This window comes from Dermacentor albipictus, chromosome 4 (assembly GCF_038994185.2).
Source record: "Dermacentor albipictus isolate Rhodes 1998 colony chromosome 4, USDA_Dalb.pri_finalv2, whole genome shotgun sequence".
Classification (NCBI taxonomy): Eukaryota; Metazoa; Arthropoda; class Arachnida; order Ixodida; family Ixodidae; genus Dermacentor; species Dermacentor albipictus.
Genome location: NC_091824.1, coordinates 63,854,968 through 63,915,915, shown reverse-complemented (window position 1 = coordinate 63,915,915; position 60,948 = coordinate 63,854,968). Strand labels below are relative to the sequence as shown.

Sequence of the window (60,948 nt, the reverse complement as noted above, 5' to 3'; positions counted from 1 at the left end):
CGCCTCAATCTGTTGAGTAGTTTTTGTTTTTGTGCAACGCTTCAGCTTACTTCTCTCACGTGACAATCTGCTGGAATACTACCATCCAGGCGTTCAGAAGGACGCAGACTTTGAAAGTGGGAATTTCGAGCCAAGTTTACTCTTCACAAGTGATGTTGGAGTTATACAAAATGAGAAAAACAAAGTACAGCAGGCGGTACCTGTGTTTGGGGAAAACAGACAAGGGGAAATACAGTGATTGAAGAAATAGTGCCGGTACTTATATAAATCTAGTAAAGCGTAATTTATTTGCGGACGTGTAAACAAATATATAGACATCAACGTAATAAGTATATTGGATCTAATAAAAGCACGATACATACAGAACTATTCAATCAGAATGCTATGTTAATACTAATCAGTAAATAAATTTCAGACAGGTGATCAAACAGGTTAACTTCAGGCAGCAACAAGAACAATTCAGTGGACTTAAAAACATAACTCAATTCATGATAGATTTAACGCACGATGATAGATTTAACCCGCACGAAACGTTATCAAAACACCACTTGGGCCAACAAAGTGCTTATGTGTTCACCGCACTTGTGAAGGGGGCACTCGCATCTAGCGGCTTTGAGACCATGAAACGAATCACAAGCAGTTCTTGCTCGATTATTCATCGTAGCTTTTGAAATTAGAACTTAGCATAAGACTGGAACCTCCCAATCATTAAAGCCACACAGCTGCCAATGGCAGCGGAGCATGGTAATGGACTTTTTCAAATACATCGTTTTGCTAAACGAGTACGCTGCATGTCCTCGAACACATCCAAGTAGGAAAGGTTACTTTGCTCATGGTGAATCGCCAAGTTTTTAGATATGTAGCTGATTACGACAAAAAAAGGAAGCTTCTCAGAATTTCTAGCAAAGAAAGATACGCGAAATTTGTAGTCATACCGCGATAATTCAACGCAGGCTAAAATGTTACAAAAATTTCAGACTAGGACTTTCTAGTCACTTCTGCGCTTCAGTTTTGCGGTTTTTCTGGGTTTTGCACAAGAAATCTAAGACACGCGAAAAGGAGTCATGAGAAGCACCTCAGCTACAAAGTAAAAACCATTGACTACAGGGCGAAATCCTTCTGGTTGCAATGTGTAGAAAGTCTAATCTGTGTTTTTTTTTTATAATGCAAGTTAAAGTGCAACGGAGCTCACAACGCCCTGGGGCAAAATACAGCAGAAATGACGCCTTTTCGTCCAACAGATATTTTTGTGGGTGTCATCACAATGTACTACTCATAGTTTACCGGATTTGACTCACTTTTTCTCTACAGAGAGCAAAGAAAAGTCAATCACAAAAGTGGATAGAAAAGACAATCACAAAAGATGGATACAGGAGTAGCCGCGAGCTCTTGACCCGTATATTTAATCAACATGCGCGACAGAAGTGCTGGAATTTGGTGATTCAGTGATAGTGCTACGGGCTGCTGACGTGTCGGCTACATTCTGTTCTTGTGACGTTTTGAGGACTGAAGGGATAATGTTCAAAAGTACACAACCAGAGGCGAGGTGAAAGCGAGACAAGAGAATGGCAATGAGCCAACGCTTGATGCTCTGATGAGGCAAGAAATGATCTGAAGCACTTGACCTCTTCTTCTGAGTACCCTGTTACGAGAAGCAGTCCCGTAAGAACGGCACAATAAATTATAAGACGAAGTGGCGTGATAATTGGAGAACAATTACCCATAATACGTACGAGGGCAGAAGACTGGCAGCAGTTGCAAACTCGGAGGAAAAGTAACTATGAGAGGAGTCAGACACGAGCACACTCTAGGGTAATATGCACGTAAAAACACAGAGCGCTGAGAGATAAATGGTGGCGAGGTACATGCAAACTTTCCGGATATACTAAGAGCATGATACGAACCGCCAATTGTTATCCTAATATGAAATAAATGTGGGTGTGAGCAAAAAATGGAGTGAAGAGAGCCAAAAGAATGTCGCAGGTGATGCAAGAGGGGCATAAGTATTTAGGGTGACCCTTTCTAATATCTTCTCGAATATTTAAAAAATATTACCTTTTGCAGATAGCTGAATTGGCCAGAGAGGCGAAAATTACTTTCATGATAAATCAAAGCTCATATTCAGTGGCCAGGAAATAAATGTACTGCGCAAAATGCAATAGGAGGACGCAGTAAAAGATACAGTCAAGGGCTTCTCCGTGTCCCTTACTACATACCTGTGTTGAATTGTCGACAAGGTAAATGTAGCGGTGATCTATGATATGTTTTGTGACACCGTCTCTCCAAAGAAAGCCTTCAAGGTTACGTATCATGACATGGAAAACGCCGGACAGAGCTGCGCCACCGCTTCAGTATTTGAAAAGAGAGCGATCAGAAGCACCATGTGACCTACCGGCTGGTAAGCGGCATTAAGGGTCCGCTTAGAAAACAACAGACTGCTGTAAATCTAGAACTCAAACTGTAGTAGTCCTAGTACCAGTTCAAGAACACTTTCTTATGGTTCTCCATAGTTGACCTTTATTGACTTTATTCTAACTCGTGATTTTTTACCATTTATGTTTACTCGTATCTGGGTTATATAATAATTCATATGACGTACACTTCGGCTAAGAATAATATTCATCAATAAACTTGGAATGTTTTGACAACTACTTTATTCATGCATGGTTTACTGAATACGGTATTCTCGCGTCCGCGTCAAGGTAAAAATAACCATAACTCGTAATAAAAAGTGTCATATTATGATTATACTCGGGTCACTATCTTTAAACGCTGCTCTCTGCACTGTAAAGAGTCAGTCCTCCTCTGAGAACAAGTAATCGCGTCGGCATCAAGGCAAAACAAGATTTCTAGAATGAGCATCACAGCAAGGAATAAAATATTCGACAAACGAAACCCGTCAAAAATTGCGAATCCAAGTGTTCCTCAAACCTACCAGCAATGAAGCAATGCCATTAAAACTCGAGTTGGCCCGAAAGGATAACGGGCCACTTTCATCCTGTCGGCCAAACGGGTGCAATGTCGTCATGTTCATCATCATCAACCTATTTTGATGTCCACTGCAGGAAAAGAAATAGGCTGATGATGATTACATGGCACCCGCTCAGCCGATAGGACGAAAGTGGAACGTACTCGGAGGAAAAGGTTTGGCGTGGCTCTAATGCACTTTGTGCTGTTTTTTTTTTTAACGGCACGCTGCTCCGCTTCTCTTTAGGCTTTAAAGAAGAAAAGTACCCGCACTTTTACCCCTTCCCATGTAAGCTTTCCTATGTGATCGCGTTATACATCTGGTTCTTTCTTTACTACGAAGAAAACATTTTATTTGTTTTCTTCTTCTGTAGTTCAATTGAACCTGCCAAATCGGCGCTCTCATGCCGTGTTATTTTTTTATCTTTTTGGAGAATAAGACAAAGGCCGAGAAGGAACTGGATGTGCTAAGTCACACCCGTTCAGCCTAACTCGAGTATTTAGAGCGTTTACAAAGCGACAAAGTGTGACACGGCATACGACGTGTTTTGTGATGACTGTTGTTTATAAGCTTATGTGGCATTGTAGAACAAACGAGTCTCCGATAGCTTTTTCATATCTAGAAAGTTTGACGTTACGTTTCTACGTGTGATTTGCGCGATATAGGTTGGGAATGAATACCAGCTGTAATTCTGCAGCCATCGATACTCGTGTGTTCAGCTCTATATGGCTCTCTTATTTGCCAGTTAGATGGCGCGCTATATGATAGCGTGAGTGATGCAGTGGGCTCGTGCCGGTATTGCTGTTCTAGTTAGTCATTATGTATGCCAAAGCCTAAACAATGATATTGTATCACGTGACATGGCGTGTGAATCAAGTCATCAAATCTTTGGACTTCGTTAGCTCTGGTGACTGCAAAAGATGTAATGTTTGCATACAGGGTGTTCCCACTAACGTTAGCCAAATTACTGAAAAAAAAAAACACTGGAACAATATAAAACTATGAGATTTGTTTGTACTGGTTATCAGGTCTTCTTCCACTATCTAGATAATTGGCTAACATTAAAATGTCGTTGAACAACTGCCTAACATTTTGTTTAAGCGCATGTCTTTTGATAAACAAAGCTTTTATTGCACCGAAAAACATATCGAGTCGTTTTCAACACGTTATGTCCTGCCTAATTATTCTCGTTCTCGAGACGGACTGTAAAATATTTTACACCCTCAAAAGTGAGAAGGGTGATAATTTGTTCTGCAGTTTGGTGTTTACGACTGTGGTATATGAATACAGTAGCGTTAGTTAAAGCTATTCGTTTTCATCGTCCACTGATGGCCTTTCTTGATATTATATGGCGTGTTGACTTTCTTTTAGTATTCATAGCATTTCATAACCACTTACACACCTCGACTATCGAACTTGGGACGGCCACCTGCATGCCCTTAAGTCAAAGCGCGCCACACAATTTTTCTGCCTTAGTCGCTACTGTCCCCGCTTCCCCGGCAACCTTGCTTTCATCTCTCCTTGCGACCAGCTGTGTTTTAGCCATCAATGATTTCACACTTTTCACACTCTCACGGCGCTTTTTTTAGTTATTGTTAATATCAATTCACGCACAGTTAGACTTCATTCCAACTTCAATGTCCTCCTTAAAGGGGAAGACAAACTCCGGCCATAAAGATTCCGCGCTTCAACTTAAAGTGGAAGAAGAAAGAGGGCAGCAGGCAAAAAACATACAAACAAAGAGGGTGAAGAATACCATGAGCGAGAGTTTCGCCAGTTCTGCGATCGGTCTGCGTAACCAAACAAGTCACAAATAAAAGCCTCGTACTGTCGTACACCCTGTGAGGCACTTTATGATTTGATCGCTCGCTTCCTTCCTCTTATCTTCGTTTAGTTCATAGTAAACAAGGATACGAGGAATGAGAAAGAAAAGAAGAAAAACGGCCGATCAAAGACAGAACGGTTGAAATAATCTATATATTATTCTTTCTGCTTCATTACGTTCACTGTTATCTTTCTGACAAGACACCACAAACTAAAATATAAGCGACGTTCATGAAGCCCACCAGGGAAGACCAAACCTACTCGGTCCATGCTAACGTCAGCTCTGGCAGTAACAACTGTCTTATTTGATTGCATTGCGTGGGTCCTTCATACTGTAGGAATATGTTATCTGTTACGTGTTAGAATAAGAAAATTAAGGTATTTTTCTGTAAAAGCGTTAGTATTACTTGTTCACTAGCATACATTTAGAGCTTCGCTAGGCACAGTTCCTGTTTTAATCTTTTGTTTTTCGGAAACTGTACATTGGTGAATGGAAAGTTAATATCAAGTGGGGCATTGGACGACCGCATATGCTTGGAGCAGCTTGAGCTGTTAACACAAAGACCTTTCCTTAGTTTACTTGACTTAGTCGAACTTCTGCTGTTTGAAACTAGAATACTATGATCTGTTGCATCTATCGCTATTTGTTATCAAGCTCTTTCGAAGGCAGCTGCTTATTTGCGAGCTTGCTTTAAGTATGCAGTGGCCCATTACTTCAGACACATAGCAATTTGAATGTGTACGACTCTCAAGTTTGGGCTAAGTTCATTCTTCCGTCTCTATGAATAATTTCATAATTCCCAGGCCACAACCATTTATTGTATACCACGTAGATTCTTGTCTATACGAAGCCACGAAACAGATTTCCCCTAGTGCAATTAGTTGCTTAGCAGTCAGTAAATCAATAACGTCGCTTGATAATAAAATATTGCGGTTGAACTAGTGCAGCTACGAATTGAACGTGATTCCTTTTAGTTTTTTTCTCTTTAATCCGCTATTCTGAGTACAACCGAATTCTCGCTTTTCTGTGTCAAACTGCATCAGGCAGTAGACAATTCTGAATCGACTACGGAAGAACAAGGAAAAGGAGCAATTAATTTACTTTAAACACGTGTCCTTAATATTGTATTCTTGATCGAAACAATAGACATTTAATTTTGAATTATAATGTTGATAATGCAGCATGTGTGAATGAAGAAGTTATTCTAATAAAGTAGGTGCCTTGCCGTTTCAAATTTAAGCAGGCAAATCAGAAGAGGCGGCTGTCTATCTCCGGATGAGTGGGCTATGCAAGGCAAAAGTCCGCAGAACGTTTATTAGTTTGCAAAAGGATGGCAAGTTGGGCGAGTTGGTACGGTAACATGATCTTGGATTGTAGCGCGAAACGACACGCGCACAGACTGGAAGCAGGGAAGACGAGAACATGACAAGGTACGGAGACATCAGTTAACGATATGTTTAACTGATGTGTATATATATATATATATGTATGTATATATATATATATATATATATATATATATATATATATATATATATATATATATATATATATGTGTGTGTGTGTGTGTGTGTGTGTGTGTGTGTTCTTCGCTTCAATAAAACGTTTGTTGAGAGTTAGCGCTCGTCCTGTCTGTTTCTAGTCTGTATCCGTGGCCCTTCGCGCTACAATCCAAGCTCCTGTTTACTAGTTTATTGAAAGCGAAAATGATCGTCCACCCGTAAGTATCACAAAGCTGGGGAAACAAGTTTTACACTACTTTTGGGTGGATAAAAATGTCTCTTTCATGATAATTTCTCCCACTTATGCACTTTCGCGGAACTGACTTGCCATGTGAGTTTATCGGTCACAATAAAGTGCTTGTTAAAGCACACATTTTGACACTTGGCCGTTTCTGAAAGTAAATCAAAGTTGAATAAAATTACGTGTTCTTTGGTTTACTGGCGCGAAGCGAGCACGCTTTGTTTAGCAGAACCCGCCCTGGGCGTTATCTGGCGACACTTTTTGCCGGACCTTTTCTGTAGGCGAGGATTGCGTCACTCGCCAGGTGCTGCATGAAAGCGGGACAACAGACAGACCACAGCAACGTGTCCGCAGGCACACCGAAGCCGGTTACCTCGAGCGCAAAGCCTATCAGCGGCTAATGAAGTTTTCACCGCGGCCAGCGACTGGTCGTGTTCTGGCTCGTTCACGCGGACCTAACGCACCTTGAACATTCAACTTGCGTTCGATCTCGCCGTGCTAGACAGGGCTTGGCGCGCATGGTTGCGCAATAATGCTGCTTTATTTACGGTGCTTTGAATTGTCATTGGCGAACAAAATGTATTGTTGTTACAAGTCGAGTTCACTAAATAGTATCCTCCGAAGAAAAAAAATTATAATAGTGGTTTACTTTCGTAAAGCAATGAAAAGGGCTAGTTGAAGCATGTTCATGTTTACGTTGCACTGAATTTTACTTTGGCCAAAAAAATACAAAAGAGGGAACCAGGACGCACATGGATGAAATGCAAACTACGAAGAGTGCTTCGCCCGTCTGCGTCCTTGTTACCTTCGTTGTATTTTTTTTCCAGTGTATAGCTCAGCCCAACGTGATCAGGGATCGTTTAGCAACAACATTGATGTTGTTAGTGGTTTGAAGCGGGGAGGGTGGGGGTGAGTACAAGAAGGGAAAAGAAATATGGGGGCTCGCGAGGGCGCCTGCTGGACACCGCGTTAAGTGAGACAGTTGTTCAGTGTTAATCATCTTCAAGTAGACGCCACGTCAGGAAAGATAGAAAGCGACTGCAGCCTTGCGGTAAGACGGTATATTTTGTTAATCGGTCCGAGAAGTCGGTTTTGAGTGTATGAAACGTGTACTGTACTCTCGAATAGGGCGAGTGCACTGGCCTCTGTACCCCGTGGCACTGTATTAACTCATTTCTTCATATCCGCACGCATTTACCGGTGAACGAGATGGTCGTATAGGCTTAGAACTTCTGGAAAAAGTACACACGGGGAACTTTATTTCCACATCGGTATGCATCTCCCAGGCTAAAGAGTCGCTTATCTGTGCCGCGCAGGCTTCGTTCCTTGCGAAACTGATATCGAGAGTCCCTCGTGAGCTTGCGAGCGGATGAAACTGGGAGTCCGAGATCATCGTATTGAGCAATGCGGTGAATACCTAACAATTGAACCCCTTGGCGCGATGAGCCAGCCATGCATAGCGAGAAATGCCGAAATGGCATGCATGCACGAGCCCAAGCCCGCGACACTCTACCATGGTTGCCCACCTCCACGTGCCGCCTTGATGTAGAAAAGATATCTACTGGTCGGGTAATTAGTATGCGACGAGCATGGTTACAGTATTAGTTAAGGTTTGCTAGACAAAGAAGAAAAGGGATTCGCAGTTTATGGCTTATAACTCGCTCTTCCAAAGCAGCTTTAATCGGACCTATGGTGACGCTGGCATTAACGGCATATATATATATATATATATATATATATATATATATATATATATATATATATATATATATATATATATATATATATATATACATATATATATATATATATATATATATATATATATATATATGTGTGTGTGTGTGTGTGTGTGTGTGTGTGTGTGTAAGGGTACTTTTGCACTTGCACATAATCGGCGCAGACTTCGAACAACTGTCAAGCCACAGTGAAAGGAAACTATCGCTAACATTTTCTCGTCGGTTGCGTTGAACTATAAAAGAATTCTGTTTCTGTAAACATTATTCTTTATCTGTAATAGTAATCTGTGAATATACATAGAGCCTGCACAATTTGTAGATCGTATTGACTTTTTTAAATTAAATACTGGGAACCAGTAACAGTCCAACGCATGGCACGCAAAGAAAAGAAAAGGGGCATCTGCTTTTCTAGACTTTCTAGAATAATATTTACCTAAATACAAATATTTACAGCTTAACGTAACCGACCAGAAAATCTTAACGATCGTTTCCTTTCACTATGACTTGTCAGTTGTTCAAATTATGCGCTGATGATATTGAACTACAAAAGCAGCCTTACTGATGTTTCGATGTATATGTCGGCATGATTTTACCAATTACCATAAAAGGGCATCGGAGAAATCACACACCGGCCGCCGTTATTCCTCACAAATTTCTCGGTTAAAGGACATATGACTAGACATACTATTATAAAGACATATATATATATATATATATTATAAAGGACAGATTATTAAAGGACATGGTATTTGCACCATTCTAACCCTTCTCTTGCTTCCCCTCCTCCCTTCCCCAGCGTAGGGTAGCCAACCAGACCATTGACTGGTTAACGTCCCTGCCTTCCTATATTACTCTCTCTCTCTCTCTCTGCACCATTCTAACGCGTATCTTTTTTGAAGCTCCCGTTTTTACCTTGTTCTCCTTTTGGTCATCCTCTTGAATTTCCATCTCGCTCCTTCCCTGTGTATTCCCTACTTTCCCTTGGAGACACACATACTTTCGCTTGAGTGTGTTGTAGTGTCTCAAGGTTTACATGCGGGCGGTCGGTGGCGACCAAGGAGGTTTAGTTTAACCCGCTCATCACAGCTTCGGTTTAGACCAAGTCTTAACAACTCTTACAGTGGATGAGTGTGTGGATAATTTCAAATCGAATGGTCGGCGGAGTAATTTGAACTTCATGGTGTAAAGGAGTGGGGGAGAAACCGTGGATGTGCAACTGTCGTCATAATATATTCGTCACGCTCTGGTCATTCCGTGGTCTTCACGTCGTTTCTGTGACGCTGCTGTCATCGTCGCACAAATGCATCAGGATTACTTTGTTCTTATGCTGCCTGAGTCATGCTGCCGGTACTACACTGTGATCATTATTCAATTGTGGTCATCTTTGACACGCTGCCGTCGTCGACTTCCTTTCAAGGTCGTAATACCATCTTTGTCCACTTCAGCATGTCGTGCCGCGTACAAAACCTTGTCGACGATATTTTGTGCCGTCATCAACCAATGGCGTTATTGAAGTCGGATATATAAGTAGTTTGGTATGATTGATAGTATGTCCTTTTTATTTCTACGGTGCTCATAAGCTATGCGCTTACACTTTCACAATCTTCAATGATGGCTTCCGAAGCCATATTTACGCTTCCATTAGCGTATTTTCCCTAAATTTTGCCTAAATTTTTCTGGCCAAGCTAGGTTGGGCGTGTCGGATTAAATTTTTGGTGTTTCAAGTAATTCTGCTGAAAGCTCAAAAGAAAATGTTTAGAGTAAGGGAAGGAGATATCTACCGTGGACGCAATAAATGCATACAGTGCAGCCGACACCTCATCTGAAGGGCTGTAATGTGGAGGCTGATACCGCTTGGCGTTGCAAGGTTGTCTCCCTCTCAAATACTCTCCTAGCGCAGAGTTTCTACCTATGGTTATCTATCGGTGAAAAGCAGAAGCATTGCATTGTGTGTGATAAAATTATGCTGTAGTAGTTTTGACCTACAAAACCTCAGTACGGTTAGCTATTTCACGTAGCAACCAAGCCGCATGTTAAGAGTAATATAATTTCTTTACAATAGCAGTTAACAGCTTACCTTCTACCCTTTTTTTCGCTATCCCTTTCTTCGTTTCATGCTGTTCAGAAAGATGCAACACCAACGAGCCGGTTCGATACCTTACGGAGAGCTCGGGAATTGAGTTTTGCTCTGCTTTTTGATATTTTGCTGTGCCGAAGTGCTCGTGTGTTGTATTTCACCTCATTTTCAGCTACAGTGTTGCTTTCGTAAAGGTTTTTGTCGCTCTTTTTCTATGCCACAAGGCAGCTCTACTAAAGAAAACTTGTTTATGATGTGTTGAAGTAAAAGGAAACATTACCAACCATCATCGGCACAGCCATGGGAATAGAATGCCTGCTCTTGCGGTACTGATGTCGTCGCGAGTCTCACAATCTAACAGCCAAAATCAACAAGAACGTATCAGTAGAGAGTTCCGCAAATCTAACCACTGATACATTGTGCAACATTAGTTCCCAACAGTTTGCGCACGGCTTCACACATAACGGTAAGTCGAAGAGTGGTGGCGCCTACCCGTGTATTTCTGAGACCACAGCAGGCGACGTTGTAGTAGTCAAAGACAACGCTGTGCGAATCGCAATGAAGGCATTCTTGAGGAAATAATGCTGTGAAAACCCGCTGATCCTGCTGATATCCTTGTTCTTAATAACGAAGAAAATAATTATGAGATTAAGAAACGGTCCAACCAAGAATGGCAGCTGCTGTGCACGTGACCGCAAGCTTCTTGTACCAGATGGCGCCATATCTGATTTTGCTTTCTGCCGGTCAGCTATGCCTACCGTTTTAGTTCTGCAGCTTGCGGCTTTGAAAATTTTCTCCAGTAAAGTCAATTCTGTAATCTTGTAAGCACAAGTAATTAGAAGTGTAACAGCACGAGTTCTGGTTGTGGAAAAAACCGAAAACAAGACAAGGTTGACATAGGCACATTTCTCATCTGCAGATCGCGATCTGCCCTCCTGAATTGACAGAATCACAAGAATTGATATAATAAAGGAATATTACTTTACTAAATGCCTTCTTTTTAACACCCTTAGCCTACCATTTCAAGTACAACCCAAATACATTCAATGTCGTTCTGATCTTCTTTTTCTTCTAGAAAAAATGATGATTAATCCGTATTTTATTGGTGATGTCAGAGCTGGCATTAGACACGGCACAAAGCAGAGGTTGCTGCAACGGTATATTTGGTAGACAATACACTAAAGCGCCAGTACTTTAGCATACTAGGGGCTTTATGCGACAGCTTTCCTCCTCTACTTCATCCGTTTATCTGCTTGTACTTGCATACGAAACAATTTTAGTGCCTGATCGATGTGCAAGGGCAGACTTTCTGCAGCTATTCACAGCGTGTTTCATTTCTGAACCACCCGGACTGCCTTAGTTTGCTAAATTTGTTATTTCTTCAGCATCGTAAACGTATATCTATAACAAGGGATGAGGATCCCTTTCAACTGAGAGGCGCATGACAGACAGTGGGCAGACGGTCGCAGTCAGACAAGATAAAAGCAGGTCAGAACATTTCTTTGAAACCGTTTCTATAGGATGATGATGATAGGTGATGATGATGACTGAACTTTATTGAGACCACATGAAATTTTTTGGAGGCCATGCTTGCCGGTGATCTCCTCAGTCCGGGAAATCATTTGACCTGACCGCCTTCATTACTCATTCAACAGCTAACACCAGTCATCAGGGTTGTGGCTAGTGAGCTGGATCTTCCACTGCTCCGATGCTGGGTGGTGGACCGTGGGGATGTCAATGTTTCGATCGCATTCATACTTTGTGGAATAGGGTGTCTGGAGTGTGGCAGAATTTTCAGTCGCCTTTGTAATGTGCGGAATAAATGAGATTACATTGCGCGCTGCATGGGAAAGTGTTTAGTTCGTAGATGTCTGTAAGTTATCGCGTCTTTTTTTGAGAGCTTTGCTGTGTCTGTGTAATGACTCTTTTCCCCACCCTGTGGTGTGTGCAGGTAGGCCCGTGCATCTGCATGGTACAAGTTTGCCTAGAAGGACGGTTACTCCGTTTCCTATTGAGGAGTCCCAGAGAGTACTTTCTCGGACTGCTCGTTGCCTGCTATCGACGCGTGTCGCGGTTTCGAGACTATGCAGAGTTCGGGTAAGAGGTGGATACGTTCGATGATGCATAAGGAGGCTTTAGCTATTCTTATTGTGTAAATGCGGCACGCTGTATGTGAGTCTGTTAGTGTTAGGAGGATGATCTGTTCCGTTAAGTTGGCGGTGGTGATTGCATTGGACAAACTTTAATAAAGGTCCCGCAGGACACACGTCAGCACGCATTGGACGTCTCCCACGCAGGGACCGACAGGGAGTACCTGGCGACCGCTGCGTGAGCCAGATGGACGGCCCATTGCTGCTAGGACTATCGCTACATCCTCCGCAGTGTCTGCTGTACCATTGCTTCTGCAAATTTTAAAGCGAAGGTTTCCTCCCAGTCAAAAATTCCATCAAGCTACTGGCTTACATGTCTGATGGCTATACGTAATTTCGGACCTTGAAGGTCTACCGGTCTGATGGTCTACCGGTCTGATGGTCTACCAGTCTGATGGTCTACCAGTCTGATGGGCTACCAGTCAATTGGTCTCTACCAGTCTACTGGTCTACCAATCTATCGGTCCCTATTAGTTTGTCCATTAATGGCACAAATGCATGATTGCATCAATTTTAAGACATATTGGCACAGCTAGTCCTACGCAGGCTGAAGGAATAACATTCTTGTTTGTCTCAACCACCCATTCAGCACACCAGCATTGGTCCAACCATGGCCCAATGCTGGCAGAAATTGGTATCAATGTTTGACCAATGTTGGCATATTGGCAAAGTGCAACCCAATCCAATGCTGGCCCAGCGTTAAAGCCAAGATTGGACCAATGTTATGCCAATGCAGCAGCCATCGTAGGACCAGCGTTAAAGCCAAGATTGGGCCAATGTTATGCCAATGCAGCAGCCATCGTGCTGCCAGCGTAGGACCAGCGTTAAAGCCAAGATTGGACCAATGTTATGCCAATGCAGCAGCCATCGTAGGACCAGCGTTAAAGCCAAGATTGGGCCAATGTTATGCCAATGCAGCAGCCATCGTGCTGCCAGCGTAGGACCAGCGTTAAAGCCAAGATTGGACCAATGTTATGCCAATGCAGCAGCCATCGTAGGACCAGCGTTAAAGCCAAGATTGGGCCAATGTTATGCCAATGCAGCAGCCATCGTGCTGCCAGCGTAGTACCAGTGTTGAGCCATATCGTTGCCATTCTTAATGCCAGCTTTGAGCCAATGCCCTTTGCATGACGAATATTCCAGATATGCTGGCTTTAGAGCACGCACATATTCTTACCGCAAACATTTTGCTAGCGGCATTTTTTGTAGCAATTGTCCCCTTTCCGTCTTCCTCAATAGTAGCTAGGAAAGCTCGACAAAAAGATGTCAAGAAGCAGAAGTCATATATGATTGCAAATAATAATAAAAGAATACTGAAATTGACGTTTATGACAGTTTATTTGCGAATAAATTTTCACAAACAGGCATTTTTCATGGACCTAGATGGGTGACGCTCGGTTATCTTCAAACAGTTCATTTACAGGCACTGCCCTCAGGATAGGAATTGGGCAAGGTGCCGAGGACGGTGGGCTGGCCAGGGGTTTCAGGGCAGGGAGCTGACGTCGGTAGGCAGGTTTGTCAGTGCTTGGATGACAGCGGGCTTATCAGGCCCCCGAGGACCACGATAACGCGGTGGTTTCGTTGATATTGCTACCATATCCCATAGCGACTTCACCATTACTTGGAGGCAATGTTTGCACTGTAAAATGAAAAGAAACATTGTCAGAGATGTTGGTATGACAAATGTATGTGGGAGAGTTTTCATTTGAAAAATCGCCATACTGCCACAATATTATAAGTCTGAGCAGAGAGTTCGAAGGGGTGAATCAAGAAACTTTCTTGCAAGAGATTTGTCAGGTAACACTTCTTGATATTTCGACATATATGGCATACCTTGTACAAGGTCTAACGTAATGTTTAGAACAGACATAAAATGCGCAGGATCCGTCCGCTTTGTTTACAGCTCACACCTAGTCAGCGTAACACCTTAAAATTAAAAATTGCAGCAAAACCTGCTGCAGCACAAAAAGCCTAGTTTCAGACTGTGTAGACACAATGCGGCCTTCGTGCGAAATTTTTAATGTGGAAACCGAGAAGTTCCGTCAAGAAACACTAGTAAAAGAAGCATTTATTATACGAAAAGAAAGAAATACTGTCAGCTGGAAATGATGCTTGACCTATACCAGTGAGAAGAAGCGCGGTTCCTCGGTATCACTAGCAGGATCAGGCCGCACGCGTGGTTTGATAAAATCATAGTCCTGGAATTTGGGTGAAATTCACAGAGATTTACACGTGGTTCTACTCCAGGCACTATTCAAAGACTGCAAATAAAAAGAGCTATTTAATTACAGGCACTCTACATTAGCCAGGCCTGTTTCAGTAATATATATACCGCGTGATATTGCTTGGGTGATATAGCTTGGGTGATATTGCTTCTGATAAAACTTATAACATGCGCAAAACAAATGCACTCACCATTGTATGATCCATGCTTCTTTGTATCCGAGTTCATCCCACATCGAAGACGGTGGCCACGAGCGCCGACTTTTTTTCTAATTGTTGTTTCGCCTATATTAATTCTAACACTCACAAAAATTCGTGGCCACATTGCTGCGTATTTCAATATGTAGGCGTCTCAGTAGGAATGACGAGCGCAAGCGAGCATTTTTCACGAGAGGAGTGCGCTGGCAAGAACGGACGGCAAGCACTCAGGCGGTGTTGCACCCAGTCGGCGTGCTAGCGACGCATAGAAGGAAAGAGCGAAAGGAAAGGGTGAACGAAGAATGCGGCGTAAACGCCACTTTCCCCCGCTGAACCTGGCCCGACCGGGTTTTGGGGTGGCAGCGATGGAGGGCGACAAGGAGGACAATAGACAGTTTTAGCAGAACGTTTTTGACGGTCCGCTCCGCTCTCCCGTTCCCGCTCACAGTTAGCGGAGCGGCGGGCGAAGAATCAGTTTTAGCGGAGCGCCCGGCTGCGTCTGAAAGGCATGTATGGGCATGTGCTCGCCTGACGCGCCACCTTGCCGCAGAAGGTAAAACCGCTATAAACATAATACTCAAGTTGTAAGAATTGCCGCAATAAAATAATATATTTGGAATTACCCAAATGTCTGAAGGCATTTCAGGCAATACATTGCATTTTCTTTTTTTCTCTATATATATAATCCTTACATTAACAAAGCCGTTACGCTGTGTAGTAGCCAAGGCAAGGTCTTTTGCTCTTTCAGTACACATGGTCCGCATAAACGTGCACACAAGTGACAAGCGTGTTCATCTCTGTTCACCTCTGACACGTCCGCTGTTCTCCCAGAGTTTAGGTGTATCGCACTGCTAGAAAACTGCAAGACATGACGACACGGCAGAGCATCTTGCAAGACCCGGTGCTACTAAATCAACTTAATTGGAGGGACCTAGAGGACATTTTGCTGTGTGAAGTTTTTGGCAGCACACGGAGAGACCCGCTTTCGGCCAACGGACTTTTGAACATGGATACCATGGACGCTGGTGTTTTCAGATCGTATTTCCGGTTTGAAAAAAACGACATATCAAGGCTTCATAATGCCTTGAGGATGCCAGCTGTCATCAAAACAGCTCAACGAGTGACTGTGCCAGGAGAGGAGAGTTTGTGTATTACGCTACGCCGGCTCTCGTACCCCAACAGACTGTGCGATCTGGAGCACCTTTTTGGGAGGCATTATTCAGTTATATCATCACTGACGAATATCGTTCTTTCGCACATCGAAAGCAACTTCAAACACCTTTTGAAGGACGTGAACAGTCACTCCTGGCTTGACATCCCTACCTTGGAGGAATTCTCACAGGTTGGTATCAGACATTTTGGTTCGTGCCCGTCATTATTTATTTATATTTTTTTCACACCTAAACTTTGCAGGCCGTGCATTCCAAAGGTGCACCCCTGGATAACTGTTGGGGCTTCATCGACGGCACCGCGAGGGCTATCTGCCGCCCGTCGACAAATCAGAAGATGTTTTTTTCCGGGCACAAGCGCACCCATGCTGTAAAGTACCAGTCGATCATGTGTCCAAACGGCATAATCTGCCAATTAAATGGACCGTACTTCGGCAGCCGACATGATGCAGGTGAGTTGATCCAACAGAGACGAGAGTTCCTATTCGCAAGTTGTTACTAGACGTGATCGACGCAGCCGTCATGTTCAGTTACATGCTCATTGGCATAAATGCATTCACAATATGTAGATCAAGGACGGTACATTTTCAGTAAGCAGCAATTAACGAAGGTTAGCAAAATAATACATGTGGTAAAGTACATAAGCAAGAACATCAACTTGTCGTGCAGCCTTGAAAAACCTTGTATTGCTCTTTCTGAAAAAGTTTCTGTAAAATATTTTTCTCGTGCCAGGAATGAGAATGCCCTGGATTACGGTGAGCTAAAATTCAACAGTTTTCAAGGCTCATATGTTTGTAACACATGTATTTCAAGAAGGTAATAATTATGCTAAGTAGGCAGACAAAAACAAGTACGTTTTCAAGAAATATCAAACTACTGTACGGCAACATTTTAAAATATAACTCTAAACTGTTTAGAAGGGAAGGGCACTTAAACAAATAATTTTTCATAATTTGTAGCAACTTGTGGCAGGGCAACGTTATTTGATAAAGCAAATGTAGCTATAGAATGAGTGTGTATGAATGTATGCGTGATAAAATGAGAAAATTGTAGCAATGCTGAATACTGAACGAACTTTAATTAGGGCTCTCATGAGAAAACCAGTTTATTTCCTAACGACTGAAGCAATTTGAAAATAAAAATTTTTATTAAGACCTGTGACAACTCCTGAGAACATTCTATGGTTAACTTTTTTATTTCAATCTTGCTTATCAGTAATTGTAAATTCAATGCAAATACATTTTACAGGGTGTGCAACTGTCACATTTGTGAGGAGTAATTAGTTTTGTTAAACAAAATTCTGAAAAGGTGCAAGCAGTGCAGGTTGTCTGCCGCGTTGCACACGCTGCAAGGTTCAAGGGTGCACTGCACCATGTCAGCACCTTGCCTTGCACCCCATGCAATCGAGGACCCAATTGCAGGCGGCACAGCTGTACTGCAGAGTATAGGGACCTATGTGCAGAGAAACTTGGCTGAATAGGGATAGACCTGTAGGTTGGTTTACCTTGTGTACTTTGAGACGGCACAGATAATAACATGCAAAATATAAAGCTAGGTGATGCAACTGATAAAACAGTCTACTATTGCCTATTTTGTCTTGGTTGCAGCGGTTTTGGGAGATGGCATCATATTCTGAGTGCAAAAACCACTTTGTGATCTTGCAGGTATACTCCGAATAAGTAGGACCTATGAAAAACTAGAAAAACTTGTCCAGGGCCACAGCTATTGCATCTATGGTGATCCTGCATATCCCCTGAGGCCACTGTTGCTGAAGCCCTACAGCGCAACATCTTCTAGTGGGCACCAGTTGCTATTCAACAAGCAAATGAGCAAAGTGCGCCAAGCTGTTGAATGGGGTTTTGGCAAGATTGCTGGCTTATTTGCATTTGTTGACTTTCGAAAAAATCAAAAACTGTACCGCCAGAATTTGCCGCAAATGTACAAAGTAAGTGCCCTTCTGGCCAACTGCCACACCTGCCTCTATGGCTCACAGGTGTCAACTTACTTTGGTCTTGAGCCACCAGCCTTGGAAATGTACCTGAATTTGCGGTGAAATCACCTAGCCGAAAGGTGAGATGATGGGGTACGTGCTCGAATTCTGACTGATGTGCCCAGTCAAAATGCTCTGCTAGCAGCGTCGACTGCCGAGGATCTGAGGATTACCTATATTCAGGCACCAGTTATATTCAGACTGGGATACATAGCGCAACAAAATATGACACAGAGACAAGCAGAACTGTATGGTGATGTAACTGATGTACACAGGACGAGCGCTGAGCGCTCGTCCTGTGTTCTGCTTGTCTCTGTGTCATATTTTGTTGCGCTATGTATCCCAGTCTGAATATAACTGGTGCCTGAATATAATCCCCAGATCCTCGGCATTCGACGCTGCTAGCAGAGCATTTTGACTGGGCACGTCAGTCAGAATTCGAGCACGTACCCCATCATCTCACCGCTCGTCCTGTGTTCCGCTTGTCTCTGTGTCATATTTTCTTGCGCTATGTATCCCAGTCTGAATGTATCCCACCAACACACCCACACTTCTTCCCCACCAGTTATATGTCCAGCTGTGGTGCAGAAGGGCTGCCGATTGGGCAAGTTGGAGTTCCATGGTAACAATAAAATTCAAACAGTGCTAGACGACAGGACCAGAAAGAGGAGGAGACAAACACAGCGCTGAACTTACAACTGATTTATTTGAAGTAAGAAGTCAACATTTATACATACAAAACTGGGCACGCATGTGCCCGGTCATACATCGATGATCAGATACAAACTCCGGACAGCCAACATGCGCACGCGTTGTACCTGCCTTGCAATCTACCCTTTATGCAGCAATGCCATTTCTTTCGCTGACAAGGTTAAAGATGTTTTGCTAACGCAACTATTAGATTTTCTGATGATATGGAATGCTTCAGTGACTTCTCTGGTAGCCTTGTCACTATGAAAAAATAACAATTGTGTATCGTCAAACAAAGGTACGCATTTACAAATACTGCAATGCTTTGCCAGGTTAGTGTCTTTTTTGTCCAATGAATTGGCATGCTCCATTAGTCTAATATTGATGCAACGGCCTGTCTGGCATATGTAAGTTTGACCACAAGATAAAGGAATTGGGTAGACAGCGCCCTTCTTGCAACTGATGTACTTATTGACATGATTTACCTTGCATGCAGCATACCGTTTAAAGCCTTCCTGCTTCCTCTGGAATGCTGCCCCTAATTTACCCAGCTTCATCGGAGCAGAAAAAACTACCCTCACACCATACTTGGCCCCTACCCTCTTAAAACGATGTGACAACGCGTGCTCATAAGGCAGACAACTTTTTTCCCCACATTTTCTTTGGGCTGTTACGAACATTTTAGCGTTTTTATAATCTTATTAGCACCAGCCACAATTACAGAATCTGGAAAACCGGCCTCTCTGCATCTCTGGCCTTGGACCATCAGGCTACTGGACATTTGATGAGTACACGATTTTTAGACAGCCATACCAATACATCCTGTTACAATTCCGAATTTAACAAGCTTAGAGTGACAAGACGCGTAGTTTACAAGAGGTTTTTCACTCCTGGGAGCGTATCGCCAGCATACATGGTTAGACAAAAAGGTCAAATTCAGATCTAAGAACTGCAGGTCGTTGCTGTGTGGGATCTCATGTGTGAAGCTCAGTCCAGACCCATGCTTAGTTAGAAAAAACATCGATTAAGTCAGGTACACATTCAGCACCCTTAGACCCAACTAAAATTAGGAAGTCGTTCACGCATCGAACAATTCGAATATACCTTCCATTTAAGTCCTTCTCTACTTTCCTGTCAACATAACTTAGAAAAATGATACTAAGTATTGGGGCAATTTTGGCACCAATACACACCCTCGACTTTTGCTTCAATACTTTGTCTTCCCACATTACATGTGTATTCTCTAAATGAAAGGATAAACGTTCCATGAAAGACCCACTCGAACTGCCAAAATTATTTTGGAATGTGCACTCATCGTGCCCAGTTTTGTACGCATAAATGTTGACTTCTTCAAATAAATCAGCTGCAAGTTCAGCGCCGTGTTTGCCTCCTCTTTCTGGTCCTGTCGTCTAGCGCTGTTTGAATTTTATTCTTACCAGCTGTGGTGCCCAGCCAGCATGAAGTTAATTTGCCTGATAGGCGTGTAACTGAGCCGACTGGTTCTATGTAGGCACCTTCACGACAAATGACTGATGTGTGTAGTCCCTATGCTTTCTCCAAAACACCTAATGCTCATGTCTTTGAGCCTTCGTGCTCACATGCATCATCATTATCATCAGCCTGGTTACGCCCACTGCAGAGCAAAGGCCTCTCCCATACTTCAACAACCCCGGTCATGTACTAATTGTGGCCATGCCGTGCCTGCAAACTTCTTTATCTCATCCGCCCACCTAACTTTCTGCCGCCCCCTGCTACCCTTCCCTTGGGATCCAGTTCGTAACCCTTAATGACCATCGGTTATCTTCCCTCCTCATTACATGTCCTGCCCATGCCCATTTCTCTTTCTTGATTTCAACTAAGATGTCATTAACTCGCGTTTGTTCCCTCACCCAATCTGCTCTTTTCTTATCCCTTAACGTTACACCTATCATTCTTCTTTCCATAGCTCGTTGCGTCGTCCTCAATTTGAGTAGAACCCTTTTTGTAAGCCTCCAGGTTTCTGCCCCGTAGGTGAGTACTGGTAAGACACAGCTATTATATACTTTTCTCTTGAGGGATAATGGCAACCTGCTGTTCATGATCTGAGAATGCGTGCCAAATGCTCCCCAGCCCATTCTTATTCTTCTGATTATTTCCTTCTCATGATCCGGATCCGCCGTCACTACCTGCCCTAAGTAGATGTATTCCCTTACGACTTCCAGTGCCTCGCTGCCTATTGTAAATTGCTGTCCTCTACCGAGACTGTTAAGCATTACTTTAGTTTTCTGCAGATTAATTTTTGCTCACATGCAGTTCTTCACAAATCTGCGTTCCCAGCCGTGTCTAAGGAGCGCGTCGATGAATCTTCGGATTCTTTTGAATCTTGTTCGCTGCCCCGAGTCGCCTGACAGGCGCTTCAGTGAGCTAGAAAGCTCAAATTTCAAGTCTTTACCTCCGCCCCCTGTTTTGCCTGGTGGGTGCTTAGCTGAACAGCAAAGCTCAAAAGTAACTTCGGAGCCATTGCTGGCACCTATAACGGGACTTACATGGCAGTCAAGAAGGCGGCACCAGAAACCACACCACTTTTATGATAATGTTTCATGTGTTCATAGTTCCTGTTATTCCTTTGCATTTCTATGTTACATACCTGGACAGGTGTGCAGATATTTTTTTGGGGCTGCTGTGCAGTTCATTGCGTTCTTAGTATTTTCATGTTTGTTCTATTACAGTGCGACTATGGACATAAGTTTGCACTTGTCTTTATCTGCTTCGCAGTGCAGTTGCAACATAATTTTCTCGTTTTGCGTGTTTGTATTTGCATTGAACAAAAAATGAGTGCTCTATTTTGTCACATTTCTTTTTGTTCTGCAAGGGGGGAGAGTTGGGAGTTACTTTGGCATTGTATAATGTACACCATTAACGAATGTATAGTGATGTTCCTTCCCCTGTCTTACTTTCAAAAAAGAGGGAGATGGTGTTTTTTCGGGGCTTCGGTTTCAGAACTGAAACCCCAATATAAGACTATGCTTTGCTATAAAAAAGCTTACTGCTTTTGTTGTTCATTGCTCAACCATGTAAAAAATGAATGTATGTCACTAGAACGTGTTTCCTCGAAAAATTTGTGCTTGTTGGTGTATGATAGAATTGCAAAAAAAATGGTTAAAGGAACAAAAAAGGGATTTTAAACATCAGCTTTATGCACGAAAATGTTTCAAGGGTTCGTTTTCCACAGATTTTTAGTTTGTCCCCTCCAAACTTTTGTTCTTGTCTTCTTGTGTGCACCTTTTCTTTTTCTACCTTGTGCAGCACTAGTGCAGTCAGAGAAGGACTTTGGCAAATGCTTTGCGAGATAATTTTTTCATTGTGCGAAGGCCACATTCCAATTCAACTTGTGTCATCTGTAAACAAAAAGGGGTTCTCTAATGCGGACTCAGCTAGCTAACCGCGCACTTGGCTAAAACACTAGCTCAGGCCGACAGTGGCCCGCGAATATGCCACTGTGGGCCAGAAAACGCGACGCAAAGCAAGGCTCACGCGTAGACTCGTCCCAAGCGGCTCCCACGCAACAAGGGCGCCTCGCGAACTTGGGGGAGCAAGCAGACACACAACCTTTCTCTTTGAAATGCAACTTTACTCTCTCCGACACAGGCTACTGTACACCGCCAGGGTCGTAAAACGCGGGACTCGAGGCGGAGGGAGATGCCTGCGGTCAGCGAAGGGGGGTCGAACCAGGGGTGGCGGCGAGGCTGCAGGCATGCAGCCCGCCGTTTGTGGGACTGTCTCCTCTATGTCTTCCAGGCACCTCGATTTCTTAGAAAAACAGGGTCTTGTAGTGAAGGCGCGGTGTTCGTTGCTTACACTCGACCATCCTGCACGATCTCGTCCCGAGAGAGTCTCGTCATTCTCACTCGCTGTTCGACGCCAATTTAAACTGTTTCATCTGGCTTACATGGGCGCTCGTGACATGGTCTGGCCGCGTCGACACCTTCGATATTCGTAGGTTCGAGATGCGATATGTGTCTGCAGGCAGCACCTTTGTAACAATGTGCGGGCCTCTGTGTTTAGGTTGCGTGTTCGTAGGCTGTCCTGTGTCAACTGTTTGTGGCCACGGAGGCGGCGGTAGTCGATCACCCTCTTGTATGCGCAATCCTTTCTTCTGTGCAAGAAGAACAGGGCTGCTGTACTGGAAACTACTGTCACGGATTAATCCACATGATTTCAGCTCATCAGTAATGTGCTTCAGTACCCGCCTTTCATAGTAAGAGCTGCGGTATGGTGGCTGGAAAACCGGCTTGCTTCCAGGGAGCTCCACGATTTTCATTTCAGCAATGCCGGTGCACCCCAGTTCTTCGATTTGCACTGCACAACAATTATTATGCTTGTTAAGCAACACGCAGGGCTGTGTTTTCTCTTCTCCATAGACGATCGAGCCAATATTACTGTCACTTTGGCTTATTAATTGCAGCGCATGGGCCTCCTCATTGGCAGTCAGTAAAACTTGCTCTGGCATGTTGCAAGGAGCGGGTGTACACTTGAGTTTATTACCTTGCTTCATGGGCAACTTGACATCGCTGTAGTTCGCAACCGGGTCACTGAAAACATCAGGTTCATCAAGGGAAGGCGTTCCCGACACAGACAGAACCGTCCGAGGGGCAGCCTCAACGCTTTCGCGACCCTTGACGACCTCTCTGTCTTTCCAATTCTGCAACAAGACCTGCCAGCTCTTGTGCTTCCCTTTGGTTTAGCAAATGGGCACACCCACCACTACGGACCAGAAGCAAATCGGGCAAGTCAATCACATCCGTACCAATGATGACGTCAGGTCCAACAAAGGTGTCGTCACTGACTATGTAAAAGTGGACGGCGGGAAGATCAACATCATCGACGTGCACCCTTAAGTCCAGTTCGCCGAGGGATGACAGCTGTCCACCCACACCGCGTATGGCCGCTCCGGGAGGTACCGTAAGCTCCCTGTTTGGCTGCACGGATGGCGTCAGCTTGATCAAGCTCACATCGGCACCCGTATCGAGAAGAGCGGCATCCATTTGCCGTCAATGCAAACGCTTTTGTACAACCTCTTTGAAGGCGTGGTGCGTACAATATTGGTCACGTTCTCTGAGCGGCCCTGATTCGGACAAAATTTCGCGCTGTGCCCATCGTAATTGCACTTCGTGCAGTGAAGTGGCCGCCGTGGCTCAGAACACTGACGCGACAGGTGGCCTGTTTTTTAGCAGTTGTAACAACATACTCCGTCCGCGTGTCGCACTCCTCGCACGGTACTGCTGCGTACAGCATCGTCTACTTCTATTGACGAAGGAAATGGCTGGTGGCCACTGCTCGGTCGGCTTCGGCTGCTGAATCTTTGTGCCGATGGGAATTGCTTTTCGCGGCTTTCTGTAAAATTTTCATATGCTTTGATAGCTTGAAGCAACTCGTCCACAGTTCTGTAGCTTCTGTCCCGCAGCGCGAAACTCAATTCAGTCGACCAGAGACATCTGACAATCTCAGTAATTGTGTCCGGCAGACTTAGCTTGACCCTGGTGCACATTCGTTGCTTTTCTCTGACGTACTTCGTCACCTCCTCATCACGACTTTGAACTCGTTCGGCCATTCTCCTCCATAAGTCCGGCAAGCTTTCTTCAGTCACGAAAGCTGATTTAAATGCAGTTTCGAACTCTTGCCACGACTGATGCCTTGTTGCTGACGAGATTAGCCAATCCTTAGCGGGGCCCTGCAGCTTGAGGTGAATTGCAGTTAGGCGTTGTTGTTCAGACCAGTTAGCTAAGTCCGCAATGTGCGAAAATGTTTCCAGCCAATCTTCAGCACTGATTTGGGCGCTGTCCCCGTTAAAGCTTGCGATGGCGGTAGAGGGGTCCGGACTCACATGAACAGTTGTCGCTGTCGAGGGCGGATTCATCCTCTCCATCATGCGGGCCATTGCAGAGAAGGCCTCGGTGAGCTGTCCCAAGATCGCGTTGCTCGGGCCTGAATCCGGCTGGAACAACAGTGTTGAGGAAGCAGGAGTAGAGCAGCCAAGCTCCCGAATTTCCTCCTGCAGTCGCGAAAGCTGGGCGACTTTTTCTTGGAGCTGGTCTGGTGCGTTGCGATCATTGCGTTGCCTGCTGTCTCGTTGGAGCTCGGTGGCGCTTGTCACCTCCTCAGCAGCGCGCGACTGGGCAGCAAGACGTGTGTTGTACGGATGTTCGCCTTCCTGGCTCATCTTGACGGGCTTGTTGGGATTATCCCACTTCTGAATGTAAACAAAAAGGGGTTCTCTAATGCGGACTCAGCTAGCTAACCGCGCACTTGGCTAAAACACTAGCTCAGGCCGACAGTGGCCCGCGAATATGCCACTGTGGGCCAGAAAACGTGACGCAAAGCAAGGCTCCCGCGTAGACTCACCCCAAGCGGCTCCCACGCAACAAGGGCATCTCGCGAACTTGGGGGAGCAAGCAGACACACAACCTTTCTCTTTGAAATGCAACTTTACTCTCTCCGACACAGGCTACTGTACACCGCCAGGGTCGTAAAACGCGAAACTCGAGGCGGAGGGAGATGCCTGCGGTCAGCGAAGGGGGGTCGAACCAGTGGTGGCGGCGAGGCTGCAGGCATGCAGCCCGCCGCTTGTGGGACTGTCTCCTCTATGTCTTCCAGGCACCTCGATTTCTTAGAAAAACAGGGTCTTGTAGTGAAGGCGCAGTGTTCGTTGCTTACACATCATATCTAGTGTGCCTGTACTGCCATTGTTGAAGTGACTGAGTGTCGCTAGAGCAAACACGTCTAAGCAAATAATAAGAAGTGATACTTTTGTAAGAAATCCAGTATCGAACTTGGCGGCATGCCTTAAAGAGCCCCTAAACCCATGTTACCTCAAAAATTTGTTGTTCAACAGTGTATCAACAACAGCAAAGTGTATTGCTGCTGTGTTCATAAAAAATTTTTGGCACAGTATCCTGTGTACAATGTGCACTTGAAATGTTAAGAGTGGTCTAAGGGCCTTTTAAGAAACATTACAGTTTGAGCAGTGCACTGTATGACAATGAATGTGTACCGGGTTGCTGTGTAGAAGTCTCCACACTTTGTTCACAAGGAAGCAAAAATAAAAGTGAATTATATGACCCAAAGGTCACAGCACATGGACTCTGTGTACTCTGTATTGTAGAACAATTTATTGTGCTCAAAGCTAAACAAACTTTCATCACAGGTTCGGGCGATTTTCTTTATCGACACGTCTCTCGAGGTTTTCCAGCCGTTCCAAAAGCTGCTCTCTTTCTTCAGCTCGGCACTGCACTTCATACCTGTAAAGGTGTGAATTTTTGAAGGATGAATAGGTTGCATTTTTCAAACAGGCTGATGGCGCTCACGCATAGATGCCTTGCCAGACAGTGTTGCTAATTGAGCTATTAGGTCCATTCGATTCGCCTGCACCATTCCGAACCAGTTCACGGCAGTTTACGAACAACACAACACTCGGACAGCAAAGACTTGTTGCAGGCCTTATGTTTTGGCTAACTAATGTGCAGAGTGCATAAGTTTGACGGTCTGCTGTTATGATCGGCTTTTCAGTGTAAATACACACCACATTCGCATAGTTGCATCAGACGCAAGTAAGCAGGGCTCTAACAGTACTTGCACCTCTGTCCTGCACTACTGTGACCCACTTGTACACCTTCACCAAGTTGGCATCAACATTAGAGGGTGCAGGAAAATGTTGAACCAATCCTGCAACATTGCTGTACAGCTCAAGTGAATGTTAGGATGCAGCACCTCGTAACTAGTTCAGGTGGTGCAGGCGAATCAAACGGACCTACTGACAGTGCTTCGAAATGCTTGAATATCTGTAAACATAATTTTTAGTATTCAAGTTGTTAATGAGCACACAAAAAAATCAGTTTCTTGCTCCACATAAATCAGCTTCACTGAGAATTGACTGCTCCACACCGTAGCTGCGCAGCGACGCGAGGCAGCCCTTGTGCCAATATTTGAGTGGAAGAGATCAACGCTTCAACGTGCACAAGCTGTCCTGCACTGTGTACATGTGTGGCCTGGTCTTCATGGCCGAGTTTCAATGCTCTACATTGTGTGCGCATATTGCTACACATCTTAGAATTAGGTTGTCTGGCAAACATGCTCCCTGCTGTCATATTCCACGTATCCTAATATATACATTCCTGTGTGTCAGGATATGCAAAATGGGCTTGTGCAGGAGTATGCCCACTCTAGAACATGACAGTGCACCACCACCGAAAGGTTGCATTCCCATGCTCAGGAAAATGAGGTACTGTAGTTGTACATACCGTACACAATGAGAAGAATATGGGTATCCAAAGCGATAGACATTTTTTTGGCCACATCTGTACATAGAAACATACAATGAGTGAAGACAGAAGTCATGGTGTCATCATCATCATCAGCCTATTTCATGTCCACTGCAGGACAAAGACTTCTCCCTGCGATCTCCAATTACCGATGTCCTGCGCCAACAGATTCCAAATAGCACCAGCAAAGCTCCTAATTTTGTCGCACCATCTAGTTTTCTGCCGCTTCCAATGCGCTTCCCTTCTCTTGGTACCCATTCTGTCACCCTAATGGTCCAACGGTTATCTAATCTTCGCATTACATGACCTGCCAAGCGCCATTTTTTTTCTCTTAATGTCAAATGGAATATCGTCTACACCCATTTGCTCTCTTATCCAAACCGCTCTTTCTGTCGGTTAAAGTTATGCTTAGCATTCTTCGTTCCATCGCTCTCTGCGCAGTCCTTAACTTGTTCTCAAGTTACTTTGTCAGTCCCCAAGTCTCTGCCCCATATGTCAGCACCGGTAAAATTCACTGATTGCATACCTTTCTTTTCAATGATAACGGTAAGCTTTCAGTCAGGAGCTCATGATGTCTACCCAACGTGATCCAGCCCATTTTTGTTCTGCGAACTTATTTCTCATGGTCAGGGTTCCCTGTGATTAGTTGACCTAGGTAAATGTATGCCTTCACGGACTCTGGAGGCTGACTGGCAATCTTGAACTCTTGCTCCCTTGCCCGGTTATACTCATCATTATCTTTGTCTTCTGCTTATTAATCTTCGGCCCCATTCTTACACTCTCTCTGTTAAGGCCCCCAATAATTTGTTGTAACTCGTCTGCATTGTTGCTGGATAGAACAATGCCTTCGACAAACCGAAGGTTGCAGAGATATTTGCCGTCGATCCTTACTCCCAAGCCTTCCCAGTTTAATGGCTTGAATACTTCTTCCAAGCACGCAGTGAATAGCCTTGGAGATATTGTGTCTCCTTGTCTGACTCTTTTCTTTATAATCAACGGGACTGACTGATGGAATAGCACAGTGTGGTATAAAGGTTATGAACAGGGATAAGTGCCTCAGAAAGGCTGGCCAACGTTTCGATAGGTGGACCCATCTCCATCAAAGGCGGTCTCGTCATCCTCGGCGTGTTAGTTTTAAACTGTTAGTAGAGTGACATCACAAGCGGTTGTTGTCGGTGGTGGGTGGTTGTAAAGGGAGACTTCAAATCGAATGAGCGTTGTCACTTGACATCTGTAAACGTGGTTTCTAAGACGAGCGGACTAGAGTGAGAGAGTCGGAAGGCGGGGAGAAAAAAAAAGAAAAACAAAACCGACACCAAGAGGGAAATGGAGCAAGAAAGGCATGGGAGGGCGTTGGGGAAGCAAGAGGTTAGGGAGATTCAGGGTGTCGTTGGCTGCATGTTTTTGTGGCACCAGCCAGCCAGCCACCACCTACTACAACCGCACGTGACGTCACTCTAGTAACCCTTAAAAACTAACACGCCGAGGATGACGAGGCCATTTTTGACGAAGATAGGTCTACTTATCGAAACGTTGGCCAGTCTCTCTGGGGCACTTATCCCTGTTCATAACCTTTACACCACAATGTTTTTTATTGGTATCTTCTCACTTTTCTTGTGTCGAATTAAGGTGGCTATGGACTCTCTGTAGATATTTTGCATGGTATTTATGTAAGCCGTCTGTACTCCTTGATTATGCAATGCCTCTATGACTACTGGTATTTCTACTGAATCAAATGCTTTTTTGTAATCTATGAAAGCCATATAGAGGGGCTTATTGCACTCTGCAGATTTCTCGATAACATGATTAATGACATGGATGGTATCCATTGTAGAGAATCCCTTCCTTAAGCCCGCCTGTTCCCTTGGTTGACTAAAGTCCAATGTTGCCCTTATTCTGTTGGAGATTATTTTGGTACTGGGAGTAAGCTAATGGGCCTATAATTTTTCAGATCTTTAACCTTTCCCTTTTTGTGGATTAATATAATGTTTGCATAATTCCAGTTTTCTGGGACACTTGCAGTAGATAAACATTTCATATAGAGAGCCACCAGTTTTTCAAGCATTATGTCTCCTGCATCTTTGATTAAGTAGAGTGTTATTTCATCTTCTCCTGCCGGTTTTCCCCGTTTCGTCTCGCAAGGGTCTTGTGACCTCATCTCTAGTCATAGCGTAATGGGCACCAAAAGGAATGCAGAGAGGGAGGAGATGGACAACCTAGGTTATTCATCACTACTCCAGATGAAGATACCTGTGCAATATATACCACATGTACCTGTGCTTTTCTTCTTCAAAAGCGAGCTTCCGTTCGTCATACTCCAGCCTACGCTGTGCCAGGGCCAGTTCTTCTTTGCGGACAGAAAACTCGTGCTCCTCCCGTCTGGCCAGGAGCTCCAATCCAAGTTCTTGTAATGCTCGGATTCCTGTGGAGGCGGCAAAAAAAAACTGAAAATTGTTGCTGAGGTTCTAAGCAGTATGAAGATGGGCAAAACTATACGGATGCCTCATATTAACTCTTTAACCCCTAATCCCAGGCTGTGCTCGTCATGGGAGGTTGTATCAATATCGCTAATGACAAGTCAAACTCGTTCAGCTCGATGTTGTGCTGCTCCCACTGCCAAAGACGAGTTACAATCGGCATTGAAGGAAAGCTGCCCTTAAGAGCAGTTTCTTTTTTTTGTTAATTATAACGACAAATAAATCAAGTAACACATTTTCAGAGTGAGCATATTTAACAACCTTTTCATTTCTTTAGCGATGCATTTACCTATGCAGCGACTGGCAACTTCATTTAGCGCCGCTGACTTGCCCAGACAACAACATTCTGTCATGTGAACACCAACAAAACAATGTATATGCAAAAATAAGCTTTGGAACACGTTTTTCAAGTTCGCTTGTGGTAGCTCTTTTAAAACGGCAAGCCAACGGGAACCTCATTGATGGCTATTGCTCTCCTGTGCCATATGTCGCAGAAAGCAGTTCATGTTGGCCAGTCTTCTATCTCGTGTGGAGGTCTGTTCATGTACCTCTCATATTCTTCCACTGTGGGCAGAACAATCATCCAATGAGAAACAAGTTTCTTCAAAGACGTGAGAAAACTGACAATGCACCGCAGTAGTCGGAAGTCTTTCACAGGTACCTGAACATCTCTCAAGGCTCTATAGGATTTTTTCGTAGGCAGTGGCTTGACAAGCTTCTCTTAAACAGTACTTTACATTATAAATTCTCCTATGATCCCATGAAAGCATGTGATTACGTGAGCACGTGAGCAAACCGAGCAGACTTGCTCTACGTGTACTCCCGATTCAGTTTGCAATTCCTGCGGATCGCCCCCTCGCAACGCTTGACTGTCCGCAGCATTCGACTCAGCTCAAGAAGCGCCATTCAGACAGACAACACACACCGACGCGAGTTTATTCTTCACGCAAGTACTAATCCTGAAACTTGCAAGGTGACGGCCGTGCCCAGCTAAGCCTACTCGCGATCGCCGAGCCCTGCTGCCTGAGGCTCCGCACCTCGCGCCTCGTGCCTCGAGATCCACGTGCACGCCGGGCCGCCCGACAACGGCTTTTTTAAATTATTTTTCTCTCTTCAAACGCAGCGGCAACCTAGCATTATGGAAGTTGACCGAACGAACTCCATAACAGGAATAACAAATAATGAAGCAGAGATGAACGACACGGAGCCGACGTTCGACAGCAACAGCGGAAAAACACTATGCAAGACCGGACCGTGGATGATGCTACTAGCGCGACAACAGAAGATGAAAGAATACATGGCAACGTCGAAGACGCAGAAGGAGTTCTCATGCGAACACAGCACGGGGCAGAACACGAATGATGGAAAACGGCAAGCCCCTCAAAAGCCATGGGGCCACAACAACGCAAGCAAGCCACGGCCTCACTTGCCAACGACCCCACCGCTACCAGAAAACCATTACAAGATTGTTGACAGACCTAAAGCTGGTGTGAAAGTGTCAAAGTGGAAAGACGGAGTGATAGCAAGAGGATTAGCGCAAGCATGCGGAGTCACACCCCAGGAGCTCTACGCCAAGGTGATCATACAGACACAGTGGCAACAAAACTTAATTCTGGCAAGTACCGAAGAAGAGGATTGCGCACCTAAACTAGCAGAAATAACAAGCATCGAACTAGGAACCGCAACATACAAAGTCGCACCTTACCTCAAGCCAATTCCGGGCACTGTACGTGGCGTTGTTCACGGAATAGAGGAAGGCACCACCGACGAGCAGCTAGTAGATCTACTAGCAACCACCAACAAGTGCAAAATCCTGTACGCTAGAATGCTGGGAAGATCGACGTCGGCAGTGATCACATTCGAGGGCCCGCACGTTCCGTTCTACGTTAAAGTTGGATGTACACTCACCCGCTGCAGACCTTACCGAAAGTCAGTGCAGTACTGCAGATCTTGCGGGGAGATAGGACACAGACAAGACGTCTGCCCTAATCCAAACGATGAACTATGTGACAACTGCGGAGAAAACAACGCTGATCCAAATAACCACCAATGCGAACCGAAATGTAAGCTCTGCGGAATGCCCCATGAAACGGCGAGTAGAGACTGTCGAAGGAAGCTGAAACCGGCCCCGCCACCGTTGAGAGCCAGGGAGCGGTCAAGATCGAGACAGAGACGCTTCTGGTACCAGGCCAGCGTAGTATCTATCAACGAAAACGAGCACATGATGACCATGTCACCATCGCCACAGTCACCGAATGAGGCCGAGCAGACAAAAAGATCCAGATCCAAGTCGGGATTGCGATCGAGGGAAAGACAACAGAGCGTCCCCGGGACAACGGCAACGGGCGTGGAACACGACAACACCCAGCTCAAGGTAAGCTGGGCCAACGTCGTCAAAGGGCACAATCAAACGTCGAAGGAAAATAATGGCTTTCAAACCACAAGACACTCGAGGTACGAAGACACGATAATGATTCTCCGAAGACAGAACGATGAATTGAAGCGAGAGCTAGAACAGCAAAAGAAGAAGACACAAGAGAAGGAAGCCAGCACAGAAAAACAGCTCGAATACCTGATGCGAGAAATAGAACAACTACGGAGAGAACAGACCCAGCAATCGCAAACAACCCTACCGCGGCCTTCATGCCCACCCCCACCACCATCACCAACACGACCAGAGCCATCAACACTGTCGAACCAAGCGGTGATAACCCAGAACGACCTCAAGACACTTGAAGACCGCATCAACGCCAACGTGACCGTCATGATGGAAACCACACTGTCCACAGTAACGCAGGTTATGCAAAACACGGTAACACAGATGATACAGACTGGCTTCCAATCTCTCAAGAAGGAAATAGAGAACCAGATTCAGGCTCTACAGACCAAAGTGACACAATCCGGAGAAAGTTTCAGTCAACGCATTCACATGCTAGAAGAAAGAGATAATGCTCGCAAGAAACCTAAGTAGCCTGCGAGAGAAGCCAAGATAATGCAGACCCTCAGCGAACAAGATGGCGAGGCAAACTAAAGAGGAAGATGACTACAAGCAACACCCACGGCTCAAAATTTGGCAATGGAACTGTCATTCTATCCGAAGAGAAGCAACCTTGTACAATTCTGCAAGCAGTTTGACCCAGATATTATACCCTTACAAGAAACTGAAGCAGAAGACTTCAAGGTCAGTGGTTACCTTACTCACGTCACTGATGGTAAAACGAGGACAGCAATCCTGACCAAGAAGGGCATCAACACTCAACGACACGACATCCAACACCGCATCGAACACACCCTCGTCGAAATCGTACCCGAGAAAAAACAGCAGCAAAGCCTCTTTGTGTTAAACGTGTACAGCCCACCAAAGGACCACCAAAAGGATCTAGACAAGCTTATGAGAGAGGTGAAGAAGCTGAGCAAGGGTAACGGGCTGATAGTCGTTGGAGATTTTAATGCTCCCCATGTGGCCTGGGGTTATGCGGCCTCAAAGAAAAAAGGAGAAGACGTGCACAACGTAGCCCAACAACACCTCCTCACGCTACTCAACGACCCGCAGACACCCACGCGCATCGGCAACAGTGTATCTAGAAACACCAGCCCCGACTTCACATTCGTACACGGACTCAAACAGTATGAGTGGAGCTGCATGGACGAGAATCTTGGTAGCGACCATTATATAGTGCAAACGATCATTCCGCACCACAGAGCAACGATGAAGATAGGAAAAGCCAAGATCACGGACTGGCAGGCCTTTCGCAAAGATGAGAGTGCCATTAATGCGACGATAGACATAAAAATATGGATCAGAGGAGTTGTGGAAAGAGCCGAGAAGCATACGAGGACAATCCAGCTGTCGCAAATCACCCCCGTGGTTGACCCGCACTTACTCCACCTGTGGGAGGCGCGGAGGGGTCTCGCCAAACGCTGGCAGCGTAACAAGTGCAACCGGAAACTCAAAATTCGAATCTCTAAGCTGATCAAGGAAACGCAAGAGTACTCTGAACAACTTGAAAGAACGAACTGGCGCGAAACATGTAACAAGCTTCAAGGTACCTTAAGCAGCAAGCGCACTTGGGCGGTGCTCAAGACTCTCCTATCAAAGAAGGAGAAGAACGCCGCAAAACAGAAAGTGCAGTGACTCATACACAACCACCCGGGGAAAGAAGAAGACATTATCAAAGAAGTGAAGGAGAAGTTCCTCGAAACATAAGCGAAACATAACTGTAGATTCGCACTTCGACGAGTATCGAAGCAACCCAAATATAGAACTGGATCGGCCCTTCACAGAAGCAGAAATCGAGAGGGCCTTGAGCAAGCTCACCCGCAACACGGCGCCGGGGTACGACAGAATAAACAAGACACTCCGGAACCTTGGCGGACCCTCTGTAGATGCGCTCTTAAAATACATCAACGAGTGCTGGCAACAAGGTAAAGTACCACCGGAATGGAAACATGCCGAGGTAACCATGATACCTAAAACCAACAAGCCCATCAGCGTGCAGAACCTTCGACCTATATCCCTAACCTCGTGTGCTGGAAAACTCTACGAGCACATGGTACACAACCGCATGATCGACTATCTCGAAGACAACGAACACGTCCCAAGCACTATGTTCGGATTTAGAGCTCACCTGTCCGCGCAAGACGTGCTGCTGCAAATCAAGGAAAAAGTCATCGACAAGCTGGACACGCACAGCAAAAGAGCCATCCTCGCACTTGACGTGAAAGGGGCTTTCAACAACGTGTCACACGAAGTCATACTGCAGCACCTCAATGTATATAACTGCGGTGAAAAAGTATATAATTACATCAAAGATTTTCTGAAAGAACGGACAGCCACAGTGGGGATAGGCAACTTAAGCTCTGAGAAATTCGACATAGCGCGAAAGGGGACACCACAAGGCTCCGTCATTTCGCTGATGCTATTCAATCTGGCGATGAGCTCACTACCCAAGCAACTGAAGCAAATAGAAGGGATTGGTCACGCAATATATGCTGACGACCTCACCATCTGGACTACGGGAGGGTCAACAGGTAAACAGCAAGACGCTCTGCAAGAAGCGGTTGACACTACGGAAAAGTACCTGGAAGCATGTGGACTGACGTGCGCACCTGAAAAATCGGAGCTCTTGGTGCTAAGAAAGCGCACAAGAGGCCGACAACCGCAGCAGATACCAGACCCGGTAGTAAAGGTGGGAGGCATCATGATTCCGCAGGTTGCGACGCTCCGCACCCTCGGACTCCTGATTCAAAAGGACGGGGCCGGGGGAGCAGAGTTGGAAAAAATTCAGAGAACAGTGCAACAAATAACCCACCTTATCAAAAGAGTGACGAGCAAAAGCCACGGACTCAAGGAAGAAGACTGCACGAAAATGATACAAGCGCTGCTCAGGAGCATCGTCACGTACGGGACCCCATACGTTGACATGAAGAACAGTCAACGAGACAAAGTAAACGCCCTCATCAGAAAATCATACAAAATTGCCTTGGGTCTGTCCCCCTCCACGTCTACAGCGAAATTACTCAAAATGGGAGTCCACAACACGTGGGAAGAGCTCGTGGAGGCGCACAACATCAACTAACTGGAGAGACTAACCCCCGTATTCAGAAATGCAACTTAAGTTGAAGCCCATGCTTGACTTGAACTAAGTGACCCCTATCATGAACGTGCCGAAGGAAACGCCGGGAGCGTCTTTGGTCACGTTAACAACAGGCGTCACCAGAATCAAGTCAAGCATGGGCTTCGACTTAAGTTGCATTTCTGAATACGGGGGTTAAGCTGACAAAGTCGAGGATGAAAGGCACCTACCTCAGCGTATCCCACACGAGATCAGAGACAAGCTACACATAAGTACCATTCCCAGAAACATGCATCCCGAGTACGACAAAAAAAGGAGACAGGCGAGAATACAGGCGCTCAAGCGCATACTCGAACGCACCAACAGCAAAGAAGAAAACGTTAGATATACGGATGCAGCTGCGTACAGTACCAGCGACCGATTCGCAATCAGCGTGGTCGACGAGAAGGGCGAACAACTTACAGCCACATCCATACGTGCCAAGGACGCGAACAGTGCAGAAGAGGTGGGCATAGCCCTGGCCATCGCAACGTGCAAGAAGGCCATGGTTACCGTAGTTACGGACTCGCAAGAAGCATGCAGAAGGTATATGAACGGAAGGATTGGAAAGGTAGCACTTCAGGTCTTGAACAACACCAAGATAGAAGCAGCACAAATCCTCTGGACGCCGGGACACGAGTCTCACGGGGAACCAGGCGGCGCACGCCGCGGCTCGAGATCATGCACGCCGAGCCATCTACGAGGCGCAGAGAACACGTACCAACGACTGTGACGAGGATGATGAACGCATATCCAAGAAGTACTCGGATATCTTGGCGCACTACAGGAAGCAGAGGTGTTGCTACCCGCCCGCGCATAAGACGATGAGTAGGGACCAAGCGGTAACCTGGAGAAGACTACAGGCTGGAACCTACCCACACGGAACACTGCTGCACGCCATGTACCCAGGCATCTACGGGCGAGATTGCAAGTTCTGCCCGCCGGACACGCCCAACACCTTGCGCCATATGGTGCTTGGATGCAGGAATAATCGAGAAGCACCACCATCATCGCCACAAGGCGATAACATGCAGAAAGAGGCGGATTTAGAAGAAGAATTAGAAGACCAGTGGGAGGCTCTGCTGGTGACGCAAGACCCTGACAGCCAGCTGCGGTTGGTGAACAGGGCTCGGGCGGCGGCAGCGAGCCATGGCTACCTGGACTGAGGAGGCCACTCACCTTTGGGCTCAAGAAGCCTGGTCTCACAATAAAGTTTATTTCTCTCTCTGTGATCCCATGGCCTGTTTATGACTATGTTCTCATACTTTTATAACCTTGTATACTCCTATGGTCCCATGGCTTGTTTATGCCTGTGTTCTCGTACTTTTGTAACCTTGTAGACTTTGGCAGTGTTTTGCTATTTGATTACCTTTTTTCTTTCCTTAGCTACAATTCTGGGATAGCTGGCCCTTTCTGTGGTGAAACTCCCCATGTTCCATATCAAGAGGCAATGCACTACATTAACAGTAAAAAAATACAGTATGACCATTCTCTGAATACCTTAAAAAAAGAATGATGCATAAGAAACCATGTCATATGTGGAAAAAAAAATGCATGTAGCACTATTGATGTACTCTGATGAGTAATAACAGGGTAAATGATTGTCCTCACCTCGTGCAGTTCCTGGAACGCACTGTCGCTTGCGTTGAGGTTGCTGCTCAGGTGTTCCGATATTGCCGTCATCCGAGGCATCCTCCATTGGCCTGGCATCCGGAGGTGCAGGGGAATTCGGCATAGGGCATTCGTATACTGGGGATTGTGACTCGGCAGTATACATGCTGCAGAGCAGCTCTGCAGCTGGCGACTCGATTTCTACAGAAGCAAAAGAGTAAAAACAAATCACTGGCAATGTAATGGCAGATAATGCATTCTGATCTGCTCAAAAAAAAGAAAAAGCTGTGCAATACCACACTTTTTTCGCAGTAGTAAAATGTGGTGTAGAAATTATTATTACTATCTTGCGGTACTGTGTACTTTGTCCTCCTTTTGATGTTATGGAAGCAGTTGATGCAATATGCTTGAAACTAGAGCGATCACCTATTCTTTCACACGAACACCACCATGCACACAAAACGGCAGCATCTCAAAAAAAGTTGTACTGACTGTTCAATGTGAGCAGCTTCTATACAGAAGTTCCAGAAGCAGATGGCACATGAGAAATATTTTATCCAGGCTTTCCGTTTTTTCAATGTGCTTTACTGTGTGGTTGCCAGGATAGTCAGTGAAATTAATAGACAGTTTTAGCAGAACGTTTTTGACGGTCCGCTCCGCTCTCCCGTTCCCGCTCACAGTTAGCGGAGCGGCGGGCGAAGAATCAGTTTTAGCGGAGCGCCCGGCTGCGTCTGAAAGGCATGTATGGGCATGTGCTCGCCTGACGCGCCACCTTGCCGCAGAAGGTAAAACCGCTATAAACATAATACTCAAGTTGTAAGAATTGCCGCAATAAAATAATATATTTGGAATTACCCAAATGTCTGAAGGCATTTCAGGCAATACATTGCATTTTCTTTTTTTCTCTCTATATATAATCCTTACATTAACAAAGCCGTTACGCTGTGTAGTAGCCAAGGCAAGGTCTTTTGCTCTTTCAGTACACATGGTCCGCATAAACGTGCACACAAGTGACAAGCGTGTTCATCTCTGTTCACCTCTGACACGTCCGCTGTTCTCCCAGAGTTTAGGTGTATCGCACTGCTAGAAAACTGCAAGACATGACGACACGGCAGAGCATCTTGCAAGACCCGGTGCTACTAAATCAACTTAATTGGAGGGACCTAGAGGACATTTTGCTGTGTGAAGTTTTTGGCAGCACACGGAGAGACCCGCTTTCGGCCAACGGACTTTTGAACATGGATACCATGGACGCTGGTGTTTTCAGATCGTATTTCCGGTTTGAAAAAAACGACATATCAAGGCTTCATAATGCCTTGAGGATGCCAGCTGTCATCAAAACAGCTCAACGAGTGACTGTGCCAGGAGAGGAGAGTTTGTGTATTACGCTACGCCGGCTCTCGTACCCCAACAGACTGTGCGATCTGGAGCACCTTTTTGGGAGGCATTATTCAGTTATATCATCAGTGACGAATATCGTTCTTTCGCACATCGAAAGCAACTTCAAACACCTTTTGAAGGACGTGAACAGTCACTCCTGGCTTGACATCCCTACCTTGGAGGAATTCTCACAGGTTGGTATCAGACATTTTGGTTCGTGCCCGTCATTATTTATTTATATTTTTTTCACACCTAAACATTGCAGGCCGTGCATTCCAAAGGTGCACCCCTGGATAACTGTTGGGGCTTCATCGACGGCACCGCGAGGGCTATCTGCCGCCCGTCGACAAATCAGAAGATGTTTTTTTCCGGGCACAAGCGCACCCATGCTGTAAAGTACCAGTCGATCATGTGTCCAAACGGCATAATCTGCCAATTAAATGGACCGTACTTCGGCAGCCGACATGATGCAGGTGAGTTGATCCAACAGAGACGAGAGTTCCTATTCGCAAGTTGTTACTAGACGTGATCGACGCAGCCGTCATGTTCAGTTACATGCTCATTGGCATAAATGCATTCACAATATGTAGATCAAGGACGGTACATTTTCAGTAAGCAGCAATTAACGAAGGTTAGCAAAATAATACATGTGGTAAAGTACATAAGCAAGAACATCAACTTGTCGTGCAGCCTTGAAAAACCTTGTATTGCTCTTTCTGAAAAAGTTTCTGTAAAATATTTTTCTCGTGCCAGGAATGAGAATGCCCTGGATTACGGTGAGCTAAAATTCAACAGTTTTCAAGGCTCATATGTTTGTAACACATGTATTTCAAGAAGGTAATAATTATGCTAAGTAGGCAGACAAAAACAAGTACGTTTTCAAGAAATATCAAACTACTGTACGGCAACATTTTAAAATATAACTCTAAACTGTTTAGAAGGGAAGGGCACTTAAACAAATAATTTTTCATAATTTGTAGCAACTTGTGGCAGGGCAACGTTATTTGATAAAGCAAATGTAGCTATAGAATGAGTGTGTATGAATGTATGCGTGATAAAATGAGAAAATTGTAGCAATGCTGAATACTGAACGAACTTTAATTAGGGCTCTCATGAGAAAACCAGTTTATTTCCTAACGACTGAAGCAATTTGAAAATAAAAATTTTTATTAAGACCTGTGACAACTCCTGAGAACATTCTATGGTTAACTTTTTTATTTCAATCTTGCTTATCAGTAATTGTAAATTCAATGCAAATACATTTTACAGGGTGTGCAACTGTCACATTTGTGAGGAGTAATTAGTTTTGTTAAACAAAATTCTGAAAAGGTGCAAGCAGTGCAGGTTGTCTGCCGCGTTGCACACGCTGCAAGGTTCAAGGGTGCACTGCACCATGTCAGCACCTTGCCTTGCACCCCATGCAATCGAGGACCCAATTGCAGGCGGCACAGCTGTACTGCAGAGTATAGGGACCTATGTGCAGAGAAACTTGGCTGAATAGGGATAGACCTGTAGGTTGGTTTACCTTGTGTACTTTGAGACGGCACAGATAATAACATGCAAAATATAAAGCTAGGTGATGCAACTGATAAAACAGTCTACTATTGCCTATTTTGTCTTGGTTGCAGCGGTTTTGGGAGATGGCATCATATTCTGAGTGCAAAAACCACTTTGTGATCTTGCAGGTATACTCCGAATAAGTAGGACCTATGAAAAACTAGAAAAACTTGTCCAGGGCCACAGCTATTGCATCTATGGTGATCCTGCTTATCCCCTGAGGCCACTGTTGCTGAAGCCCTACAGCGCAACATCTTCTAGTGGGCACCAGTTGCTATTCAACAAGCAAATGAGCAAAGTGCGCCAAGCTGTTGAATGGGGTTTTGGCAAGATTGCTGGCTTATTTGCATTTGTTGACTTTCGAAAAAATCAAAAACTGTACCGCCAGAATTTGCCGCAAATGTACAAAGTAAGTGCCCTTCTGGCCAACTGCCACACCTGCCTCTATGGCTCACAGGTGTCAACTTACTTTGGTCTTGAGCCACCAGCCTTGGAAATGTACCTGAATTTGCGGTGAAATCACCTAGCCGAAAGGTGAGATGATGGGGTACGTGCTCGAATTCTGACTGATGTGCCCAGTCAAAATGCTCTGCTAGCAGCGTCGACTGCCGAGGATCTGAGGATTACCTATATTCAGGCACCAGTTATATTCAGACTGGGATACATAGCGCAACAAAATATGACACAGAGACAAGCAGAACTGTATGGTGATGTAACTGATGTACACAGGACGAGCGCTGAGCGCTCGTCCTGTGTTCTGCTTGTCTCTGTGTCATATTTTGTTGCGCTATGTATCCCAGTCTGAATATAACTGGTGCCTGAATATAATCCCCAGATCCTCGGCATTCGACGCTGCTAGCAGAGCATTTTGACTGGGCACGTCAGTCAGAATTCGAGCACGTACCCCATCATCTCACCGCTCGTCCTGTGTTCCGCTTGTCTCTGTGTCATATTTTCTTGCGCTATGTATCCCAGTCTGAATGTATCCCACCAACACACCCACACTTCTTCCCCACCAGTTATATGTCCAGCTGTGGTGCAGAAGGGCTGCCGATTGGGCAAGTTGGAGTTCCATGGTAACAATAAAATTCAAACAGTGCTAGACGACAGGACCAGAAAGAGGAGGAGACAAACACAGCGCTGAACTTACAACTGATTTATTTGAAGTAAGAAGTCAACATTTATACATACAAAACTGGGCACGCATGTGCCCGGTCATACATCGATGATCAGATACAAACTCCGGACAGCCAACATACGCACGCGTTGTACCTGCCTTGCAATCTACCCTTTATGCAGCAATGCCATTTCTTTCGCTGACAAGGTTAAAGATGTTTTGCTAACGCAACTATTAGATTTTCTGATGATATGGAATGCTTCAGTGACTTCTCTGGTAGCCTTGTCACTATGAAAAAATAACAATTGTGTATCGTCAAACAAAGGTACGCATTTACAAATACTGCAATGCTTTGCCAGGTTAGTGTCTTTTTTGTCCAATGAATTGGCATGCTCCATTAGTCTAATATTGATGCAACGGCCTGTCTGGCATATGTAAGTTTGACCACAAGATAAAGGAATTGGGTAGACAGCGCCCTTCTTGCAACTGATGTACTTATTGACATGATTTACCTTGCATGCAGCATACCGTTTAAAGCCTTCCTGCTTCCTCTGGAATGCTGCCCCTAATTTACCCAGCTTCATCGGAGCAGAAAAAACTACCCTCACACCATACTTGGCCCCTACCCTCTTAAAACGATGTGACAACGCGTGCTCATAAGGCAGACAACTTTTTTCCCCACATTTTCTTTGGGCTGTTACGAACATTTTAGCGTTTTTATAATCTTATTAGCACCAGCCACAATTACAGAATCTGGAAAACCGGCCTCTCTGCATCTCTGGCCTTGGACCATCAGGCTACTGGACATTTGATGAGTACACGATTTTTAGACAGCCATACCAATACATCCTGTTACAATTCCGAATTTAACAAGCTTAGAGTGACAAGACGCGTAGTTTACAAGAGGTTTTTCACTCCCGGGAGCGTATCGCCAGCATACATGGTTAGACAAAAAGGTCAAATTCAGATCTAAGAACTGCAGGTCGTTGCTGTGTGGGATCTCATGTGTGAAGCTCAGTCGAGACCCATGCTTAGTTAGAAAAAACATCGATTAAGTCAGGTACACATTCAGCACCCTTAGACCCAACTAAAATTAGGAAGTCGTTCACGCATCGAACAATTCGAATATACCTTCCATTTAAGTCCTTCTCTACTTTCCTGTCAACATAACTTAGAAAAATGATACTAAGTATTGGGGCAATTTTGGCACCAATACACACCCTCGACTTTTGCTTCAATACTTTGTCTTCCCACATTACATGGGTATTCTCTAAATGAAAGGATAAACGTTCCATGAAAGACCCACTCGAACTGCCAAAATTATTTTGGAATGTGCACTCATCGTGCCCAGTTTTGTACGCATAAATGTTGACTTCTTCAAATAAATCAGCTGCAAGTTCAGCGCCGTGTTTGCCTCCTCTTTCTGGTCCTGTCGTCTAGCGCTGTTTGAATTTTATTCTTACCAGCTGTGGTGCCCAGCCAGCATGAAGTTAATTTGCCTGATAGGCGTGTAACTGAGCCGACTGGTTCTATGTAGGCACCTTCACGACAAATGACTGATGTGTGTAGTCCCTATGCTTTCTCCAAAACACCTAATGCTCATGTCTTTGAGCCTTCGTGCTCACATGCATCATCATTATCATCAGCCTGGTTACGCCCACTGCAGAGCAAAGGCCTCTCCCATACTTCAACAACCCCGGTCATGTACTAATTGTGGCCATGCCGTGCCTGCAAACTTCTTTATCTCATCCGCCCACCTAACTTTCTGCCGCCCCCTGCTACCCTTCCCTTGGGATCCAGTTCGTAACCCTTAATGACCATCGGTTATCTTCCCTCCTCATTACATGTCCTGCCCATGCCCATTTCTCTTTCTTGATTTCAACTAAGATGTCATTAACTCGCGTTTGTTCCCTCACCCAATCTGCTCTTTTCTTATCCCTTAACGTTACACCTATCATTCTTCTTTCCATAGCTCGTTGCGTCGTCCTCAATTTGAGTAGAACCCTTTTTGTAAGCCTCCAGGTTTCTGCCCCGTAGGTGAGTACTGGTAAGACACAGCTATTATATACTTTTCTCTTGAGGGATAATGGCAACCTGCTGTTCATGATCTGAGAATGCGTGCCAAATGCTCCCCAGCCCATTCTTATTCTTCTGATTATTTCCTTCTCATGATCCGGATCCGCCGTCACTACCTGCCCTAAGTAGATGTATTCCCTTACGACTTCCAGTGCCTCGCTGCCTATTGTAAATTGCTGTCCTCTACCGAGACTGTTAAGCATTACTTTAGTTTTCTGCAGATTAATTTTTGCTCACATGCAGTTCTTCACAAATCTGCGTTCCCAGCCGTGTCTAAGGAGCGCGTCGATGAATCTTCGGATTCTTTTGAATCTTGTTCGCTGCCCCGAGTCGCCTGACAGGCGCTTCAGTGAGCTAGAAAGCTCAAATTTCAAGTCTTTACCTCCGCCCCCTGTTTTGCCTGGTGGGTGCTTAGCTGAACAGCAAAGCTCAAAAGTAACTTCGGAGCCATTGCTGGCACCTATAACGGGACTTACATGGCAGTCAAGAAGGCGGCACCAGAAACCACACCACTTTTATGATAATGTTTCATGTGTTCATAGTTCCTGTTATTCCTTTGCATTTCTATGTTACATACCTGGACAGGTGTGCAGATATTTTTTTGGGGCTGCTGTGCAGTTCATTGCGTTCTTAGTATTTTCATGTTTGTTCTATTACAGTGCGACTATGGACATAAGTTTGCACTTATCTTTATCTGCTTCGCAGTGCAGTTGCAACATAATTTTCTCGTTTTGCGTGTTTGTATTTGCATTGAACAAAAAATGAGTGCTCTATTTTGTCACATTTCTTTTTGTTCTGCAAGGGGGGAGAGTTGGGAGTTACTTTGGCATTGTATAATGTACACCATTAACGAATGTATAGTGATGTTCCTTCCCCTGTCTTACTTTCAAAAAAGAGGGAGATGGTGTTTTTTCGGGGCTTCGGTTTCAGAACTGAAACCCCAATATAAGACTATGCTTTGCTATAAAAAAGCTTACTGCTTTTGTTGTTCATTGCTCAACCATGTAAAAAATGAATGTATGTCACTAGAACGTGTTTCCTCGAAAAATTTGTGCTTGTTGGTGTATGATAGAATTGCAAAAAAAATGGTTAAAGGAACAAAAAAGGGATTTTAAACATCAGCTTTATGCACGAAAATGTTTCAAGGGTTCGTTTTCCACAGATTTTTAGTTTGTCCCCTCCAAACTTTTGTTCTTGTCTTCTTGTGTGCACCTTTTCTTTTTCTACCTTGTGCAGCACTAGTGCAGTCAGAGAAGGACTTTGGCAAATGCTTTGCGAGATAATTTTTTCATTGTGCGAAGGCCACATTCCAATTCAACTTGTGTCATCTGTAAACAAAAAGGGGTTCTCTAATGCGGACTCAGCTAGCTAACCGCGCACTTGGCTAAAACACTAGCTCAGGCCGACAGTGGCCCGCGAATATGCCACTGTGGGCCAGAAAACGCGACGCAAAGCAAGGCTCACGCGTAGACTCGTCCCAAGCGGCTCCCACGCAACAAGGGCGCCTCGCGAACTTGGGGGAGCAAGCAGACACACAACCTTTCTCTTTGAAATGCAACTTTACTCTCTCCGACACAGGCTACTGTACACCGCCAGGGTCGTAAAACGCGGGACTCGAGGCGGAGGGAGATGCCTGCGGTCAGCGAAGGGGGGTCGAACCAGGGGTGGCGGCGAGGCTGCAGGCATGCAGCCCGCCGTTTGTGGGACTGTCTCCTCTATGTCTTCCAGGCACCTCGATTTCTTAGAAAAACAGGGTCTTGTAGTGAAGGCGCGGTGTTCGTTGCTTACACTCGACCATCCTGCACGATCTCGTCCCGAGAGAGTCTCGTCATTCTCACTCGCTGTTCGACGCCAATTTAAACTGTTTCATCTGGCTTACATGGGCGCTCGTGACATGGTCTGGCCGCGTCGACACCTTCGATATTCGTAGGTTCGAGATGCGATATGTGTCTGCAGGCAGCACCTTTGTAACAATGTGCGGGCCTCTGTGTTTAGGTTGCGTGTTCGTAGGCTGTCCTGTGTCAACTGTTTGTGGCCACGGAGGCGGCGGTAGTCGATCACCCTCTTGTATGCGCAATCCTTTCTTCTGTGCAAGAAGAACAGGGCTGCTGTACTGGAAACTACTGTCACGGATTAATCCACATGATTTCAGCTCATCAGTAATGTGCTTCAGTACCCGCCTTTCATAGTAAGAGCTGCGGTATGGTGGCTGGAAAACCGGCTTGCTTCCAGGGAGCTCCACGATTTTCATTTCAGCAATGCCGGTGCACCCCAGTTCTTCGATTTGCACTGCACAACAATTATTATGCTTGTTAAGCAACACGCAGGGCTGTGTTTTCTCTTCTCCATAGACGATCGAGCCAATATTACTGTCACTTTGGCTTATTAATTGCAGCGCATGGGCCTCCTCATTGGCAGTCAGTAAAACTTGCTCTGGCATGTTGCAAGGAGCGGGTGTACACTTGAGTTTATTACCTTGCTTCATGGGCAACTTGACATCGCTGTAGTTCGCAACCGGGTCACTGAAAACATCAGGTTCATCAAGGGAAGGCGTTCCCGACACAGACAGAACCGTCCGAGGGGCAGCCTCAACGCTTTCGCGACCCTTGACGACCTCTCTGTCTTTCCAATTCTGCAACAAGACCTGCCAGCTCTTGTGCTTCCCTTTGGTTTAGCAAATGGGCACACCCACCACTACGGACCAGAAGCAAATCGGGCAAGTCAATCACATCCGTACCAATGATGACGTCCGGTCCAACAAAGGTGTCGTCACTGACTATGTAAAAGTGGACGGCGGGAAGATCAACATCATCGACGTGCACCCTTAAGTCCAGTTCGCCGAGGGATGACAGCTGTCCACCCACACCGCGTATGGCCGCTCCGGGAGGTACCGTAAGCTCCCTGTTTGGCTGCACGGATGGCGTCAGCTTGATCAAGCTCACATCGGCACCCGTATCGAGAAGAGCGGCATCCATTTGCCGTCAATGCAAACGCTTTTGTACAACCTCTTTGAAGGCGTGGTGCGTACAATATTGGTCACGTTCTCTGAGCGGCCCTGATTCGGACAAAATTTCGCGCTGTGCCCATCGTAATTGCACTTCGTGCAGTGAAGTGGCCGCCGTGGCTCAGAACACTGACGCGACAGGTGGCCTGTTTTTTAGCAGTTGTAACAACATACTCCGTCCGCGTGTCGCACTCCTCGCACGGTACTGCTGCGTACAGCATCGTCTACTTCTATTGACGAAGGAAATGGCTGGTGGCCACTGCTCGGTCGGCTTCGGCTGCTGAATCTTTGTGCCGATGGGAATTGCTTTTCGCGGCTTTCTGTAAAATTTTCATATGCTTTGATAGCTTGAAGCAACTCGTCCACACTTCTGTAGCTTCTGTCCCGCAGCGCGAAACTCAATTCAGTCGACCAGAGACATCTGACAATCTCAGTAATTGTGTCCGGCAGACTTAGCTTGACCCTGGTGCACATTCGTTGCTTTTCTCTGACGTACTTCGTCACCTCCTCATCACGACTTTGAACTCGTTCGGCCATTCTCCTCCATAAGTCCGGCAAGCTTTCTTCAGTCACGAAAGCTGATTTAAATGCAGTTTCGAACTCTTGCCACGACTGATGCCTTGTTGCTGACGAGATTAGCCAATCCTTAGCGGGGCCCTGCAGCTTGAGGTGAATTGCAGTTAGGCGTTGTTGTTCAGACCAGTTAGCTAAGTCCGCAATGTGCGAAAATGTTTCCAGCCAATCTTCAGCACTGATTTGGGCGCTGTCCCCGTTAAAGCTTGCGATGGCGGTAGAGGGGTCCGGACTCACATGAACAGTTGTCGCTGTCGAGGGCGGATTCATCCTCTCCATCATGCGGGCCATTGCAGAGAAGGCCTCGGTGAGCTGTCCCAAGATCGCGTTGCTCGGGCCTGAATCCGGCTGGAACAACAGTGTTGAGGAAGCAGGAGTAGAGCAGCCAAGCTCCCGAATTTCCTCCTGCAGTCGCGAAAGCTGGGCGACTTTTTCTTGGAGCTGGTCTGGTGCGTTGCGATCATTGCGTTGCCTGCTGTCTCGTTGGAGCTCGGTGGCGCTTGTCACCTCCTCAGCAGCGCGCGACTGGGCAGCAAGACGTGTGTTGTACGGATGTTCGCCTTCCTGGCTCATCTTGACGGGCTTGTTGGGATTATCCCACTTCTGAATGTAAACAAAAAGGGGTTCTCTAATGCGGACTCAGCTAGCTAACCGCGCACTTGGCTAAAACACTAGCTCAGGCCGACAGTGGCCCGCGAATATGCCACTGTGGGCCAGAAAACGTGACGCAAAGCAAGGCTCCCGCGTAGACTCACCCCAAGCGGCTCCCACGCAACAAGGGCATCTCGCGAACTTGGGGGAGCAAGCAGACACACAACCTTTCTCTTTGAAATGCAACTTTACTCTCTCCGACACAGGCTACTGTACACCGCCAGGGTCGTAAAACGCGAAACTCGAGGCGGAGGGAGATGCCTGCGGTCAGCGAAGGGGGGTCGAACCAGTGGTGGCGGCGAGGCTGCAGGCATGCAGCCCGCCGCTTGTGGGACTGTCTCCTCTATGTCTTCCAGGCACCTCGATTTCTTAGAAAAACAGGGTCTTGTAGTGAAGGCGCAGTGTTCGTTGCTTACACATCATATCTAGTGTGCCTGTACTGCCATTGTTGAAGTGACTGAGTGTCGCTAGAGCAAACACGTCTAAGCAAATAATAAGAAGTGATACTTTTGTAAGAAATCCAGTATCGAACTTGGCGGCATGCCTTAAAGAGCCCCTAAACCCATGTTACCTCAAAAATTTGTTGTTCAACAGTGTATCAACAACAGCAAAGTGTATTGCTGCTGTGTTCATAAAAAATTTTTGGCACAGTATCCTGTGTACAATGTGCACTTGAAATGTTAAGAGTGGTCTAAGGGCCTTTTAAGAAACATTACAGTTTGAGCAGTGCACTGTATGACAATGAATGTGTACCGGGTTGCTGTGTAGAAGTCTCCACACTTTGTTCACAAGGAAGCAAAAATAAAAGTGAATTATATGACCCAAAGGTCACAGCACATGGACTCTGTGTACTCTGTATTGTAGAACAATTTATTGTGCTCAAAGCTAAACAAACTTTCATCACAGGTTCGGGCGATTTTCTTTATCGACACGTCTCTCGAGGTTTTCCAGCCGTTCCAAAAGCTGCTCTCTTTCTTCAGCTCGGCACTGCACTTCATACCTGTAAAGGTGTGAATTTTTGAAGGATGAATAGGTTGCATTTTTCAAACAGGCTGATGGCGCTCACGCATAGATGCCTTGCCAGACAGTGTTGCTAATTGAGCTATTAGGTCCATTCGATTCGCCTGCACCATTCCGAACCAGTTCACGGCAGTTTACGAACAACACAACACTCGGACAGCAAAGACTTGTTGCAGGCCTTATGTTTTGGCTAACTAATGTGCAGAGTGCATAAGTTTGACGGTCTGCTGTTATGATCGGCTTTTCAGTGTAAATACACACCACATTCGCATAGTTGCATCAGACGCAAGTAAGCAGGGCTCTAACAGTACTTGCACCTCTGTCCTGCACTACTGTGACCCACTTGTACACCTTCACCAAGTTGGCATCAACATTAGAGGGTGCAGGAAAATGTTGAACCAATCCTGCAACATTGCTGTACAGCTCAAGTGAATGTTAGGATGCAGCACCTCGTAACTAGTTCAGGTGGTGCAGGCGAATCAAACGGACCTACTGACAGTGCTTCGAAATGCTTGAATATCTGTAAACATAATTTTTAGTATTCAAGTTGTTAATGAGCACACAAAAAAATCAGTTTCTTGCTCCACATAAATCAGCTTCACTGAGAATTGACTGCTCCACACCGTAGCTGCGCAGCGACGCGAGGCAGCCCTTGTGCCAATATTTGAGTGGAAGAGATCAACGCTTCAACGTGCACAAGCTGTCCTGCACTGTGTACATGTGTGGCCTGGTCTTCATGGCCGAGTTTCAATGCTCTACATTGTGTGCGCATATTGCTACACATCTTAGAATTAGGTTGTCTGGCAAACATGCTCCCTGCTGTCATATTCCACGTATCCTAATATATACATTCCTGTGTGTCAGGATATGCAAAATGGGCTTGTGCAGGAGTATGCCCACTCTAGAACATGACAGTGCACCACCACCGAAAGGTTGCATTCCCATGCTCAGGAAAATGAGGTACTGTAGTTGTACATACCGTACACAATGAGAAGAATATGGGTATCCAAAGCGATAGACATTTTTTTGGCCACATCTGTACATAGAAACATACAATGAGTGAAGACAGAAGTCATGGTGTCATCATCATCATCAGCCTATTTCATGTCCACTGCAGGACAAAGACTTCTCCCTGCGATCTCCAATTACCGATGTCCTGCGCCAACAGATTCCAAATAGCACCCGCAAAGCTCCTAATTTTGTCGCACCATCTAGTTTTCTGCCGCTTCCAATGCGCTTCCCTTCTCTTGGTACCCATTCTGTCACCCTAATGGTCCAACGGTTATCTAATCTTCGCATTACATGACCTGCCAAGCGCCATTTTTTTCTCTTAATGTCAAATGGAATATCGTCTACACCCATTTGCTCTCTTATCCAAACCGCTCTTTCTGTCGGTTAAAGTTATGCTTAGCATTCTTCGTTCCATCGCTCTCTGCGCAGTCCTTAACTTGTTCTCAAGTTACTTTGTCAGTCCCCAAGTCTCTGCCCCATATGTCAGCACCGGTAAAATTCACTGATTGCATACCTTTCTTTTCAATGATAACGGTAAGCTTTCAGTCAGGAGCTCATGATGTCTACCCAACGTGATCCAGCCCATTTTTGTTCTGCGAACTTATTTCTCATGGTCAGGGTTCCCTGTGATTAGTTGACCTAGGTAAATGTATGCCTTCACGGACTCTGGAGGCTGACTGGCAATCTTGAACTCTTGCTCCCTTGCCCGGTTATACTCATCATTATCTTTGTCTTCTGCTTATTAATCTTCGGCCCCATTCTTACACTCTCTCTGTTAAGGCCCCCAATAATTTGTTGTAACTCGTCTGCATTGTTGCTGGATAGAACAATGCCTTCGACAAACCGAAGGTTGCAGAGATATTTGCCGTCGATCCTTACTCCCAAGCCTTCCCAGTTTAATGGCTTGAATACTTCTTCCAAGCACGCAGTGAATAGCCTTGGAGATATTGTGTCTCCTTGTCTGACTCTTTTCTTTATAATCAACGGGACTGACTGATGGAATAGCACAGTGTGGTATAAAGGTTATGAACAGGGATAAGTGCCTCAGAAAGGCTGGCCAACGTTTCGATAGGTGGACCCATCTCCATCAAAGGCGGTCTCGTCATCCTCGGCGTGTTAGTTTTAAACTGTTAGTAGAGTGACATCACAAGCGGTTGTTGTCGGTGGTGGGTGGTTGTAAAGGGAGACTTCAAATCGAATGAGCGTTGTCACTTGACATCTGTAAACGTGGTTTCTAAGACGAGCGGACTAGAGTGAGAGAGTCGGAAGGCGGGGAGAAAAAAAAAGAAAAACAAAACCGACACCAAGAGGGAAATGGAGCAAGAAAGGCATGGGAGGGCGTTGGGGAAGCAAGAGGTTAGGGAGATTCAGGGTGTCGTTGGCTGCATGTTTTTGTGGCACCAGCCAGCCAGCCACCACCTACTACAACCGCACGTGACGTCACTCTAGTAACCCTTAAAAACTAACACGCCGAGGATGACGAGGCCATTTTTGACGAAGATAGGTCTACTTATCGAAACGGTGGCCAGTCTCTCTGGGGCACTTATCCCTGTTCATAACCTTTACACCACAATGTTTGTATTGGTATCTTCTCACTTGTGTCGAATTAAGGTGGCTATGGACTCTCTGTAGATATTTTGCATGGTATTTATGTAAGCCGTCTGTACTCCTTGATTATGCAATGCCTCTATGACTACTGGTATTTCTACTGAATCAAATGCTTTTTTGTAATCTATGAAAGCCATATAGAGGGGCAAATTGCACTCTGCAGATTTCTCGATAACATGATTAATGACATGGATGTTATCCATTGTAGAGAATCCCTTCCTTAAGCCCGCCTGTTCCCTTGGTTGACTAAAGTCCAATGTTGCCCTTATTCTGTTGGAGATTATTTTGGTACTGGGAGTAAGCTAATGGGCCTATAATTTTTCAGATCTTTAACCTTTCCCTTTTTGTGGATTAATATAATGTTTGCATAATTCCAGTTTTCTGGGACACTTGCAGTAGATAAACATTTCATATAGAGAGCCACCAGTTTTTCAAGCATTATGTCTCCTGCATCTTTGATTAAGTAGAGTGTTATTTCATCTTCTCCTGCCGGTTTTCCCCGTTTCGTCTCGCAAGGGTCTTGTGACCTCATCTCTAGTCATAGCGTAATGGGCACCAAAAGGAATGCAGAGAGGGAGGAGATGGACAACCTAGGTTATTCATCACTACTCCAGATGAAGATACCTGTGCAATATATACCACATGTACCTGTGCTTTTCTTCTTCAAAAGCGAGCTTCCGTTCGTCATACTCCAGCCTACGCTGTGCCAGGGCCAGTTCTTCTTTGCGGACAGAAAACTCGTGCTCCTCCCGTCTGGCCAGGAGCTCCAATCCAAGTTCTTGTAATGCTCGGATTCCTGTGGAGGCGGCAAAAGAAAACTGAAAATTGTTGCTGAGGTTCTAAGCAGTATGAAGATGGGCAAAACTATACGGATGCCTCATATTAACTCTTTAACCCCTAATCCCAGGCTGTGCTCGTCATGGGAGGTTGTATCAATATCGCTAATGACAAGTCAAACTCGTTCAGCTCGATGTTGTGCTGCTCCCACTGCCAAAGACGAGTTACAATCGGCATTGAAGGAAAGCTGCCCTTAAGAGCAGTTTCTTTTTTTTGTTAATTATAACGACAAATAAATCAAGTAACACATTTTCAGAGTGAGCATATTTAACAACCTTTTCATTTCTTTAGCGATGCATTTACCTATGCAGCGACTGGCAACTTCATTTAGCGCCGCTGACTTGCCCAGACAACAACATTCTGTCATGTGAACACCAACAAAACAATGTATATGCAAAAATAAGCTTTGGAACACGTTTTTCAAGTTCGCTTGTGGTAGCTCTTTTAAAACGGCAAGCCAACGGGAACCTCATTGATGGCTATTGCTCTCCTGTGCCATATGTCGCAGAAAGCAGTTCATGTTGGCCAGTCTTCTATCTCGTGTGGAGGTCTGTTCATGTACCTCTCATATTCTTCCACTGTGGGCAGAACAATCATCCAATGAGAAACAAGTTTCTTCAAAGACGTGAGAAAACTGACAATGCACCGCAGTAGTCGGAAGTCTTTCACAGGTACCTGAACATCTCTCAAGGCTCTATAGGATTTTTTCGTAGGCAGTGGCTTGACAAGCTTCTCTTAAACAGTACTTTACATTATAAATTCTCCTATGATCCCATGAAAGCATGTGATTACGTGAGCACGTGAGCAAACCGAGCAGACTTGCTCTACGTGTACTCCCGATTCAGTTTGCAATTCCTGCGGATCGCCCCCTCGCAACGCTTGACTGTCCGCAGCATTCGACTCAGCTCAAGAAGCGCCATTCAGACAGACAACACACACCGACGCGAGTTTATTCTTCACGCAAGTACTAATCCTGAAACTTGCAAGGTGACGGCCGTGCCCAGCTAAGCCTACTCGCGATCGCCGAGCCCTGCTGCCTGAGGCTCCGCACCTCGCGCCTCGTGCCTCGAGATCCACGTGCACGCCGGGCCGCCCGACAACGGCTTTTTTAAATTATTTTTCTCTCTTCAAACGCAGCGGCAACCTAGCATTATGGAAGTTGACCGAACGAACTCCATAACAGGAATAACAAATAATGAAGCAGAGATGAACGACACGGAGCCGACGTTCGACAGCAACAGCGGAAAAACACTATGCAAGACCGGACCGTGGATGATGCTACTAGCGCGACAACAGAAGATGAAAGAATACATGGCAACGTCGAAGACGCAGAAGGAGTTCTCATGCGAACACAGCACGGGGCAGAACACGAATGATGGAAAACGGCAAGCCCCTCAAAAGCCATGGGGCCACAACAACGCAAGCAAGCCACGGCCTCACTTGCCAACGACCCCACCGCTACCAGAAAACCATTACAAGATTGTTGACAGACCTAAAGCTGGTGTGAAAGTGTCAAAGTGGAAAGACGGAGTGATAGCAAGAGGATTAGCGCAAGCATGCGGAGTCACACCCCAGGAGCTCTACGCCAAGGTGATCATACAGACACAGTGGCAACAAAACTTAATTCTGGCAAGTACCGAAGAAGAGGATTGCGCACCTAAACTAGCAGAAATAACAAGCATCGAACTAGGAACCGCAACATACAAAGTCGCACCTTACCTCAAGCCAATTCCGGGCACTGTACGTGGCGTTGTTCACGGAATAGAGGAAGGCACCACCGACGAGCAGCTAGTAGATCTACTAGCAACCACCAACAAGTGCAAAATCCTGTACGCTAGAATGCTGGGAAGATCGACGTCGGCAGTGATCACATTCGAGGGCCCGCACGTTCCGTTCTACGTTAAAGTTGGATGTACACTCACCCGCTGCAGACCTTACCGAAAGTCAGTGCAGTACTGCAGATCTTGCGGGGAGATAGGACACAGACAAGACGTCTGCCCTAATCCAAACGATGAACTATGTGACAACTGCGGAGAAAACAACGCTGATCCAAATAACCACCAATGCGAACCGAAATGTAAGCTCTGCGGAATGCCCCATGAAACGGCGAGTAGAGACTGTCGAAGGAAGCTGAAACCGGCCCCGCCACCGTTGAGAGCCAGGGAGCGGTCAAGATCGAGACAGAGACGCTTCTGGTACCAGGCCAGCGTAGTATCTATCAACGAAAACGAGCACATGATGACCATGTCACCATCGCCACAGTCACCGAATGAGGCCGAGCAGACAAAAAGATCCAGATCCAAGTCGGGATTGCGATCGAGGGAAAGACAACAGAGCGTCCCCGGGACAACGGCAACGGGCGTGGAACACGACAACACCCAGCTCAAGGTAAGCTGGGCCAACGTCGTCAAAGGGCACAATCAAACGTCGAAGGAAAATAATGGCTTTCAAACCACAAGACACTCGAGGTACGAAGACACGATAATGATTCTCCGAAGACAGAACGATGAATTGAAGCGAGAGCTAGAACAGCAAAAGAAGAAGACACAAGAGAAGGAAGCCAGCACAGAAAAACAGCTCGAATACCTGATGCGAGAAATAGAACAACTACGGAGAGAACAGACCCAGCAATCGCAAACAACCCTACCGCGGCCTTCATGCCCACCCCCACCACCATCACCAACACGACCAGAGCCATCAACACTGTCGAACCAAGCGGTGATAACCCAGAACGACCTCAAGACACTTGAAGACCGCATCAACGCCAACGTGACCGTCATGATGGAAACCACACTGTCCACAGTAACGCAGGTTATGCAAAACACGGTAACACAGATGATACAGACTGGCTTCCAATCTCTCAAGAAGGAAATAGAGAACCAGATTCAGGCTCTACAGACCAAAGTGACACAATCCGGAGAAAGTTTCAGTCAACGCATTCACATGCTAGAAGAAAGAGATAATGCTCGCAAGAAACCTAAGTAGCCTGCGAGAGAAGCCAAGATAATGCAGACCCTCAGCGAACAAGATGGCGAGGCAAACTAAAGAGGAAGATGACTACAAGCAACACCCACGGCTCAAAATTTGGCAATGGAACTGTCATTCTATCCGAAGAGAAGCAACCTTGTACAATTCTGCAAGCAGTTTGACCCAGATATTATAGCCTTACAAGAAACTGAAGCAGAAGACTTCAAGGTCAGTGGTTACCTTACTCACGTCACTGATGGTAAAACGAGGACAGCAATCCTGACCAAGAAGGGCATCAACACTCAACGACACGACATCCAACACCGCATCGAACACACCCTCGTCGAAATCGTACCCGAGAAAAAACAGCAGCAAAGCCTCTTTGTGTTAAACGTGTACAGCCCACCAAAGGACCACCAAAAGGATCTAGACAAGCTTATGAGAGAGGTGAAGAAGCTGAGCAAGGGTAACGGGCTGATAGTCGTTGGAGATTTTAATGCTCCCCATGTGGCCTGGGGTTATGCGGCCTCAAAGAAAAAAGGAGAAGACGTGCACAACGTAGCCCAACAACACCTCCTCACGCTACTCAACGACCCGCAGACACCCACGCGCATCGGCAACAGTGTATCTAGAAACACCAGCCCCGACTTCACATTCGTACACGGACTCAAACAGTATGAGTGGAGCTGCATGGACGAGAATCTTGGTAGCGACCATTATATAGTGCAAACGATCATTCCGCACCACAGAGCAACGATGAAGATAGGAAAAGCCAAGATCACGGACTGGCAGGCCTTTCGCAAAGATGAGAGCGCCATTAATGCGACGATAGACATAAAAATATGGATCAGAGGAGTTGTGGAAAGAGCCGAGAAGCATACGAGGACAATCCAGCTGTCGCAAATCACCCCCGTGGTTGACCCGCACTTACTCCACCTGTGGGAGGCGCGGAGGGGTCTCGCCAAACGCTGGCAGCGTAACAAGTGCAACCGGAAACTCAAAATTCGAATCTCTAAGCTGATCAAGGAAACGCAAGAGTACTCTGAACAACTTGAAAGAACGAACTGGCGCGAAACATGTAACAAGCTTCAAGGTACCTTAAGCAGCAAGCGCACTTGGGCGGTGCTCAAGACTCTCCTATCAAAGAAGGAGAAGAACGCCGCAAAACAGAAAGTGCAGTGACTCATACACAACCACCCGGGGAAAGAAGAAGACATTATCAAAGAAGTGAAGGAGAAGTTCCTCGAAACATAAGCGAAACATAACTGTAGATTCGCACTTCGACGAGTATCGAAGCAACCCAAATATAGAACTGGATCGGCCCTTCACAGAAGCAGAAATCGAGAGGGCCTTGAGCAAGCTCACCCGCAACACGGCGCCGGGGTACGACAGAATAAACAAGACACTCCGGAACCTTGGCGGACCCTCTGTAGATGCGCTCTTAAAATACATCAACGAGTGCTGGCAACAAGGTAAAGTACCACCGGAATGGAAACATGCCGAGGTAACCATGATACCTAAAACCAACAAGCCCATCAGCGTGCAGAACCTTCGACCTATATCCCTAACCTCGTGTGCTGGAAAACTCTACGAGCACATGGTACACAACCGCATGATCGACTATCTCGAAGACAACGAACACGTCCCAAGCACTATGTTCGGATTTAGAGCTCACCTGTCCGCGCAAGACGTGCTGCTGCAAATCAAGGAAAAAGTCATCGACAAGCTGGACACGCACAGCAAAAGAGCCATCCTCGCACTTGACGTGAAAGGGGCTTTCAACAACGTGTCACACGAAGTCATACTGCAGCACCTCAATGTATATAACTGCGGTGAAAAAGTATATAATTACATCAAAGATTTTCTGAAAGAACGGACAGCCACAGTGGGGATAGGCAACTTAAGCTCTGAGAAATTCGACATAGCGCGAAAGGGGACACCACAAGGCTCCGTCATTTCGCTGATGCTATTCAATCTGGCGATGAGCTCACTACCCAAGCAACTGAAGCAAATAGAAGGGATTGGTCACGCAATATATGCTGACGACCTCACCATCTGGACTACGGGAGGGTCAACAGGTAAACAGCAAGACGCTCTGCAAGAAGCGGTTGACACTACGGAAAAGTACCTGGAAGCATGTGGACTGACGTGCGCACCTGAAAAATCGGAGCTCTTGGTGCTAAGAAAGCGCACAAGAGGCCGACAACCGCAGCAGATACCAGACCCGGTAGTAAAGGTGGGAGGCATCATGATTCCGCAGGTTGCGACGCTCCGCACCCTCGGACTCCTGATTCAAAAGGACGGGGCCGGGGGAGCAGAGTTGGAAAAAATTCAGAGAACAGTGCAACAAATAACCCACCTTATCAAAAGAGTGACGAGCAAAAGCCACGGACTCAAGGAAGAAGACTGCACGAAAATGATACAAGCGCTGCTCAGGAGCATCGTCACGTACGGGACCCCATACGTTGACATGAAGAACAGTCAACGAGACAAAGTAAACGCCCTCATCAGAAAATCATACAAAATTGCCTTGGGTCTGTCCCCCTCCACGTCTACAGCGAAATTACTCAAAATGGGAGTCCACAACACGTGGGAAGAGCTCGTGGAGGCGCACAACATCAACTAACTGGAGAGACTAACCCCCGTATTCAGAAATGCAACTTAAGCTGAAGCCCATGCTTGACTTGAACTAAGTGACCCCTATCATGAACGTGCCGAAGGAAACGCCGGGAGCGTCTTTGGTCACGTTAACAACAGGCGTCACCAGAATCAAGTCAAGCATGGGCTTCGACTTAAGTTGCATTTCTGAATACGGGGGTTAAGCTGACAAAGTCGAGGATGAAAGGCACCTACCTCAGCGTATCCCACACGAGATCAGAGACAAGCTACACATAAGTACCATTCCCAGAAACATGCATCCCGAGTACGACAAAAAAAGGAGACAGGCGAGAATACAGGCGCTCAAGCGCATACTCGAACGCACCAACAGCAAAGAAGAAAACGTTAGATATACGGATGCAGCTGCGTACAGTACCAGCGACCGATTCGCAATCAGCGTGGTCGACGAGAAGGGCGAACAACTTACAGCCACATCCATACGTGCCAAGGACGCGAGCAGTGCAGAAGAGGTGGGCATAGCCCTGGCCATCGCAACGTGCAAGAAGGCCATGGTTACCGTAGTTACGGACTCGCAAGAAGCATGCAGAAGGTATATGAACGGAAGGATTGGAAAGGTAGCACTTCAGGTCTTGAACAACACCAAGATAGAAGCAGCACAAATCCTCTGGACGCCGGGACACGAGTCTCACGGGGAACCAGGCGGCGCACGCCGCGGCTCGAGATCATGCACGCCGAGCCATCTACGAGGCGCAGAGAACACGTACCAACGACTGTGACGAGGATGATGAACGCATATCCAAGAAGTACTCGGATATCTTGGCGCACTACAGGAAGCAGAGGTGTTGCTACCCGCCCGCGCATAAGACGATGAGTAGGGACCAAGCGGTAACCTGGAGAAGACTACAGGCTGGAACCTACCCACACGGAACACTGCTGCACGCCATGTACCCAGGCATCTACGGGCGAGATTGCAAGTTCTGCCCGCCGGACACGCCCAACACCTTGCGCCATATGGTGCTTGGATGCAGGAATAATCGAGAAGCACCACCATCATCGCCACAAGGCGATAACATGCAGAAAGAGGCGGATTTTGAAGAAGAATTAGAAGACCAGTGGGAGGCTCTGCTGGTGACGCAAGACCCTGACAGCCAGCTGCGGTTGGTGAACAGGGCTCGGGCGGCGGCAGCGAGCCATGGCTACCTGGACTGAGGAGGCCACTCACCTTTGGGCTCAAGAAGCCTGGTCTCACAATAAAGTTTATTTCTCTCTCTGTGATCCCATGGCCTGTTTATGACTATGTTCTCATACTTTTATAACCTTGTATACTCCTATGGTCCCATGGCTTGTTTATGCCTGTGTTCTCGTACTTTTGTAACCTTGTAGACTTTGGCAGTGTTTTGCTATTTGATTACCTTTTTTCTTTCCTTAGCTACAATTCTGGGATAGCTGGCCCTTTCTGTGGTGAAACTCCCCATGTTCCATATCAAGAGGCAATGCACTACATTAACAGTAAAAAAATACAGTATGACCATTCTCTGAATACCTTAAAAAAAGAATGATGCATAAGAAACCATGTCATATGTGGAAAAAAAAATGCATGTAGCACTATTGATGTACTCTGATGAGTAATAACAGGGTAAATGATTGTCCTCACCTCGTGCAGTTCCTGGAACGCACTGTCGCTTGCGTTGAGGTTGCTGCTCAGGTGTTCCGATATTGCCGTCATCCGAGGCATCCTCCATTGGCCTGGCATCCGGAGGTGCAGGGGAATTCGGCATAGGGCATTCGTATACTGGGGATTGTGACTCGGCAGTATACATGCTGCAGAGCAGCTCTGCAGCTGGCGACTCGATTTCTACAGAAGCAAAAGAGTAAAAACAAATCACTGGCAATGTAATGGCAGATAATGCATTCTGATCTGCTCAAAAAAAAGAAAAAGCTGTGCAATACCACACTTTTTTCGCAGTAGTAAAATGTGGTGTAGAAATTATTATTACTATCTTGCGGTACTGTGTACTTTCTCCTCCTTTTGATGTTATGGAAGCAGTTGATGCAATATGCTTGAAACTAGAGCGATCACCTATTCTTTCACACGAACACCACCATGCACACAAAACGGCAGCATCTCAAAAAAAGTTGTACTGACTGTTCAATGTGAGCAGCTTCTATACAGAAGTTCCAGAAGCAGATGGCACATGAGAAATATTTTATCCAGGCTTTCCGTTCTTTCAATGTGCTTTACTGTGTGGTTGCCAAGATAGTCAGTGAAATTAATGTATCATAAAACCTGCTTGGCGATTACACTTACGAGCCTGTAACATGTCTATAAGTCATACATAACGTCCAAGATTGTGCCTGCTTTATTATGTACTGCAATATGCTACCCACTACATATGCATTTATGAACGTGTCAAAATTGCGGCTTTCCGCATGCGTCAAGCAAATGCGACACGAAGCAGTGGCCTCTCGTACTGCACTCTTTTTAACAAATGCCTCACGATCCATATAAGCAATGCAGCTACGTTGTCCTACCTTCGCGAATAATGTACGTTGGAAGACCATGTATGTACTAATCGGCAAATGAACCTGTTTACGCGCGACAATTACCGTTCAACTCTCTGTCCACGACATGGCTGGACTGCGATGCGAGGGTCTCGGCAGCGGCGTCTCTCATACGCTGCGCACTGGTAGTTGCCTTGGCAGCAGCTGACGGTCCCTGCTGCCGTCGCACCTCCGCGACCCCTTTTCGTCTCCTCGGTTTTATTTTCATAATATAATTAAATTCCCGCGCCAAGTCAGACACTTCTTGCAGCAGCCGCTGCAGCTCATCGTACTGTTCCTCGGTGCCGGACCTAAAAACAAATAGTAGGGCAAGCGTGGACGGTTTTTTTCTGCTAGAATCAACAGCAGAATCAACAGCAATCTACGCACAAATAAGAAAAGTCACTTACTTCCGCAGGTTCTCTCGGTCGTCCTGTCTGAAGTAGCCGACCAGCAGCTCTACGCGATCTTTGATCGCACGAAGCGAGACGTCCCTGCGCAGGGCTGCGATCACGTTCACGAGAAGTGTTTCCCACATGGCGGGGTTCTGAAATGGATTTATCGCCGCAACCTCCCGAAGTAGAATAAGATCCTCGTGCCTCCTAAAGTGTACTCTAGGTTTGCGTTTTGCACCTCTCGATTCCAACGAGCTCGTTGACGGGCTAGCAGCACTGGGGGCAGCCATTTTGCTTCGCTAGACCCGCTTGACGCGCTCGCCGCGCTCCGCTGAGAAAGCTTTCTAGCGGAGAGGGGGCTCCCGTCCGCTCGCCCGCTCACGGCTGAACGCGTCGCGCATGCGCACTTGCGCTTCCGCTAGCCCGCCGAGCGGAACGGACCGTCAAAAACGTTCTGCTAAAACTGTCTAATAGTGACCCCGCGGCATTCCCCCATCCTTCCGAGATCACCCAATTCGACACAGCAGCTTATGGCTGTCTGAACGCTTGACTGATAGCATTGACCAGGCTCACCTGGGTGCGTGGGGGAGAGGCAATGGGGGGCTGAAGGACGGAAAGCTAGGCCGAAAAAAAAAATCCGGAATGCGCCGTGCCTACTAAAGACAATGCAAGAGGTTGTTGACACGCAAATGCCAAAACGTGCAATTAATTTTTTTTCTGTCAGGGGCATTCATACAAGGAGCTTACTACACATGCACGCACAAACAAATATATTAGAATAGGAGCATGATGTCGCCGCAACATGCCATGCATGCTAAGC

General features: G+C 46.0%; 3 protein-coding genes across 3 annotated transcripts; 2 read left to right on the top strand and 1 right to left on the bottom strand.

The window, feature by feature from the left end:
• Nucleotides 1-15,791: 15,791 nt before the first annotated feature.
• On the top strand, nt 15,792-18,145 carry LOC139059535 (uncharacterized). The gene is made up of 3 exons (XM_070537956.1): nt 15,792-16,265; nt 16,337-16,544; nt 17,757-18,145. The coding sequence occupies exons 1-3, from the start codon at nt 15,792-15,794 to the stop codon at nt 18,143-18,145; spliced, it is 1,071 nt and encodes a 356-aa protein (XP_070394057.1).
• Nucleotides 18,146-25,949: 7,804 nt separating this feature from the next.
• Nucleotides 25,950-36,896, bottom strand: LOC139059534 (uncharacterized). Its single transcript, XM_070537955.1, has 4 exons — nt 36,773-36,896; nt 29,344-29,491; nt 27,049-27,105; nt 25,950-26,049 (listed from the first exon to the last, which is right to left on the bottom strand). Exons 1-4 carry the CDS (start codon nt 36,894-36,896, stop codon nt 25,950-25,952), a joined length of 429 nt encoding a protein of 142 aa, XP_070394056.1.
• Nucleotides 36,897-37,872: 976 nt separating this feature from the next.
• Nucleotides 37,873-40,226, top strand: LOC139059533 (uncharacterized). Its single transcript, XM_070537954.1, has 3 exons — nt 37,873-38,346; nt 38,418-38,625; nt 39,838-40,226. Exons 1-3 carry the CDS (start codon nt 37,873-37,875, stop codon nt 40,224-40,226), a joined length of 1,071 nt encoding a protein of 356 aa, XP_070394055.1.
• Nucleotides 40,227-60,948: the final 20,722 nt, after the last annotated feature.

Bases quoted from the DNA above. Each gene is read 5' to 3' on its own strand.
- LOC139059534 (XM_070537955.1), bottom strand. From the start codon at position 36,896: ATGCCGAATTCCCCTGCACCTCCGGATGCCAGGCCAATGGAGGATGCC. The intron at 27,106-29,343 runs GTACATGTGGTA...TTCTATGTACAG, and splicing joins TTTGAAGAAGAAAAGCACAG to ATGTGGCCAAAAAAATGTCT. The intron at 26,050-27,048 runs GTATGTACAACT...ACACCTTTACAG, and splicing joins TATTCTTCTCATTGTGTACG to GTATGAAGTGCAGTGCCGAG.
- LOC139059535 (XM_070537956.1), top strand. From the start codon at position 15,792: ATGACGACACGGCAGAGCATCTTGCAAGACCCGGTGCTACTAAATCAA. The intron at 16,266-16,336 runs GTTGGTATCAGA...TAAACTTTGCAG, and splicing joins CCTTGGAGGAATTCTCACAG to GCCGTGCATTCCAAAGGTGC. The intron at 16,545-17,756 runs GTGAGTTGATCC...GTGATCTTGCAG, and splicing joins CGGCAGCCGACATGATGCAG to GTATACTCCGAATAAGTAGG.
- LOC139059533 (XM_070537954.1), top strand. From the start codon at position 37,873: ATGACGACACGGCAGAGCATCTTGCAAGACCCGGTGCTACTAAATCAA. The intron at 38,347-38,417 runs GTTGGTATCAGA...TAAACATTGCAG, and splicing joins CCTTGGAGGAATTCTCACAG to GCCGTGCATTCCAAAGGTGC. The intron at 38,626-39,837 runs GTGAGTTGATCC...GTGATCTTGCAG, and splicing joins CGGCAGCCGACATGATGCAG to GTATACTCCGAATAAGTAGG.